Here is a 72089-nt window from a genome sequence, read left to right as displayed (position 1 = left end):
ATGAAATGTAGGTAAATTTCCCTATCAAAAAAACCAAAAGGAAAGAATAAAAGTGGAGTCCATTACCATTACTTTCATGGAGAGATGAGGTAAGGATTCTCTACCAATTACTATAATGCTAATTAATGCATGACATATATGTAAGTCTTAATGTAATTTAATTCAAAATCCAATTAATGCCCTACAAGTGGCCATCACATCATAATTAAATTCATATTTAATTAATTAATTAATTAATCTTAATATGTTTGCAAACCAAATTCAATTCAATACACTAGAATCACTAGAATCATGGTTGAAATTTATAATATAAAATAAATAAATGGGTCAATTTACATTTGAGTTGACGTGGAAGTTTTTATAAAAATTAAAATAAAATAAAACCCCATATGTTTATCGAAAAAATATTATTCAAGAAATCATTTTTCCATATTTGTTTGATTAAGTAAATTAATAAGTACAGCATGAAGAAGGAAACTGTAAATCTCAGTGAGTTTGATTTGGTAATTTTACAATGTAAACATCTTGCTCAACAGCTACCTGTTGTTAGCTTTTCTTTTGCTTTCAGGCAAGCGAACTGTGTCGTCCATGCTCTTGCTAGGGGGTCATGTTCATATGCTAGTCCGTCCTCATTTTTTAGGATCTCTGATTTTATTCGATCCTTATTACTTGTTGATACCCTTGATCTAAATATTGAATAAAAGAGCATTCTTGTTTATTAAAAAAAAAGAGTAAATTAATAAAAAAAATTACGTTAAATATGGGAAGAAACTGAGGAAAACATTTTATCCTTTTTGAAAAGAGAATATTTTTTTAAACTTTTATAATTATACTTTATTGTTTTTTTTATCTTTTTTAAAACAGCAACCATCTAAATTTCTTTCTATTTTTTTGGTGTTATAACTAAATACCGAAAAATATTTTATTTTCCACGATATCCTTTTCTTATTCAATATATACAATATTTTCCGACAAATAAACGAGACTTACAAGTAAGAATTGGTTTACATTTGACACAATCAAATCCTTCCTTCCCAAACTGTGAAGCTGGATACCAAAAATTGGATTAGGTCAATAATGTTGATAGCACTGTTCGAAACGAAGGCCGTCTGGACCGTCTAGGCCCGTTCGCTCGAAATCCAGAATCCGCTCTGATTTTCTATGATTAGTCCCTCTAGGTGTTTAATTGACTCCTAGACGATTTTTAGCCGCTTGGGCTCTGCCTCGAGACCGCCTAGGTACCGCTTAAGCGACAATGAACAAAAACATTTTTAATTGTGAATTTATTTTTTTGGTTTATTATAATTCACTTTTAAGTTGTTTTAGTGATATTGTTGTTGAAATTTTGATGTTTACACAATTTTAAAGATATATGTTACAAATTTACGTATTTTTCTATATTAAATAATTTTATATTATTATTTTTAGATAGTATAATGCATATTTTAATTGAATTTATATAATAATTTGTTGATTAATAAATAAAAAATAAAAAATACAAATTCGTTTAATTCTCGATTAGTCTCCGACTAATCCCCGATTAATCATCGATGGTCCTGTCCGCCCGACTAGCGTCTAGCGTTTTTACAACCTTAGTTGATAATGACCTAATTTCAGATATAATAATTAAAAATAATCAAATTATTTTATTTACATGTTCATAAAATTGCAGTTTTATGCTTTTTACAATTTCAAAATAGATTTATTAAATGAAATATTTTAAACTTCACATGATATTTGTGTTTTTAATTTTTTTTTTCCAACGGATGCATATAAACACGTATAAATTCTAATGTCACAAATAGTACAATTGAAGGTTTAGTATTGAAGTGCCGCAATTTCAAACATCATTATAAAATCACAAAATATTTTCTAACACGTTACTTTACCAATAGCATATCAATTTGATTCAGCAAGCAAAAGTAATGCGTTTTTTGATTTTTTTTTTGTTGAACAAAATGTCTTTAAACTCAATGAATATATATTCACACAACGTATTTACAAATGCCTTTAACTTGTACCTATAAGCGATGATATAGTATATACGTGGAGTGAAATAACGAGATTCATAATTGAAAAAATGTCTCTATCAACCATGAAGGTAATAATGCTGTTGACGTCCTTGCAAGATTCAATGTTTCTGCAAATTCCATTACTTCGTGGCATTCCACACCTTCCTTTTGTAATTTTTTTATTTTTAATGACTCATATCGTCTGGAGCAGTTTCGTTTTAGCTAATCAGCTTTCGTTTCCCTCCTTTGTAAACTTTCTCCTTTTTTATTTATTGAGACTTGGGACCTAGTTAGTTCGGGGTATAGGAGCGTCAACCTAGTTAAGATATCCTGCTTCCTCACTAGCCTCCCACTTTTATTATAAAAAAAAAATCTTTCCATTATACCATTTATAACATTCAAAATAAAATTGCTATTAACCAGTAAAAATATAATTATTATTTTTATATTTTTTCTATAATTTTATATTGATTGGACATGAGTTCTTTGTATATATAAGGAATAAGGTGTAAAAATACCCCTAACGTTTATCATTAGAAGCAATTTTACTTTTAATGTTTAAAATGATGCAATTTTATCCTTAATGTTGGTAGCCAAAAGAAATTTTACTCCAAACGTTGTCAAGTTGAGTCAATTTTCAGATATAATTATAAAACACATATTTTACTCTTCATTATGCACCAATTGCATATCAGTTTGTTTTTAAAAAATCTATATTTTCTGTAATTTAATAGTAGAATTGGAGATTAATTATAAATTTGGTGAAATATTTTGAATTTTTTTCCAACTCGTAAAAAAAATATACTTTTTTAAATGTTTTTGTAAAAAATATCATGTCTAGTCATATGTTTATGATCTGTTACCAATAAGTGATGTAGATGACCGAGAAGACAGTTTGATGAATTATTTCTCAAATTGACCCAGCTTGACAACGTTAGAAGTAAAATTGTTATTGGCTGCCAACAATAAGAGTAAAATTGTACCATTTTAGATGTTAGAGGTAAAATTGCTCCTAACTGTAAACGTTAGGATATTTTTACATCTTATCTGTATATATAAAATATCCAGTGATGGAAGATTGAATTTGGATTGTTTTGTGGTTTAATCATATTAATTAATTATCACAACATTGAAATTTAGCAGAAATATAATTTATTCAAAACAGTACATAATTATATATCAATCAAATAAGATTATGCTATTCTTCTTCAACTAAATCAATGACAATTTTGAGTAATTGGGTGAAATCTTTATTTTCAAATTGCTATATAGATAGTGATCTACAACATGATTAAATTAAAAGAATGTGTGGTTAAAAGTTAATTAATTTATGCTCCGTGATGTCATTTTAATTAGTATTAGGCCTAAATATTAAATTTAAGCTTAATACATCATTTGATATAACTTGTACAAAAAGAACTTGATTGATGCCTAAATTTTCAAATTGTTCTTCCTTACCTTGCTTAAAATATTCCAGCAGCTCCCTCAATTTACTTAGGTCCCGTGATGTCATTTTAATTTATTAGTCCCCATATTTTGACAAAACACACTGTTTAGTCTCTGTATTTTCAAAAACACATGGTAAGGTCTCTAACCTTTTTCTCAGTGAACTGTTTAGTCATTCCATCTGTTTGTTAGATTTTTTACCATTTATGATTTCGAAAATGACTAAATTACCCTCTACATTTACCTTCAAACTTCAGAAGAGGAAATCCAGGATTTAGAAGAAGAAGCTATTTGTATGGAGAACAAGAAAAAGAACAGACTCAATGCTTACGAATTTGAACGATTAAGAAGAAAATCAAGAAGAAGAACACTCAAAGTTGATTTCAGATGCATTAGAGTTTAAAGGAAATGAAAATAAAGGAAAAGAAGAACGTAAATCTAAATTGACTAACAAAATCGTCATGAGAGTCTAACGGTAGGGATTAAACAGTTCACCGAGAAAAACGTTAGGGACTAAACAGTTCACCGAGAAAAGCGTTAGGGACTGTACCGTGTATTTTTGAAAATATGGAGACTAAACAGTGTGTTTTGTCAAAATATAGGGACTAATAAATTAATTACCCTTTTAATTAGTATTAGGCCTAAATATTAAATTTAAGCTTAATACATCATTTCATATCTCAACTTGTCCAAAAAAAAAAAACTTGATTGATGCCTAAACTTTCAAATTGTTGTTCCTTAACTTGCTTAAAATATTCCAGCAGCTCCCTCAATTTACTTAGGTCTCGTTTGGTACGATGTAATGAACGTCGTAATGTAATGTCCATTACGATGAAGGCTCATTACTATGTTTGGATGGATCATATTATTTTTGTCGTAATGGAATCACAAATACATCACTCAAGTTTTCTTTACAAATTTATGTAATGAGCATTACATAAATAATAGACATGAATCCCCATTACGACTAACTCTTGCAGGTTTATTATTAATTTATTAAACGATAAAAACAAAAAACTAGAAAACAAAAAAAAACGTGAAAACTCGAAAATACGAAAAACGAAAAACTCGAAAAACGTGATGAAATATTGCCCGTCACGATTTTTTTTTTGTTTTTCATCTTTTTATTGCATTTTTTTCATGTTTGTCGTGTTTTCTATTTTCGCGTTTTTCTCATTTTTCACGTTTTCATGTTTTTCGATGATTTTAATTGTATAAATAAAATTTTATGATTACATTTTAACTAAGCAAATATAAGTATTGTAACGGTAATTAAGTTTCATTATTTTTTTTAGTTTGTCACCCAAACATGGTAATGGAATCACTATTCCATTTTATTACATTACAAGGTTGATTATATTACAAGTTTGATTACATTACATTACATTGCATTATGTCATACCAAACAGACCCTTAGTCTGTTTGGTGTGTCGTAATGCAATGTAATTTAATCAAAGCTGTAATGTAATCAAAGTTGTAATGTAATTGAATGGTACGTATAGTGATTCCATTACCATGTTTGGTTGACAAATAAAAAAAATGATGAAATATAATTACCATTACAATACTTATGTTTGCTTAGTTAAATGCAATTATAAAATTTTATTTACATAATTAAAATCAACAAAAAAAAAAGAAAAACGTGAAATTAGTATATAGTTTTTCGTGTTTTCATAGTATTTTTTTTACATTTTTCTTGTTTTTTGTTTTCCATTTTTACCGTTTTTTCCTATGGATTACACTAGTTGCTAAACAAAATTTAATCTATAGATTTCTCATTTCATTACAATAAAATTTTAATATGCAACCAAACATGGTAACGACCATTCAATGGACATTTCATTACAAAACCCATTACATCTTACCAAACGGCCCTTAAAAAGTAATCAATAATCACCCGGTTTCAATTTAGTGATGTCATTCGATTATCACTATCAACCAAAAGTTAGTATCATATTTGTGGATTTAAGGATCAATTTCGCTGCTAAAGTTAGTATATAGTTTCAATTTAGCCAGAATCAAAGTTATGTATCAATTCAGCTTTGAAGTTAGTAATATTTGACAAATTTTTAGGTATTGAAATTGATTGTGGATGGATTTATTTGTCAAATATTTGCAACTTCAAAGCTGGTTTGATACCAAAACTTTCTATTGGAGATTTTTGTTTAGTTCAAAGACCTGATTCATGATTTTAATAGTTTAATGTTATAATTGACTTTAAAGTTTTGGTTTGAGGATCCAAATAGATGTTATGCCTTAATTAATTAATGGGAAAATTATAAAATTGGGTCAAATGGGAGACCCATTTACATATTTAACCCATTTACTCAACCTACTACATATCTAGACTATTTTTTGTGTGACTTTCCCAAAATACCCTCAACATGTTTGTAATTTTATGGTGCGGCCGTCTCCCTCCCGTCTGACTTCGCGAATCGATACTTTCGCAACGCATGCGAAGCTATTGTTTGGTTTAGTTGATGATTTTAATCTGTATATGTGAAATCTGGACGTGTTTTTAAGAGTATTCGCGAAGTGGTCCAAACAACAAGGGATTCTAACATTAAAATCATAACATTATCAAAATTTACAACAAGGTTGCCACAATAAACTCTTTACAAATCATTTCAAAGTAAACGTAATGAATCTGGAGGGAAATTTCTCTCTTTACAGGAAGTTCCGACTTTTTGGGATGATAAATGGAAGTCCAGACTTTTTGGGATGGACGTTTCCCATGGTGCACACCAAGATTGGCACAATCTCTCCTAACAAGTCATTTTAAAGTGAATGTGCCAATCTTGAGGGAAATTAATCCCTATACAGAAAGAAAAGTCATCTCCCCTAAACCTAGTACGCCGCCTTCTATAAAGGGATGTTATGTATTCAACCACCTTCAGAAAAAATTAATCGTGTTAAGTAGAAAAAAGGACAATTTGGCTTCGCGAAATGAGGATTAGCAAAGCATGCGAATGTAAATGTGCAGGGAAGAGGATGATTTTACTTAGCGAATCGATGCTTTCGCAAAGTCCGTGAGGTCTGAAACGTGATGATTTACGTCGCATATCGATGCTTTCACGAAGTCTGCGAGTGAAATCATGAACTTTTCTACTCGCAGACTTCACAAAATAATCGATTCGCTAAGTAGATCGTCACGTTTCAGGCTTTTTCTCATCACAGATCTTCACGAAATCATCGACTGTGCGAAGTGATTTTATAAAAAAATACAGAAGAAAGAAACCAATCAACGAGCAGGAACAGGAAGACGAAGAACCATGGCTTCGTTTTCTATGATTAGGAAGATGAAGAATCAAGAGATGAAAAGAGAAAGAAGAGAAATACATTGTGATGTGGAGAAATGGTGCAGATTTCGCGCAATTTAAATGAAGAGATGAAGATCAAAGGTCTGGAAATCATTTGGGGAAGAGCAGCGGGTTTGCAAAACCGGAAAGGAAAAGGGGGAAAGATGAAAGGTTGGGGTATTTTGGAAAAGTCACACAAAAATAGTCTAGATATATAGTAGGTTGAGTAAATGGGTTAAATATGTAAATGGATCGGCTCAATTTTGTAATTTTCCCTTAATTAATTTAGAAATTAACAAAGAATTGAAATTAGTTTATCCATTGACATAGTCAACGGTTAAACATTCCTTGATGATCTTCCATTTTCATTCCTAACATAGTATTGTTTTTTCTTTTTCTTTTGATGGCTTCCATTATCTCCAACATCTCTTTAATTAATTAATTAACTAACTAATTAATTAGTTAATTAATCAATTAATTATTGTTTATTCCTTAATTTACTCTCCTTAATTTTATCAAATCCAACTCTCAAAACAAAAAATTTAACTATTTCCTCAATTAATTTTCTTGTAAATTAATTAATTTTCTCTTCTTTCTTTTTCATTGTTTTGCTTCTCCTTTGCTTCTGGTTTTCATCAAGGTATGTTCCTTCAATTACTTGTTTTTCTTTTTCTTTAATTTATTGTTTTTTTCTTTCTTCAAGATTCTTTTTTCTCTACAAGCAAGCAATTAATTTAATTAAAACTAAAAAAATTTTGCCATTCCTTGTTTTCTGCAGATTCATGAACTATATTTAAAAAAAAAAAAAACTATATTGCACTTTGATTTTTGTTTGAACATGGTAGACAATGTTGGATAAATTTCAACCATTCGCGAATACAAGATTGTCATGTTCGGGGCAAATTATTAGAAGTACCCGGTTCTCCATGTCAAATGGAGGACCTCTCATACATATTTTGACACGTGTAACATGGACCCACATCTATTATAAGAGGCTCCACTATTTTAATTATTACATGGGGTCACAATACACGTGTCCAAATATGAATTGGGGGTCATCCAAGTGACATGGAAGACCAAGTGCTTAATATAAGAACTCCATGTTCGGAGGCCAATTTTATATCCGAGTGTGTAAATTGTTTTTTTTTTTTGCTAAATTGAACTCGTTCAGTTTTTTTTGTGTGTGTGTGTGTATACATGTTATCATCTGAATGATCTAGAACTAATTTTTCCGTACAAAAACGTCTCAAAAATGAGCTAGATTTAGACTATAAAAATAAGATTGATTCATTTTAAACAAAATTAGAGAAATTTATCCCTATCATATGTTAATCAAGTTGAATTTTGTAACTAAATACAAACTTAACGAGCTAATTAACTACTCCAACTTTAATTTACCGGAAATAGAGGGTCAAAATCATCCATTGTAATTGTGATTTTGGTGACCTGGAAGGGGGATTGTAGAGGTGGTTCTGGTGGCCGGGGGCCTGCCCCCCTCCACGCCTATCCATGTCTCCGCTCCTCATACAATTCAACATGAACAATGAAAAAATAAAAAATTTGTATCTCAATACTATTCATTTTGAATAGTCGACATGCATTGTTCAACAATATAAAAATTAAAATTAAGATGATAATTCTAGATTGGCGTGTCATAATATGTTATATATATATTAAAAATGATATTCGTGTCAAAAAAAGTAGTGTCACTTAGAATGTTTCTATAAATGTTATATTGTAAAAAATTGCCACCGTTCGTTAAAATAAGCAAATTCATTTCAAAGAAATTCTATTGTGGGTCGAGTGAAATAGACTCGACTAATTAAAAGAAAGAAAAGATGAATTTTTTAATCTCTAAATTAGGGGAAATTTTGCTGGGAACCGGTTGTGTGAGGATCCCATCCATTTTTGCGACACGTCACAAGTGTTGATTTGCGCGTCATAGAATCTGATGTGTGCGACACATGTCGTAAAAATGAGCGAGGGGTCCCTTCTAATTTTTCTTCAAATTAGGGATATAAAAAAGGGTTGTTGTGTTATAATGATATTATATGAATGAATTGTCTCTTTAAATAAAGTCGTTACTTTGTAAATTGACACTTCTATCCGAAATGTTTTTTTAACAAAGGAATGTAACGACCAATTGTTTAAGTTGTTTGAGTTGAATCCTATAGTTTTCTCTAATTGAACTTTGATCATATACGAATGCAGGGTTTGTCATTGATTCTTATTTGTACATAAATATATGGCAACAAAAGCAAATACTAGTGTTGCGAGAAAGGACAAAAAGACTACACCGGCAACACCCTTGTCAAATTCTCGTAGCAAACCAACGAACAATGTCGTCGGAGCAGTCCCCACCGTCGCTAGTAAAGTAAAAACGACAACCTCATCGCCATTGGCCAAACCAGTTCCAAACTATTTGAGGCATACGACAAGTAGTTCAAAGTCAGATTCCTTAGCGCCCGTTAAGAAAACAATCAATGAAGATTTGGCGCACAATGTTGCTAGAAGAAGATCTTTCGACAAGCCTCCTTCGGCCATTCGTACCCACAAATCCCTCATTTCTCCAGACCCAAAAGACCGAGTTTTGTCTCGCGAAAGACATTTAGCGACAAGATCTTCATCTTTTTCACCATCATCATCATCGTCTAAAGTATTGGGTTCTCCGAAACCAATTCTCGAAAGGAATGCCAAGTCACTCAAACCCATTAGACCTCAAGCAATTTCCGTTAAGAGAAGCTCAAGCTTTTCGAAACCCGCAAATTCTCCAAGGAATGGTATCAGTATTCCTTCTCCTCATTCAACGAAATCGCCTAGCAATGGAAATGTTGAAGAAACTAAGCAACAATTAGAGACTAAAGATCAATCTTCTCATGTTGAAGAAGCTAAGAGTGAAGATGTTGATATGCAAAAAGATGAGATTAAGGAAGATATTGTTGTAGATTATGTACAAGGAGGTGAAAATACTATAGATGGTGCCGCTACCGAAGAAAACAACGAGGTGATTGACACGTTTGTGAAGCTTAAGCTGATAGGTAAGATATAAACATCGTCTATATGCTTAAGTTGGTTTCGAAATTTGGTCGAAAATAACTTCAAGTATCAATTAGTTGACAACTTAGTATTTTCGATCAAATTAGTAAAAAAAAGGGCATATATGAGCATATTATTAGAAATTAAAGGTCAAAATGGTCTTTAAAGTTGACATCAGTATCAATTTAGTCCAAAGCGAATTTTAGGTATCAACTTAGTATTTAAGTTAGCCATTTTGACAAATAAATCCAAATTCGACAAATTTCAGGTAGGAAAAAACTAATTAATTTTTTTATCAATTTGTGAAAATTTTAACTAGAAGGCTGAGTTTATATTTAAAATTTGATTTGGACTAAAATGATTCTAAATGTCATCATTAGAAGATATTTTGACCGTTAATTACTATTAGAATTAAGGATCAAGTTGGTTCCTGAAAATAATTACAAATTAACTAAATTTGATAAACTTTTAGATATTGAAAATTGATTGTTTTTAGAATAATTTATCAATTTTTACCAACTTCAAATTTGATTTGAACTAAACTGACTGTGAATTTCATATACAATTTTGACCTTTCACTCCATTTTGAACAAAGTTTATTTTGATCAAATTGATTATATAAGTTAAATCGGCTTTTATCACATAAATGTGCTTAATAAATGGAGTTGCGAGGATTTGGATTTTCTACTTCTAGAAGTGACAATTGTGTGAATGGATCGTGTTCGTACACTATTCAACTAGTCAACCTTTATTGATCCAAAAATTTCTTTCATGATCGAGTCAATCTAAATTCGATTTAGAACATATTTACTATATAGAACTTTATTTAGGAATATTAAAAAAACCGAAAAAATCAAACTGAAATTAAATCGAAAATTAGGTTAATCAAAATCAATGATCAATGGTTAAAATTTCATTTTTTTTATCATATTATAATTTCCATATTTGCAGAAGAATCAAGTGAACTATTGGATAAAAACTATGAAGATGAGATTAGTCATACAATTGAAGAAGAAGAAGAGAAGAATCAAGATAAAGAAGAAAGCAACAATAATACTATTAATCAACCACAAGAAGAGAGAATTGCAGATGATGCACCTGAAATCGAAACCGAAGAAGAAGAAAAAGTGAATGAAGTTTCTGCAGAAGAAGTAGAAGAAGAAGCTGAAAAGAAGAAGAATGAAGAAACTGAAGAGATTAGTGTACATTCAAAAGAACTAGAAAACATTGTTGTCAAGGTAGACGAAAAGATAGAGGAAAAAGAGGGAAGCAGCCATGGAGGTCAAAAAGGACAAGGAAAGAGAGAATCTCCAGTGGCATATAATGATGTGATTGAGGAAACTAAGAATAAACTCATGGAAAAAAGGAAGAACAAAGTTAAAGCATTGGTGGGGGCTTTTCAAACTGTTATAGACTATGAAACTCCTACTTCTAACAAGTGAAAGTTGGTGAAAGTGCTATGAAACTGCTTGTTCTAAAAAGTGAAGGTTGGTGAAAGTGGGCTCGAGGCATTATTCTTTGGAGAACATTTAGAATGGTCCGGGTCTATGTCGCTTGATAGAAAAAAGAAACAGATATATATCCATGTTCCCCTTTTTTTATTGGTTGAGTACGTATGAATTAGGACTACAATAGAATTTCTCATATGAATACGAGAAATGCTAACTTGTACAATCTATCTTTAAACTTGCAATTTTCATTGGTTAATTTTTTTCTTTATTAATTTATCGATTGTGTGTATATGATAAATTTTATAGTGGCCCTGGTTTATATGGACCAAATCAATTAAAAAGAAGATACATATTCATGTATTGTTTATATGTTCGTTTTTTATTAGTTGAGTATGGATGGATCTGGCCTATTGTAGAATTTCTAATATCATCTATGAAAAATGCTAACAATCTATCTTAACTTATCATGCTTATATATATACATATATTGTACTTGACAAGATAAATTTATAGTGGCCCTAGTCCATATATATGAACCCGGCCAATGGAAGACCGAAGAACACATATTCATATATTGTTTATATTTTTGTTTTCATTCGCTAGATACATATGAATTGAGACTACTGCAGAATTGCCCATTTAAACTAATAAGTAAAATTTTTGGTCCCAATTGCTGAAAGTTGGTGAAAGTGGTTGTTGTCCTCTGATGAGACTCTAGCAAGTGCACTAGATACAAGTAATAAAGTGATAAGTTGAGTATCATCTCCACAGGGATTGAGATTCAAATGTACATCAGAAATTGTTGCTAAACAGCGTGTGTGTAACAAGTATTGTTCCTTAAATTGATTGTGTTAGGTTGGTTTAATGAGATGTAAAAAGGTTGATGCAGTAACAAATAAGATAGCTTTGGGATAATTTAGATAATAGAACAGGCTCGACACGGCCGAACAGGCAGTGCTTCGTTTTGCAACATTCCATGAATACAAGATAATGCCAATGAAGCCAAAGTTTCAGTTTGAAGTGAGTTTGAGTCAACTTTCGTGTGTTCTCAAACTCCTAAGATTTACTAACATCTTTAGCGTCCTAAAGATACGTTCTTTCTAGCATTAAGAATAAATCTGTATTTTTAGATGAGAAAACCCTTGACACAACCTTCTAACTTGTCAGCTTCGAAGTTGGGAGATCAATAGAGATATCGGTGAAGATGAAAGCAGTGTCCTATCATTCATCTAACACATACATAAGAGCCTAAGCATGAAAGTTAAATCCTCATTGATCACAACATTGGCAAAATACTAAATATTCATTAAAACATTGTAACACTTACACCACCGGGTCGGCCAGGCCGTGCCCGTTCAAAATGGACTACTCACTCATATCGAGCAGTGAGCAGTCGATGGTTCTTGATACAGCTTGAGACTCCATGGGAGCTCTCTTCTTTCTTTTATTCTACTTCTAAAGAAATTACTAAAAATCCAAACTCCTTTTCCTTCCTCTGCTTCACCTATTTAAAGGGGAAAGACAGGGGCCAAAAAATCGGTACAACCTTCGTACCCTTTCAACAAAATAAGTCAACTAAACTTTACAACTGAAATAAACTAAAATGATTAAATTTCGATTAACCCTTGAACACTCAAGGGGGTGATACTTCAAGTCATCTTGCTGCTTTAGGCAATCCCATCGCCCCACACTTCCACCTGCCGCTCTGCCACTGTCTCTGCCACTGCCACCATGATATGTCGTTGTCCGTCATCGGATAATCCGGCGTTTAACCGCTGGATATACGTATGGCTCCACTCCTCTTTGGCGTTAGCGAAACAAACTGTTTCCAGCGAGTTTAGCATTTATCTTTGCTTACCTGCACAAGGACAGTAATTAGCCCTTATTTCTTACCAAATGACATATAAAACACCCAGATTCCCTTGTAAATACTATGTTAAACTTAGTCAATTTCATGCCTAACAGTGGTCTTGAGACATCATTCTTTGGAAAAAAAAAATTAGAATGACCCAGGTCTATGTCGACTTGATAGAAAAAAGAACGGATACATATCCATGTGTTGTTTGTATGTTTGTTTGTTATTAGTAAAATACATATGGATTGGGACTATTATAGAATTTCTCGTCTGAATATGAGAAATACTTGTACAATCTATCTTTAAACTCACTCTTTTCATTGGTTAATTTTATTTTATTTTACTTTGTTAATTTGATGATTGTGTGTATATGATAAATGTTACATTATCCCTAGTTTATATGAAAGTTAAAGGAAGAACAAAGTTAAAGCATTGGTTGGGGCTTTCAAACTGTTATAGACTATGAAACTCCTAGTTCTAACAAGTGAAAGTTGGCGAAAGTGGTCTTGAGACATTATTCTTTGGAAAAAAAATTATAATGGTTCGGGTCTATGCCGCTTGATAGAAAAAAGAAACGGATATATATATCTATGTGCCCTTTTTTTATTGGTTGAGTACATATGAATCAGGACAATAATAGAATTTCTCATATGAATATGAGAAATGCTAACTTGTACAATCTATCTTTGAACTCGCTATTTTCATTGGTTAATTTTTTGTATTTATTAATTTATCGATTGTGTGTATATGATAAATTTTATAGTAGCCCTAGTTTATATGGACCAAATCAATTAAAAAGAAGATACATATTCATGTATTGTTTATATGTTCGCTTTTTATCAGTTGAGTATGGATGGATCTGGCCTATTGTAGAATTTCTAATATCATCTATGAAAAATGCTAACAATCTACCTTAATTTATCATGCTTATATATACATATGATGTATCTGACAAGATAAATTCTATAATGGTCCTAGTCCATATATATGAACCCGGCCAATGGAAGACCGATGAACACAATTTCATATATTGTTTATATTTTTGTTTTCATTCGCTAGATACATATGAATTAAGACTATTGCAGAGTTGTCCATTTAGACTAACAAGTGAAAATTGTGGTCTCAGTTGGTGAAAGTGGTCTTGAGACATCATTCTTTGGAAAAAAATTAGAATGACCCAGGTTTATGTCGACTTGATAGAAAAAAGACAGGATTCTATACCTTGTTATTGTTAGTGCGGTGAGTGTGGAGCTGTGATACTAAAAAACATGACTTCATTAGACCTAGAGTCAAATATAGAGTTATTTTACTTCTATTTAGACTAAGAGTCTCCACTCGTATATAAAAAGGTCTAACTCCATTCGCAAAAAGTACATTATATTCTTCAGATCTTTTCTCTCTAAGTTCTCTATTTAACTTTCTCTCTCCAGACTAGAATTGTCTTGGGCGTCGGAGCATCCGTCATTGGGGATTTGACCAATATTTTTTAATATGTAAGTGTCCACTCGCGCACATCAGTCCTAAACATTACCTTTTTTATCCATTAACAAACACATCTAAATCTCTTTCAAAGACAGAATTCTATACCTTGTTATCATGGGTGTGGTGAGCATGGACCTGTGATACTCAAAAGCATGACTTCATTAGGCTTAGAGTCAAATATAGAGTCAGTTTACTCATATTTAGACTAAGAGTCTCCACTCCTATATAAAAGGGCATAAATCCACTCGCAAAAGGTACATTATATTCTTCAGATCTTTTCTCTCTAACTTCTCTATTTAACTTTCTTTCTCCATACCAAAATTGGCTTGGGCGTTGGAGCATTTGTCATCGGGGATCCGACCAATATTTTCTAATGTGTAAGTGGTCACTCACGCACATAAGTCCAGAACATAACTTTTTTTATCCATTAACAAACACATCTAAATCTCTTTCAAAGACAGTATTATATACCTTATTGTCATTGGTGCAGTGAGCGTGGAGCTATAATACTCAAAATCATGACTTCATTAGACTTAGATACTGATATAGTAAATATAACATCGTGCAATACCATGTAGATATTGTCCGCTTTGGTCCAAATCCAAGACCTTGGGCCTCATGGCTTTAAAACGCATCTGTATATATTGATTCACACCTTACTAATAAGTTTCAATCACTCCCTCTCCATTTCTAATGTGAGATTCAGTTTATTCATGCCCCATCGCTATCCTTTAGGGTCGCTCCTTACTCAGGCCTTCTATCCAGGCACCACCCACCCTGGACCGAGTCATTACAAGTCCACCAGCTTCTGCCTAGTTCATCTCCAACCCACACATCGTACGTGGAGTGTTAGCTCTGATACCAATTGTAACCTCTTGCTCAATACGATCGGTGATCCCTACCAGTGTCCATTACCGAACTCTAGTAAATAATTCAACTTCGACGAGAGCCGCATGAATCTTTGAGATGATTATAGAATTATTCCTAATTGACTCCCCAATCAAAAATTAGGGATGTGGTATCATCTCCCCATCTATCACTAAAAAAGCTAATTGGTTTGAAGGATTAGTCAGCGAGTTGTAGAGCAACCTACTAACATATGTATCTCATTGCATGGATACAGTAGGAAAGGGGTCTATGGATCCGACTTGTAATCACTCTTCATAAGGACATAGAGTAAGGTCAGATCCTCCTCATCCTCCCTCAAATAATGACAACATAGAGGAAGCTACTTTGGAATTTGATGATGACTTTATGAAAAAACTGAAAATAGGTCTAGAATAATATGGTGTCCATAACCAACAACCGGCTATTGATAAAGCAAGTTCACCTTTATCTAAGAGAATCCTAGCATCCTTTAAACCTTATTTGTTGAGGTATAAATGGGAGGAGGATCCCACCACTCACGCCTGAATCTACAAAGACATGATGGATGTGGCTAGAGAAGATGCCACTCTTCTATGCACACTATTCATAACCACTCTGAGGGGGCTCGCCTAATATTCCTATCAAGGATTGGAGTTCGGATCTATCGATAGCTAGGATCATCTCCAGATCCAAATTTGCACTAAATTCATGATAGACATCCCACATGTGAATGCAAAGGACTTTATGCACCATTAAGCATGGTCGGGGAGACATTTTGCAATCTTATATGGAGAGTTTCAACAAGGCATGTCTAGCTATTCATAATTTGGATTTTCAAATAGCAATAGAGGAAATGATCTATGACACTCGATCCAAACCCCTTAAAGGAAGCATATTCCTGAGCAAGTCTATAGACTTGAACCATTTAATGGAGATGACAAACTAGTTAGTCTATGTAGATAAAGTCAAAGGGGATGAACATCGAGTCTGATCAACCGAAAGTAGAATCTGACAAGCCTGCAGTCCAAGTCGAGAAAGTTAAGCGACCCAAGAAAGAAAAAAATGTGTGTACCATCTTCACTACCCTTAATGCCCTAAGTGAAAACATGGTCATGTGGATCGAGAGAAGTCTTGATCAAATTATAAATTCGTTACCCGAATAAAAGGAAATGAGAGATATGCGAAAAAGATCTGAACGCCTATGGTCATTTCCACTTGGTAAATAGGCATGACACATAAAATTGTTTCAAGCTGGCAAAGAGATTGACAGGCTAATCGAAGAAGGAAAATTAACAAATTTGTTAAGAAAGAAGGCGAGATTCAGGCAACAAAGTCTAAAAGGATCATCTATGTCATTGCAGGAGGACCCGACTTCAAAGTCTCGGTCCCCAAAGCTCGCTATTCCAAAAGTCAAACTTCCAATACTCAAATGTATGATCCTTTAAACCATTTCTTTTCATCTTCCAACCTCATATCTATTGTACATGTCGATGCCTTGGTTATAGATGCTGAAATTGAGAGTTATAGTATCATAAGAATACTAATTGATACTGAAAACTCCCTCAACATAATTACTAAAAAAGCATTTAGAAGGTTGTAGATAGGAGATTAGAGGGTCGATCCGGTCCACATGCCCATTTTGGGAGTAGATGGATTCCTCATTCCTGTGGAAGGGCAGATAATGATGAAATATCAAATGAGAGAAAGGGAAAAAATAAAGTCAGTTTACTTCTATTTATATCCATATATAAAAGGTATAACTCTCTCTTTACAATTATATTCTTTAGAGTTTATCTCTCCAAGTTGTTTGTTTAACTTTTTCTATCTAGACCACAATGAACTTGGACATCAGAGTATCTCTCGACGGAGATCTGGTCAAGCTCTTTTTTTTCTTTTTTGTTGGTGTTCATTCGTATACATCAGTCTAGAACATAACCTTTTGGATTTATTAACAAATACATTCTCTTTTCACACATTTTTAGTGAAGGAAATAGAGTTGTTGATACGTTGACAAAGTTTGAAGTCTCTTCCTCAGTGATCAATTGGTAGCCTTCAACTCATGCTTTTTGCCACAGGTTTATCAATGATGATATTTGTAGTATTTCACACTTGCGTTTTTCTTGATTTTTCCTATCTTTTCTTCTCCCCTTCTTTTTGTTTGTTCTCCTTCCTCTTCTCTTGTTCAAACACTCACTTTTTTTCTTTTATTAATATATTGCGGGTTTGACAGTTCTTGGGCCATGGGTGCTCACCCCGCCCAAGTTCTGTCTCGTCCCAATTTCTATCCAAAAAAACATTAACAAATACATTCAAATTATCACTAATAGATTAACTTCATTCACTTGTATAGGAACTAGTTTTGCAATGTCCATTTGTATTGATGCTAGTTAGTTGCTTGAACACTTCACCTCTCATAAACGGAAAAATGCTCTTTTATCACTAGAATGCAACTAAAGTTATTACCAAAAATTTTTTAGGTTGCCAAACATTAGTCTATTTGCAAAATATTCATATGATATTTTGTTAGCTTGGTGGGAGCCTTTTTCCGTGGAAAATTATTAATTAAATTTGTTTCCATTTTCCATAAGGGTAAATTACACCCATGGCCACTGAAATTTATCAATTTTAACATTGTGGACACTGAACTATACACTTTTTAATATATGTAGCTACTCAACTTTCACTAGCTCCTCAAAATGACTGTTAACGACCTTAAAATGAAAATATTAAAGAATTAAAGTTTTAAGAACAACATTTACGATGAAACCATATTTTGTATTTTCCAAAATCACATTTTTTGTAGCTTTCTCTCTCTAAAAATCCACTCTCTCTCTCCTAACCAAACAACACTTAAATGACCTCAAAACAAAAATTTTGAAGAATTAAAGTTCCTTAGAATATCATTAACTCTTCGATTTTTTTTTGAGGCAATCAACGGTCACTTTGAGGCATTGAGTATCCACATGTGTTAAAAAGTGTAAAGTTCAATGGTTATACTGTTAAAAATTAAAGTTCAGTAGACACAATGTTAAAACGGGTAAAGTTCAATAGCTATGGTGTAATTTACCCTTTTACATAAGGTAAAAAGCATCTTAAGATTCCTAATCTTTCTTTTTTTTTGGTGTATTAAGTCTCTGATATTTTATTTAAACATATTAAGTTCTTGATATTTTATTTTCTGTCAAATTAAGCCTTTGTTTGTCAAATTGGTTAGTTGTAAATATCTAATACAGTTAAAAAAATATTATTAATTTTATGTGTGTTTGAATTATATTTTTTAGAACTCCAAATAAAATTTTTACAGTTTTTATATAGTAACATTATACATATTAAAAACTGTTTCGAACGGTTAGACTAACGCCAATAAAATGAATAACACTATATTATATATATCATTTCATAACAAAATTCTTCCATTTTGGGCTTTTAGCCTCAGGATGCTTTTTCTCCTTTTCAAAACAAAATTCTTCCATTTTATGCATATGGTAATTAGGGATAAACAATCTAATAATATAGCCCATATTCAAAGCCCATTGGGCCGCTACTTAATAAAAGGAAAACATTATATACACATATGCATTTTTTAGGCATAATACATTTCTAGTCCTTAAGTTGTCAAAAAATTACAACTGCTCTCTGAACTTCAAATTAGTTATTTAGATTATTTTTAGAAATAATTATATATTTTTATTTAAAACATGTTGATATTGGTCCTTTTACATACTAATAGCAACAGACAATCATAGTTTTACCAACACTAATAATTAACCAACAAACATCAACAGTAGGTAAACTAAACGGATCCTAACAATGATTTGGTAATCTAACCAAAATTTATATATCTACTTTTTTTAGTACAATAATAAAGTGGCCTAATACACAAATAATCTTCTGAACTTGTTCAAATATTGCAACTGTCCCCTCCAACTTTCAAACAACTTACCCCTTAAATTTGTCCAATTGTAAAACATAACCCCAAATTGGAAATGTTTTTACCCCGTACTTGAAGCAACCGTAAAAACGTTTCTCCGGATTCGTATCACGCCAAAGATCTGATTATCACACTCCACGACCGTTGCAGCTTTTGTATTTCACGTGTTTCTTCAATTGCAGTCCATGTCAGCAATTTGAGGTTATGTTTTACAATTGGACAAGTTTGAGGAGTTATGTTTTACAATTGGACAAGTTTGAGGGGTAAATTGTTACAATTGAAAGTTTGGGGGGCAGTTGCAATATTTGAACAAGTTTAGAGGGTTATTTGTGTATTAGGCCTAATAAAATTGAGCTAAAAAGAAAGAACGAAATAGATATTTAATCACGGTTTAAACTCTTTATCCCTTATAATTATGTTTAGAGGACATCGAACTTTAGATCTTGATAGGGCTAAACATGTATCTTTGAAATTCTTGAACCGAATCGAACACCCTAAAAAGATAGAAAAGGATTCAACTGTTGAATTGTTTTAAGACGAAACGAATTGTACTGTTGACTTGCAATAATTATAATTCTGTATATTTTCAAATTTTTAATATTATTAAGTAAATATGTTGGAGATTTCAGAATTGAACTCAATATATGAATGAAAAAGACCCAAAACTAGATTGAACTATTGGCTTTTTCTTCAGACCGAATCCAATTATACTGTTAATTTTATTAGATACAAATTCGGAAGTTTTTCGAATCACTGAATTTACATAATTGTCTCAAAATAGTCACTCAGCTTCAATTTGTCTCAATAAAATCACTCAACTTTAAGTTTTATCTCAATTAGGTCACTCTGGTGATTCTAGTAATTAAAAAGCATCATAATGATGACATTGGTGACATATCAGCATTAGTCAACTCAGATCGCTGACCGAAATGATACATAGCATTCACGTATGCGCCATTGGTTGTCACGTATCAGTTACTTTTGTGGAAAAAACACAAAATTTTAATTTTTTTCATAAAAATAACCGACACGTGTCGTTTCGGTCTGATATCTGAGTTGACTTATGCTGGCGTATCAGCCATGACATCATTTTTATGCCTTTTAACCATTAAAATCGCCGGAGTGACCTTGAGACAAAATTCAAAGTTGAATTATTTTATTGAGACAAATTGAAGTTGAGTGACTATTTTAAGACAACCATACGGTGATTTATAACCCTTAAACAATTACATTATTTCATTTTATTAATATCCTGGAAATATGTAGACAATTTTTTTTTTTGCAGATTTAATTAAGTAAAAAATTGGGGGAAAATTATTGTTTATGAGCACTACTTAACATTGATGAAATTAAAAATTGCCTAAGTTAATTAATAATGTTATTAGAAATCTCAAATGCATATAAAAACAGAAAGAGGAATAATTCAACTACGTACCAAAAATGCATATATATTTTTTTATTATTCTCAAGTTGAAATTCATATTATTAAAATTATATTAAGAAATTTCCATAAAATGTTGCTTACAAAGTATATACATATATATGTATTGCTTACAAGAAACAACAATTTTGAATTTAACAAGAAAATTACAAGAAATTTGTCTCACCAATAACTTTTATTCTTCAAAAATATAGGGTAAATTACACCCATGGCCATTGAACTTTACCCATTTTCATATTATGGCCACTCAACTTCCCGGTATGGCCATTGAACTTTACACTTTTTAACACCGGTGACCACTCAATTTTAACTAACTTTTCAAAATGACCGTTAACGATCGTAAAAATTGTGTAGCCACCGGTGTTAAAAAGTGTAAAGTTCAGTGGCCATACCGGGAAGAAATAAAGTTCGGTAGCCATAATGTGAAAATGGGTAAAGTTTAGTGGCCATGGGTGTAATTTACCCCAAAAATATACATAAATAAATAATTCCTTAGAGAAAAAACAATAAAAATTAACTAAAGAAGCCACCTTACTTGGTGGCGGAAGGAGAAGGTGCACGAGATCCGCTGCATATCTGACCGCTATAATCCCATCTTGAAAATTCGAAAAAGATGTTTGAAATTATTGCAATTACACCTCGGATTTAGAATCCTAATTCTCTATATTTTTTCGGTTACAAATGAAGGCTAAAAGCTCAAATAAAAACATAAAGACAAGGAAAAAGATGGCTTGACTCGAATAACACTACAGAAACTCGAACTATATTTATCTTTGAATATAATGTCACTTAGGCGGAGGGAGGAGGTGAACGAGGTCTGTTGCACTCCGATCGCTCCAATCCCATCTCGAAAAACCGTAAAAGAGTTTGAAACTATTGCAATTACACCCTCGGAATCCCGACTCCGTTGTTAACCCTTTTTTTTTTCTTTTACAAAAGAAGGCTAAAAGTTCAAATAAAAACATAAAGACAAAAAAAAAAAAAAAAAAAAAACTAGACTTAAATAACACCATAGAGACTTGAAACGCATTATCTTCAAATAAAATGTCACAGAAACGTGCATGAGACGCACATTACACTCATGATGACTTAGGTAAAACAACTTGCGAAATTCGCTACTAACCCTAATCAATTAATCATTAATCACCATATCAATCAAATTAACAAATTTTTATTTCAAGTCCTTTCTTCAATTTAAGAGTCAATTTGTCCTCTAAAGTTAACAAATAAGTTCAATTTAGTCCTAATCGATGTTTATGTATCCATTTAATCCTAGAATTAGCAATATTTGATAAATTAACTAAAACTTGACAGATTTATAACATTAAAATCGAATGTATTTGGATATTTAACAAATATTAAAAAATTCAAAACTGAATTTACACATCCGATTTGGACTAAACTGAACAATCCGACAACTTGAGGGACCAAATTCACCCTTAATTAATTCTCCTTCCTTCCATACATGAAATACCTCTTTTATGGCAACTTGTTTTCAATAATCTCTGGAAAAACTATTCCCTCTATAATATCTTAACTGCAAAGAAACCTGCCGTTCCATCAAAAGCTGCCGCCGGAAATTCGATATAAAAATCTCAGCTTTCCGATCAATATCCAGATCATCGGAGGAGCAACAACTTTTAGTCCTCTGCAAAGTACGAACAAGCTCATTCCGATCATCAGCTTCAATATCTTCAATGCAGCCATGTAACCCTAATCTATCATTGAAGCTCAATCGGCGTTGCCGTTTAGAAATGCTATGGAGAATTGAAGCCACGCTCCACCGCCGGAGATTAAAACTTAGTAGAAACTTCAATTTTTTTACCGCTCAATTTCAGTTGAAGTTTCCAGGTTTGTTGGGCCATTGATTTGATGGTCCGCTACTCCGTTACCGTTCCAGAATTCACTGACAGTGGTCTTTGTAGTTTCAGTGATTAATTAGTGCTAAATTGATAATTTTAAGTATTTTTATATAAAAAATTAAAAATCTATACATAATTTCTATAAAAAAATTTAGAGATTTGTAACGACTAGTGAGTACTTAAACTCCAAAACCTTCTCTAGATCCGCCCCTACCGCTACTAATGGTAAATTTTTTGTTATAAAATAAGGTTAAAAGCCCAAATAAAAACACAACACCAAGAAAAACACGATAGAGGCTCAAACCACATTTATCACATCTCAAAAAAATCGGAAAAGAGCTTGAAATTGTTTCAATTACATCCTCAGATTTAGAATCCCGACTCTGCTACTAACCCTAATTTTTTCGTTACAAAAGAAAGGCTAAAAGCACAAAGACAAGGAAAAAAGAAGGGTAGACTCAAATAACACGAAAGCGACTCGACCTACAGTTATCTTCGAATAAAATCACAGAAACAATCTGCGAAATTCGCTACTAAACCTAATCAATTAATCAGTAATCATCATATCAATCAAATTAACAAATTTTTATTTCAAGTCCTTTCTTCGATTTAAAAGTCAATTTGGCCCCCTAAAGTTAACAAACAGATTCAATTTAGTCCTAATCAAAATTTATGTATCAATTCATTTCTGAAATTGGTAATATTTGATAAATTAACCCAAATTCGACAGATTTATAGACATTAAAATCGATTATATTTGGGTTAATTTAACAAATATTAAAAACTTCAAAACTGAATTTATACGTTCGATTTGGACTAAACTGAACAGTCTAACAACTTGAGGGACCAAAATGAACCTTAATTCTCCTTTCTTCCATACATGAAATACCTTTTTTTATGGCAACTTGTTTTCAATAATCCCTGGAAAAACTATTCCCTCTATAATATCTTAACTGCAAAGAAACCTGCCGTTCCATCAAAAGCTGCCGCCGGAAATTCGATATAAAAATCTCAGCTTTCCGATCAATATCCAGATCATCGGAGGAGCAACAACTTTTAGTCCTCTGCAAAGTATGAACAAACTCATTCCGATCATCAGCTTCAACATCTTCAATGCAGCCATGTAATCCTAATCTATCATTGAAGCTCAATCGGCGTTGCCGTTTAGAAATGCTACGGAGAATCGAAGCCACGCGCCACCGCCGGAGATTAAAACTTAGTAGAAACTTCAATTTTTTCACCGCTCGTTTGAGTTTCAGTTGAATTTTCCAGGATTTCTTCGCCATTGATGATGATTTGAGGATGATGGAGATGGTGATTGATGAAGAAGAAGTGAAATTGAAATTGAAATTGATCTGAGGGTATTTATACAGGGAGAGTTTGAGAGGGAAGATTCTCGGAGAAGATTAAGTGTTTGAGGAAGAAAGCGTGTCGCCTGCTAATATATGTTAATAACGTTGGGAATTTCGTGACTGTGTGATTAAAATGACAGCACTGTCACATGTTTCTGCATCACAGTATAGCTGTAGCTACTTTGCATTGTTTTTTTGGGGGAAAAAATTGCTTAACACATCCCTTAGTTACTTATATTTGTAACAAAAAAAAAAGGTCAATTATAATCCTCCTATATCTTTAAAAAGTTAATTTTACTATCTAAATTTATTTAAAGTCACGTCTAAAATTCATTTGGTGGAGTAAAGAAATTTTTAAAAAAAAAAATTGAAATATGTATACTTTAACTAAGTTCGGATGTTTATAATAGATCAATAAAGTTTAAAGGCTAACAGGTGATATCAGACAAATATAACTCTGTTACGAGGTTTAATACATCAGTTGTCTTTTGAACTTATATTGGCTCTCTGAACGTACTTCCATAGTGTTTCATTAGCTTTCTAAACTTGTTTAAATTGTCATGTCTTTAAAAAAAACGTCATAAAAATGTACAAAACCGAAAGTTAGTTTGTTTCAAAGACTTAAAATCACGAATAAGTCATTTATTTTTTAAGTTTTGAATTTTTTTAGAGATTTATACAAATTGCAATGTATGTCACTTTAAACAAGTTCAAAGGACAAATAAATCACTGTAAGCAAGTTCAGGAGGTCAATAAACCATTTTAAATATATTCGGGTGGCTAATAGGTTATTTTGAACAAGTTAAGGGGGCTAACAAGATATCATGTAAGTTCATGGAGGCATCAAACTTTTAGGATAAGTTCAAAAAGCTTTTGATATATAAAGCCCTATTACGTAGCTTCGTAGAAGCCTGAAATTACTCTTAGAAGATAGAGGATATGTAGCGTTTTCTCAGCTAAATACATCAAAATGACTACGTACCAGAAGCTTGACTCGGGAAGTCTCGGTAGAATCATGGACCAAGTGACCTTAAGAGATATTAGGTCCCAATATCTAGGTATAATTCCTCCTATCAACAGGAGACATGTGGCTCATCCCGCTTTACAATCTGTAACCATCTTCTACAGCTCAACATCAGTATAAATAAAGTAAGCTCAGTTGGAGGTAGACCTGTTCAAAAGCCCATTGGTCCGCCCAGCCCGCCCTTCAAAGACTGGGCTTGGACGTATATGTTTCGTAATAGGCCCGGTCCGGCCCAAGCCTGATGTAAATATAGTACGGGCTAAGTTGGGCTTGGACAAAGTAATTATGTGACAAGCCTGCTTAGACCCGACCCAAGCCCAACCCGGCCCAGCCCATGAACAGGCCTAGTTGGAGGTAAGCATATTCATTTATTCTATTAAGTTTATATTACAGCTTTATTTACTGATTTTGATTATACTCCAGTCCTTTCATAAATTGATTTTTGGGGTGTTTGGTTGCTCATTTTCATACTCATATTTGTCTTTTCACTTCAAAAGTGAGAGTTTTAGGTGTTTGGTTAGTGACCTCCTGTTTGACTTTTATACCTGAAAAACAGCATTTTACAAAAGCAGCGAATCTATACTTTTTTTGTAAAAACAGTTTTTTCCAATAGCAAACAGCAAACCGTAACAGCAAATAGCAACAGTAAACAATAGGTAAAACAAACGGACCCTTAGACATCTGAACGAGTTTGTCATACAACGTCTCCTCTCTAACCTTGCTTTTGTGCAGTTGACTATCATGATTCAACCCCATCCATAAATACCTCTTAAAGAGTGCACTGGTCAATTTAAATAAGTTTAAAGGTAAATAATTTTTTTTTTTTGCAAAATACAAAGAGGCAATTGAATGTTTTAGACAAGTACAAAAGGACTTGAGCCAAAAATATTCATAAGTTTGTGAAATTTCAATTTTTATTGATTGAGCTTGCAGTTTTTGAAAATTAATACATCAATGTACTGTCATTTATTTACTGGGGCGGATACAAGGGTCCGAGCTTATCCGGCCGTCAGAGTAGTTTCGGTCTCTATTTCCACAAAATTTGAGGTTGTGGTGGTTTCGGCTTTTCTGTCTCTAAGAAATTTAGATCATGTGCTGAATTAACACTCTAAAATTGATCTAAGTCCTGTTAGACCATCTCTAAATCCAAAATTCTATTTTTTTTTTGCCCTGTTAGACCATCTCTAAATCCAAAATTCTCATTTTGTTGGTCTGTTAGGTCTTCCTTAAATCCAAATTTCTAAATTTTTTGGACTGTTAGGTCTTCTTAAATCAAAATTTCTAAATTTTTTAGCTTATTAGGCCAATTTTTTTCTATGAGACACAGATTTTTTTACATATTATTTTAAACACAATGTACTTTAATTTTGAAAAGTTTTACATTAGTACTTAAAAATTAGTTTTTTACCACTCAGATTATAACACGTATATATAGGAACAATATACAGCCACTGTATATATAGGAAAGAACAAGTTAGATTTAGCAAATATAGGCACTTGTAAAATCGGAACAATATACAGCCACTGTTCACACATAATACTTTCTTTTTTGGCATTACACCTATTTGGTCCTTAAACTAAAGCTTCAAAATCAATTGGGATCTTAAACTATCAAAATCATCAATTAGGTCCTTGAACTAAGCAAAAATCATCAATTGAGTCTCTATACTATCCTAAAATTGGAAACTGTGACTATTTAATATAGACTGTAATAATTTCTGTGTTGGTTCAAAATGGGTTTGGGAAAGAATGTATGAAACTGTTCAACCGAATGATTTTTGACGAGGCCTCAATTGAAGATTTTTGTTTAGAATGGGGACTTAATTGATGACTTTTAGCTAATTCAGGGATCTGATTGATGATTTTGGTAGTTTAAGGTTCTAATTGACTTTGAAACCTTAGTTTAGGGATCAAATGGGTTGTTATGCTTTCTTTTTTTACTTTGAATTGTTATTTTATTTAGTGTTTTTATTTGGAAGGAAAATTAATAGATCCATATTGGGCTGTCATATAGCAAAGTGACAGCTTATAGGAAATGGTTAAGCAAGTCCCTACTTGCTGACCAAGTTTGTTTGGATATATTAAGGGTTAGTTAATAATAGTTAGTTAAAAAATTAGGGGAAGAATTTAGTTGACTTTTTTTGGTCAACATTTAGGCTTTCCCCTAAACATTTAAAATTGTCCTTAGCAACAATCCAAGTAAAAAAAATCCAGAAAAGAGTTCAAATTTGTGGATTAATGAAATATTTTACAGTGATTTGATATTAATAAAATGGGTTACTAAATCCAGTCACAAATTTATATTTCTAGTCCCGTGAATAGATCGAACTACCCTTTGCATAAAATTTGAAAAAACTCAAAACCTCTCAAGAACCCTATACGATTTTTGCTTAAATCCGGACAAATTAGTGAACCGAATCATGGATGGTGACAGAAACCGTAAAGGAAAAGCTAAAATGGTAAGATTTACCGCTTTATTTCGTTGATTTGTAGCTCGAATTGAATCTGTTGGTGGTTTGAAAAAAATCGCCGGAATCGCAGTCGGGCGTATGAGAATCACGCCCGATCTGCGATTCGGGTGTATGAGTATCACGCCCGACCAGTGGTGCGGGCGTGATAGCCATTTGCCCGTACCAGTGGTAGGGCGTGATACTCATACGTCCGAACCACTGATATGACGTGATGTTCATACGCCTGCCCAGTGGTTCGGGCGTGATTCCCTTACGCCCCACGTTGTTTTTTTATAAAAATTTATATTATTTAAAATTTTAGTTATTTAGTGTAATTTTATAATTTTAGTTTAATTTTAGTATAAATTTAATATAGTATTAGCATGATTTTTACAATTTTATTAATTTAGGGTAATTTTATAAATTTAGTATAAATTTAGTATTACTTTTTTCCAGGTGGCGTGGTTGCCTTATGGTCCTGTCCCCGATGATGATCGGCTTCGAGTGTCCTACGCCGGTTGGATACGGTGTAAAGACATCGTCGAGCCGTATATGCCCGATCGAGCGCTGCGACGGGTCGGATATACTCAGCCTATCACAGCTGAGCGTATTAGACCTGATAAAGCAGTACGACCATGGAGATCATAGCGTATAAGCTCACGCATTCCTTAGTCACAGTTGAGGATACATGGCGTAGATTTCCATTGGCTCGGGGCATTGATCGGAGGAGATGCCAACCCGTTGGATACGATCCCACTGTCTGTGAGCCTGCTTATATGGACTGGAATAGGCGACATTCGCATCCCCATCTCCTTCATGTACCACAGGCTGGACCGGTACAGCATGCTCGCGCCAACAGCGAATTTGTAAGTTTATTATTATTTAATATTATTATTTAGTATTAGTTTATATGTGTTTAATTGTTAATATTTATTTATTAATATTTATTTTTTTTTGCAGTGGGTTAGCTGGTTGTGGCGTGTCACCCAACTATCGGCTACCCACCGATCTGACAAGGATGTTCCACGCATTAAGAGGGAGATGGATGAGTTTATGGATGCGTGGCGTCGGGCGAGCTGAATTTTTGTTGTAGAAATTCATACGGTTTAACACTTTTTGTTGTATATATTATATTTACTCTTTTACGTTTATAAATGTTTATGTTTATTTATGTTTATTTTAATTTTTATGTTTTTAAAGTTTATTTGTTACGTACAATTCTGTAGTTACGGGCTTAACGGCCTATTTACGGGTTTCACGGCCTATTTACGGGTTTAACGGCCTATTTACGGGTTTAACGAACTATTTACGGGGGTTAAAAAGCTGTTTTTTTTGCCAATCCGACATGCGGGCGTGTGGATATCACGCCTCACCGTGTGGTCGGACGTGATATACACACGCCTCACCGCGTGGTCGGACGTGATAGCCAACTGCCCGACCTTGCGGTGAGGCGTGGGGCTATCACGTCCGACCATGCGGTGAGCCGTGTGTATATCACGTCTGACCACGCGGTGAGGCGTGATATCCACACGCCCGCGTGTCGGATTGGTAAAAAAACTAGAATTTCCCTCCCCAAAACCCATGAAAGGGCATTTTCGTACTTTCACGGGGCTAGGGGTGAGAATTTGGGGCTGGGTTTAACAACACCCTAATAAAATTACTATAAACATGTGTCCAAGGGAGGAACCAGCCCAGAGTCTGGGGGACCGAAGCTCCCTGGCCACCAGTTTCGCCTTTAAGTATCGTTAGTTTTTCCCGTCTAGTCTTCCGAATATTGGTTTATATTTAACCGATGTAGTATTACTTTAATAATTAAAGGTAGTTGAATTGGTTTAAGAGTTCTCTTCTAAGACGAGAATTGTGGGTTCAACTCTCACCAAACTTTATTTTGTTAAATAAAGCTTTATTTATTTTAACTTTATTTTTTCAAATTGGCTCTTTATTAACGTAATACTCTTAAACTTATTTTTATTATATCTCTTTTTTTAGAATATATTATATCTTTTTTTCATTAAAAAAATCAAATTCTTACTTTTGAGACTCAAATAACTTAATTTCTGAATTAAATTTTATGAAAATTATAAATAATTTACAGCTAAAAATAAAAAAGTGTAAAAAGATTAGCCAATATAAGAAAATCACAAAGTTTTAGTGTGTTGGAGGCTATTTCTTTTTACCCGACTTCGAAAAATTACTCTCTAACGATAAAACTAGAATTAGCCCCCAGATATAGATTCTTGGTTCCGCCACTCCATGTGTCAAATTTCTAATACATGTCAAGCACGTGTATGTCATGTGTCGGTAAAAAATGATTAAAAAAATATTTTAGTTACCACAAACGCACAAATTAAATACTAAGGTGAATTTGACTATTTTTTTTTCATTTTTCTTATTGTCACGTAGCAAATACGTGGATGAAGAACGTTATATGAAAATGATGTGCAAACAGTCGCAATTCACGATTTCATTTGGGTTCGAGTTTTAGGAGCGGCTTCTTGCTAAAAAAATTGACAAGGGAATGCTTGCCCCTAGTACATCCTTATGGTGGAACCCCTCCCTGAACTCTCGCTTAAACGGAGACGCGTAATGCACCAGACCGCCATTTTTTTAATGCTTAAAACAATTGTCACGTGTAAAAAATTGTATCATATGCCAATTAATTTTTCATAGCACATAGATCAAATGACAAAATTTTGAATAACAGAAGCAAATTAGATCGGAAAAGATATTTGTGTTAGATAGATTGTTTCATAAATCATATTATCATATCAAAAGGGTTAATTACATATAAATACCTTGTAGTTTTATCAATTTGCAGATCAGTACTCTGTGGTATTTGTTTTTGCAAACGCAGTCCTATGGTTGTAAAATTTTGTATTTTTTTTACTTTGCCAAATTTGACCGATAACGACCTCAAAATGAAAATTTTCACAGAATTAAAGTTGTTAAAGTATAATATTTACTATGGAACCATATTTTTAATTTTTCAAAATCATTATTTATGAAGTTTTCTCTTTCTAAATATTAATTTTCTCTCTCATAGAAAAAACACCATCTAAATTACGTCAAACCTAAAAGGTTGAAGAATTAAAGTTTCTTAAAATATCATTTAACTCTTGAAAATTTCATTCCGATATCATTACCGGCCAAATTTTGATAAAGTGAACCCAGATGCAAAATTTTACAAACTACAAGATTGCGTTTGTAAAAAATAATAATACAGATACCAACCTTCAAATCATCGAAACCACAAAGCATCGATATGTAATTAACCCTATCAAAAATTCACAACTCGTTGTTAAGTTAGATAATTGGAGAATCACAAAAACAAAACCATCAAGTATGACCAAATTCCCACTCCGCCCCATTTACATTTCTAATCAAACCAATTCATTCAAAGTTTTCATTAAATAAAAATAAAATGGATCTTGATTAGAAACGTTAATACATTACTAACAGAAAAGATATTCGTGCTAGATAGATTACTTCTGTAAATCGTGTTATTATATCAAAAATTAAAAACTCATTGTTAAGTTAAATAACAGGAAAATAAAGTTAAATGCAGCCATTCATTACTAATTTTTTTTTATGGTTGTCTCAAAATGGTGACTCAACTTTAATTTATCTTAATAAAACCATTCAAACTTGAAATTCTTTATTTCAATATAATCAGACATGACTTTCACGTTAGAACTAATTAACTTTTATCACTGACTAAAACAGTATGTGGCTGCCACCTAGCTTACACGTGTCGTTTCAGTTAACTAGTGAAAACCACGTGTCATCTAGGTAGTAGTTATGCATCATTTCGATCATCGATCAAACTTGACTACTGTTGCTGTGGCAGCCAGATCACTTTTCCGGTGGCTTTTTGTTCTTGAAGTCGCCAGACTAATTTTATTAAGGCAAATCAAAGTTGAATATTTTACTGAGAAGTTAAGTGACTATTTTGAGACAACTAAGAAAGTTTAACACAGTGCATTTAACCCGGAGGAAAATCACATAAACAAAACCATAAAGTATGACCAAATTCTCATTATCAATAATATCAATTTAATCCAACTTTAAACAAACATTATCTACATTTCTCAGAAAACACTTTAAATTAAACAACTGTTCAGCCGCAAAAACTCCCACAACCATAGAACTTGAGGTGTAATTTGTGTTGTCTGAATTGCTATGCTCAGGGGCGGAGCCAGGGGGTAGGGGAAGGTATCCCGGCCCTCCGATCCTCCGAAACACTCTTGACGAACAGTGGTTCAGTCCCAAATAGCCTCCAAAATACTTAAAATTAGTACTTATAATGTAGAATGTGATTATATGATATAAAACTAAGTTTACATAGTTGGTTGTAGTGATAATTAAAAGAATCTCTACATCCAATTGGTCCTATGACCGAGAAGACAATTTGATGAATAATTGTATTTTTTTTATTACAAAATTCATGACCGAGAAGACAATTTGATGAATAATTTCTCCAATTGACCTAACTTGTCAACGTTAGGGATAAAATTGCTCTTGGCTGCCAATTTTAAGGGTAAAATTGCACAATTTTATACGTTAGGGGTAAAATTGTTCTTAGGTGTAAACATTAGAGTATTTTTACACATTATCCTTACTTTATATTGAATCTCAGTTGTTTTGTACCTTAATGTTTTCAATTATGATCAAATTTACCCTTATATTATCAAAAATTTGAAAATTTTGATTTGACTACTATGAATCAAAACCTTAAGTTGTTATTAAAAAAATCATGCAATAGAACCCTTCCGAACCTTGAGCTCTGGCTCCGCAGCCATGGGAGTATACAGGGGCCCGGGCCCCTTCGGCCGCCGGAACTACCATGGTCACAAGTAGTTTTGGCCCCCCTTAGTGTATGTCACGTCCGTGACTAAATTTCTAGAATTTATATTTTGATATTAGTATATATGATCATTATTAGGTGTGTGATTTTTATTTGGTGCTATAGGATAAGTTTGGAGTTAATTCGATGGTTTTAAGTGTAAATTAAACATTTAAGATAATTTTTGAAAGATTATATAAAGATAGAGGATCAAACTGGATATTCGCCAGATTTGATATATATAAATGGATATCTGGCGAAGAGGCAAGAATTATCCATGTTTTTTGTTTTTTTTTTATATTCATTTTCTGATTTATCAATTTTCTCTGAACCGTTTCTTCACCGTTTCTTTGATTTACGGATATTCGACTGTTCGAATCACTCGAAATTAGAAACATAGCATCCTTATATATAGATCTAAGTCCTAGTCGAAGAGTTTTTGAGTTTCGATAATGTTTGGAGGGAAATGGCTTAGACAGAGTTTAGAGGCGAATTGAACGGGTTTGTGGTTTTCAATTATTACACTATCAACTATATTTTGAGTTTGATAAATATATATATATATATATATATATATAATCAAAGGATTTACAGAAATTGATATTTCAGGGTTTATACGGGTATTTTGTAAACTTGGGGTTTTCCACGATTTTGCTTTTTATTGTGATATTACGGTTCAAATGAAGCTAATGATTATGCTTCTATGTGAATTTCGGATTTTACTTGATTATGTTGATTTAAGGCTTGATTTGATTGATTTACAGATATACGTATATGTTTTTGGTTTCAATATATATCTATATTGAACAAAATGAAGTTGATGATTTCTTACGAATTGTTTTGGATTGAGAAATCTATTACGGTTATTATTTTGGGTTGAAGTCCAAATATGATTTTTATGATACAAAATGGCTAATTGTAGCCAAATGATTTTTGGTTATAAGATAGTTTGGAATTTGATTGTGAAAGGATATTTGGGCACGTTATGATTTTATGATTTTATGATTTTATGATTTTATATCCATCGAGAGCTATCCGGATCGGTGGTTCCATATTTGAAGACCATGTTCAGTGAGGGACATGGCCTGTGTACACAGTTTGAAAGACCTATTGGGTATGGCAAAGAAGTGTCGGGTAAGACCATATGGGATAGGCAATGTTAAGAGACGTCTCGATTATATATGTGGTTATGGATTGATACTTCAGGGGAGAAACTCGAGGATGGATACAATGTTTTAAGTTCATTTGGATTATGTTTTACGTTATGATTGATTTTGATATAAGGTTTTACGTTTGATTGATTACGCTTTGGTTTGATAAAACACTTATTTGATTATAATATTTTATAAGGTTTTGAACTCAAGAATCGATATAAGATTATATATTTTTGGTTTTTGGTTTACTACTTTGACTATATTATGAACTTTGGTTTTGAGTATATTTTATAAGGTTTTGATTAAATCCCTTTCTAATATATATGTAGCTATGTTAAATAAAGTTGGTTTTTATGGCTGATAGTTTCTTACTGAGATTTTTGTCTCACGTTTTAAAATGTTTTAATGTTTTTAGGTGAGAAAGTACATGATAGAGAGAGAAGGTTACGCCCGATTAGGCGAGGTTTGGAAGTTGGATGCTTATTGTCAGAATTATGGTTAGAACGTTGGTATTGCAATTGTAATATAATGATATGTGGATAAATTGGAGACTCCTAAGTATTGATTATTATCTTTCCATTTCACGCCTGATGCCGATTGAGGTCATTTAGGGTCGGGTGTGATAGTATATATAGTTTAAAGGTAGATGAGATGGTTAAAACACTTATTTCTTTTTAAAAGGTTCTAGGTTCAATTCCTCCTAACCTCAATTTATTTTAGAAAGTGTTTATTTATTTAAATTTTATTTTTCAATGATTATAAAACTATATTACCATTATTAATTTATTTATTTCTTTTCATAACACTTTTGAACTCATTTTTATTATGTCTTTTCCATTAAAAAAATTAAATATATCTCATTATGTGTTAAGCATGTCCAAAATTCAAAAATTCAATATTTTGGACCTATTAGGTAGTACATCAATCCAAATTTCTAAATTTTTTTAGGCCTGTTAAGCATTTCTAAATCCAAATTTCTAATTTTTTTTGGCTTGTTAGACCTCTATAAATCCAAATTTCTAATATTTCTTTGGCTTGTTAGGCCTTTTTAAATCTAAATTTTTAATTGTTTTTGGCCTCCTAGGTCTCCTTGAAATTAGATCTTGACCATTCAAATTATAACATGCATATATATAAAAAAATTAAGCAAGTTCGATTTAGTAAAAAAAAAAAAATTCCCGAACGTATATGTAAAATCGGCCCCCCAACCGACTAATCCTGTATTCACGGCTGTCTTCAACTGGCTATGCTTAACAACTACTACCATTTTGTACTTCTTTTCCAACATTAGATCAACCACGTGACTAATAGATGAGAATAATTTATTCTTTTTTCTATTCTGCAAAAGATTGATTGACTTATTAAAGCTGATATTCTCAGTTGAACAACATCCAATCCTCAAAAAAGAACAGAAGAAACCATATACTTTCATACAATATATATATATTATGCCCTGTCTGTAAAGAGCGTTTTGGGATAAAAAGAGCGGTTTTGACCAACTTTAGCGGTTTGACCACTGAAACCGCTGATTGGAGTATTTGGTGGAGAGAGGTTTGGGAGAAAGTTTTGGGATGAAAATGCTAATTTAGAAAAAGCTCCTTTTATGAGCTTTTTCAATTAGCATTTTGCAATATTAAAATTAATGGACTTCTTTAACCCTAATAGATAGACTCCTATTATCAATATTAAAAAAGAAATGCCCTTATTCGTCTTTTTGCACAAACCGCTATTATCAATCAGCTAATTTTTACCAAACAGGTCTACACAAACAGCTAGTCAAATCAGCTAGTCAAATCAGCTAATGTAATCAGCTAACAGCTAACAGCCAATTTAATCTGCTAACAGCTAATTCCCAAACAGGACCTATGGCTAAAAGGAATCTATAAAGCTTTAAAACAAGATTTACAGAAACTGTTTACGTCTTAAACGAGAAATAGCTTGAAGAAACGGAAGAATTTCGACAAAGAAAGAATCTTAGTAATACGATGTGCAGGAACACTTCTTTCTGTAACAAACTTCTCTGGCTATTCTGGTTTTGAATCAACCATTGTACCCCGAGGCGGCGGACTTCTCATCATCGTTGTTAGTGGTGCGTTCAACTACACAGGATCATTCAAGAAATCGTACAAGGGGATGTTTGGTTGATATTTTATGCTGATGTTTGCCTTTTCACTTATTTGTTTTGGTTATAGAGCTCATGTTTGACTTTTACACAGTTTTTATAAAAGCAGCCAATCCCTGCTGTTTGGAAAAAAAAACCCGTAAACAAACGGGTCCTTAGTTTCAATATATAGGGGCGTAGAAAGGGGGCTGGGCTGACTTTGTTTTTTTGCTCCTCATGAGAGCCGTCCCTTCCAAGTAAGGGTTTTGGGTTCTTGATTTTCTTCGACTAGGTTTTCCGGCAATCGACCTTGTCAATGGCAGGAGAGGACGATCATCACAGTACGGAAGAGGAGGGATTCGAATTCCAGACAATTACGAACTATGCTTGGTTGGTTCTCTTATCACCGATAGGGCATATAATTTCAATATTTTCAAGAATCGAATGGCTTCAATCTGGCGCCCTGGGAAAGGTATGACAATATCAGATCTTGGAGGGAAACTTATTCTTTTTAGATTCTATCACCCCCATGACTTCCACTAGGTGATCGAAGGGAGTCCGTGGACGTTTGATAATCACTTACTTGCACTCCAATCAATCGGACCTGGATTGGATCCAAGTAATGTACCGTTGCACAATGTTAATTTCTGGATACAAGTACACGGTCTAAAATCTAACTTTCATACGGAAGCTGTTGGACAGATGCTGGGGAACTTTATTGGCTCATTCATCTCAATGGACAGTAGAAGGAAGGGCTTGACGGAATCAAATTATTTACGAATTCGGGTCTGTGTAGACATCAGGAAACCACTGAAAAGGGGGAAGAAAGTGAGGAAAATTGGAGGGGATTGGATGTCGGGAGCCTTTAGATACGAGAAATTGCCTATCTTCTGTTTTATATGTGGCCTAATTGGACACATTGATCGACATTGCGTTAAATTCTTTGAACAACCCAGGGAGGAGGTGGTTAGGAATTGGGATGCAAATTTAAGGGCCCCGAATAGAAGAAATAATTCGATAGGAGGGGAGCGATGGCTTAGAGGAGAGGAGGAGGATGCTGATATCTGGGCTGCTAAACAGAATAATATGAATGCAGGGCCGTCGAACCTAATTCTTCTTATGCAGAACCTAGGAGTGGCTGGGGGAGGAGGAATTGACAAAGTACAACAGGAGGAGGAAGAGGGGTCGGAGGGTATAGAGGTTGAGCCGGAAATAAAGAAACAACGCAGAGAGAATGAGGAAGCAAGGAGTGCGGAAGAAGTTCAGGGATTGATACATGAAGGGGTGTGTGCAATGATCTGTGACTCTTCAACAAAGGATAAAAGGAAGGCTCACGAGGATTCTCAGTTAGGTTCAGCAGCATCAGGGAAAAAAAATGGAATTCCGGCAGGCCCAAGAAATGGGGTCTGCCCATCATCATGAAAATATTGAGCTGGAACTGCCGTGGACTGGGAAGCGCCAGGGCAGTTCCTGTTTTGTGTGAACTTGTACGAGTTCATGCTCCGGACATTGTCTTCCTTTTTGAAACATTGGTCAACAAGACTCGTGTGGATTTCCTAAAAAGTAAGTTACATTTCGATAGCTGTTTTAATGTAGATTGTATTGGTAATAGCGGAGGATTATGTGTGTTTTGGAGAGTTGCTCAGACTTGCTCATTACTGTCGTATTCAAATAATCACATTGACGTAGAGGTGTCAGATTAGAATCAGGGGAATTGGAGAATTACGGGCTTCTATGGGCTTCCGGAGAGATCGAGACGTAGGGAATCGTGGGAGTTAATTTGCTCAATTGCAAATGCTTCGACTCTTCCTTGGACGATTGTGGGGGATTTCAATGACCTTCTGTCACCCAATGATAAACAGGGTCTCCATGACCACCCAAACTGGTGCTTCAGAGGGTTCAGAGAGACTATTAATGACTGCGGTTTACTTGAGTTGCCGATGGTGGGGTATCAGTTTACATGGATCAGGCACAAAGGAAAGGAGAACGAGGTCCAAGAAAAGCTAGACAGGGCTTTTTCCAATTCTAATTGGCTTCAGTTGTTCCCTCACGCAGTTACAGTAAATACCATGGCCCCTTTATCAGACCATAGCCCGATTCTGATTAAAACTGACCAAGAACCTATTATCCGGTCCTCTAGAAGATTTGCATTTGAAAACAAGTGGTTAAGGGAAGAAGCACTAAAGGGTAAAGTGGAGGATGGCTGGAATGAGTCACGATCATTGCCTTTCCTGGATAGGCTATTAAAGATTGCAGACTCTCTAATGGTTTGGGGTAAGGAGCTGATCAAGAAGGAAAGAGACGAAATTAAGGCTTGTTCTGCGCGGCTGGAGCAGTTACGGTCAGCAAACACAGAGAGGGAAGTTAAGGAGTTTGAAAGGGTCAGGAAGAAACTTATCGATGGATTATTGAAAGCAGAGGACCACTGGAGGCAAAGGGCTAAAATTCAATGGTTAAAGGAGGGGGACTCAAACACAAAGCTTTTTCATGCGGTGGCTAATGGGCGGAGGAGAAGAAATAAAATCAGTAAGCTCCAATGTGATGACGGTTCATGGGCCACTAATACAGATGATCTCTATAACACGGCGAAGGACTACTTCTCCAAACTGTTTGCTGCTGACACAAATGTAGTAGACGGGGTTGTGGATTTAATTAAACCAAAAGTTACTGATGATGATAATGCTGCTCTATTAGCGCCGTTCACACTTGAGGAATTTCGAGTGGCCTTGTTTGATATGCACCCGGACAAAGCTCCCGGGCCTGATGGGTTTGGTCCTAGTTTCTTTCAACGGTTTTGGCCTCTGATGGGGAAGGAAATATTACGAGCAGGTCAGCTGTGGTTGGAAAACGGCAAATTCCCTGATGGTACCAATGATTCAATTATTGCGTTAATACCCAAATGTGAATAGCCTGTGACAATGAGAGACCTCAGACTGATCGCTCTCTGTAATGTCATCTACAAAATAATTTCGAAGGTATTGGCCAATCGGTTGAAGATCATACTGCCAAAACTAGTTTCGGAGAATCAATCAGCATTCATTAAAGGGAGGTCTATACATGATAATGTGCTTATTGCCTTCGAAGTAATTCATAGTATGAGGAAATATGCGAATCGTAAGAAAGGTGAAGTGGCGCTAAAGATAGACATCAGTAAGGCCTACGACAGAGTTAACTGGGTCTATTTGGAAGCTATCTTGAGGAAATCTGGATTCGCGGAGACTTGGGTCAAATACATAATGTTGTGTGTCACCTCTGTGAGATACTCAATTAAGGTAAATGAGTCTTTAATTGGTCCGTTCTCACCCCAGCGGGGTCTAAAGCAGGGGGACCCCCTCTCTCCGTATTTGTTCCTTCTGTGTGTAGAGGGTTTGTCCGCTCTAATCAGTGAGGCGGAGGCTAGGGGGCGTCTGTATGGGGCTAGAGTGAGCAGAAGAGCACCATCGGTATCACATCTACTATTCACAGATGATGCTTTTCTGTTTTTTTGGGCAAGTATTGAGGAATGTAGAGAAATGAAGAGGATTCTAAATGTCTATGAACAGGCTTCAGGCCAAGCAGTCAATTTCTCTAAGTCCGGAATCTTGTGTAGTAAGAACATTGATAACATGCTTGTGAACGGGATTTCCAACATTCTGGGGGTGTTTCATCCAATCAATATTGGTCGGTATTTGGGACTTCCGTCTTTGGTTGGGAGAAAGAAGAAAGCTATATTCGCCCAGTTGAAGGATAGGCTATGGCAAAAATTACAGTCTTGGAGAGCAAAACCACTTTCAAAAGCCGGTAGAGCGGTGTTAATCAAAGCCGTTGGGCAGGCTTTGCCTATTTACTTCATGAGCGTCTTTATGTTACCGATCTCAACGGCGGAGGAACTTCAGAGGATGCTCAACTCCTTTTGGTGGGGTAATAAGAGAGACGGGGCAAGAGGTATCAATTGGTTAGCGTGGGACAAATTATGTGTTCATAGGGATGGAGGGGGTTTTGGTTTTAGAGATTTCACGGCTTTTAATTTAGCAATGTTGGGAAAACAAGGGTGGCATTTACAGTCAGCTCCTGAATCGCTTGTCAGCAAGATTTTTAAAGCAAAATATTATCCGGAGGGAGATTTTTTGAGTGCAAAATTGGGTCATTCACCCAGTTATATATGGCGTAGCATTTGGGGTTCTTAGTTATTGTTAAATAAAGGTGGTAGATGGAAAATTGGCGATGGAACATCAATTAATGTCTGGAAAGATCCTTGGATTCGTGATTCACATGTACAAAAAATAACAACGCCGATGATCGAAGGGCTGGAGGATCTAAGAGTCTGTGATTTGTTCATTCCGAACACAGTTGAATGGGATGTTGAAATGCTCCAGGAAATCTTTTCAGAATCTGATATTGCTGCCATCCTCAGGCTGTCGGCAGGCAATGGGGGAGGTAAAGATCAACTCATCTGGAATGGAACTAAGAACGGGTGCTACTCGGTCAAAAGTGCATATCGCCTGGCGATTGAAGTTCTTACTGATAATGTTGTTCTGAGGGAGGAGGGGGACTGGGGAGTAGTTTGGGAGGCAGAAATTCCGTATAAAGTAAGATACTTCTGTTGGCGGTTAATTAGAAACTGTGTTCCCACTCAGTTCCGGCTTAGACAAAGGGGGGTGGAAATGGAGTCGAGCTGTGTTATGTGTAATACTGAGATGGAGGATATCTGGCACCTATTTGTGCTTTGCCCTAAGGTGAGTGAAGTTTGGCTTGAGGCGGGATTATTACCTCAGCTTTCAAGGATTGGGGATAATGCGCTCAATTTTGCGGATCTCTTCTTTAAGATGTGTAGAGGAGGTGATAAGAGCCAAATTGAGCTGTTTAGGACTATCCTTTGGAGCTGGTGGAGCTCCCGGAACGAGAAATTCTGGCGACAGAAATTCAAACTCCCTAGGATGATCGTGCAGGACAGTAAGAGGGTGATTGAGGATTGGAAATTAACAAGAAATCGTAGAAGTGAAGGGAGAGAGATCGGTACCTCGTCGGCGTGCGAAAAGAGATGGCACCGGCCTTCGTCTAGTTCAATTTCGTGCTGCTCAGACGCTAGCTTCTTCTCGGTGCTGGGGATTACGGGCTGTGGAGCGGTAATCCGGAACTCTGAAGGTGAATTTCTCCACGCCAGAATTGCAAGAGCTGAGAGGATTATGGAAACCAGAGAAGGGGAAGCATGGGGCCTTTTATGTGCTGTGAATTGGGCCAGTGAGATGGGGTTCAACAACGTTATTTTTGAGTCGGACTCGCTTGAATCTGTCAACGCCATCCGCTCTAGGAGCGAGGATCTTTCGGAATTTGGAGACATTATATCACATTGCCGGTCTGCCTTAAATCTGAACAGTGGTTTTTCTATCCGCTACATCAGAAGACAAGCTAATAGCTTTGCCCATGCTCTGGCTCGGGCGGCTAATCTTTATGCTAGTCATACATACTTTGATGTTTTTCCGTCTTTTATTTCTGATTCTGTATTGAATTTTTGCCAGTCCTTGGCTCATTAATGAAATTTATCTTCAAAAAAAAAGAAAGGGGGCTGGGCTACTCGGGTCGTCGAAACTACCATGACCCCAGGTAGTTTCGGCCCCTGTCTAAAAAAAAATTATCCGTGTGCTGAATTAGCCCCCCAAAATGACCTATTAGGTGTTAGATTTGTCCAAAATTCAAAATTTCAATATTTTGGACCTTTTAGGTACTTCCTAAATTCAAATTTCTAATTTTTTTTTGAGTATGTTACGCCTCTCTAAATCCAAATTTCTAACTTTTTTTTGTTCTGTTAAGCCTCTATAAATCTAAATTTCTAATTTTTTTTTACCTGTTAGGCCTCCCTAAATCCAAATTTCTATTTTTTTTGTATGTTAGATTTCCTTAAATCCAAATTATTAATTTTTTTTTTGGCCTATTAGGCCCTCTGAAATCAATTTTTTTACTTTTTTACTTATTCAGCCCTCCCTAAATCCAATTTTATTTTACATGTTAGGACTATTAAATGAAATCTAGCTTAATTTTGAGAAATTGTACATTAATACTTAAAAATTGGTTTTTAACTATTCAAATTATAACACGCATATATACCAAAACAAAATGGAGCAACTTCGATTCAAAAAAAAAAAAAAAAATTGGAAACACACGTGTAAAATCGGCCCCCCAACCGAATAATCCTGTATTCATCACTATATATATATATGTACATATATATCTCCCTTTAGGATTCGGAGATAGAAATTCTCTAATAAGTGGAGGAGCTGGAATAAGAAATGTAATTCCCATCCCATCTCATTTACATTTCTAATCAAACCAATCCAGTCCAAAGTTTCCATTAAATAAGAATCAAATTGATCTTATTAGAAACGTTAAAAGCAAATTTGTCAAATTTAACTCTTATAATTATAATAATATATTACAACATAAAAGATATTTGTGCTTGATAGATTGCATCGTGTAAATCGTGTTATTATATCAAAAAAATTAAAAACCCATTATCAAGTTAGATAACAGGAAAATCAATTTAAATGTACCATTCATTTCTGAACTTTCATGATTGTTTCAAAATGATCATTTAACTTGAAATTTTTTGCTTCAATAAAATCACTCCGATAAAATAAAAAACACACCAGAAATATAGCGTGACTTCCACATCCGCACTAGTCTATTTTCACCGTTGAACGAAACGACATGTAGCTATCACCTAGCTGACACACGTCGTTTCAGTTAGATAGGTGGCAGCTACATGTCATATAGATGGTAGTCATGTGTCGTTTCGATCATTGAGCAAAATTGATTACTGTTGATGTGGCAGCCACATCACTTTTCCAGTGAATTTTTGCTCTTGAAGTCGCCGGAGTCACTTTATTGAGACAAATCGAAGTTAAGTCACTGATTTGAGACAACCAGAAAGTTTAATACGATGCATTTAACCCCAAGGAAAATCACATAAACAAAACCATAAAAGTATGACCAAATTCTAATTCAGAATGATATCAATTTTAATCCAACTTTAAACAAACATTATCTACTTTATCAGAAAACACTTGAAATATCAAGATCCTTGCATTGTTTTCTGCAAGAACTCTTTTCTTGGCCAGAGAACTTAAATGCAGGTGCAGCAAGTTTAAACAACTGTTCAGCTGCAAAAACTCCAACAACTATAGAACTTGAGGTGTAACTTGCGTTGTCTGAATTGCTATGCTTAACAACTACTACCATTTTGTACTTCTTTTCCAACATTAGATCAACCACGTGACTAATGGAAGTTGCTGTCGTAACCCGAGGCGGCGGACTTCTCATCATCGTCGTAAGTGGTGCGTTCAACTGCACATAATCGTTCAAGAAATCGTATTAGGGGATGTTTGGTTGCTACTTTCCATGCTCATGTTTGTCTTTTTCACTTATTTGTTTGGTTAGGAAGCTCATGTTTGCCTTTTACACCTGAAAGTAGCTTTTTATAAAAGCAGAGAATTCCTACTTTTTGGAAAAGCAGCTTTTTCCAATACCAAACAGCAAACATGAGCTCGGTGGAATAGTAGTATATAACTTTAAAAAACATTATATACTACAAATTGATGTTTTACAAGAAAAAGGTAAAAAATTTAAAAACTTAAACTGGGATGGGGATTCCCCGTGGGATGGGAATGGTAACCAAATTTTCTCCATTTGTAATTCGTAGATGGGGATGGAGAATCCCCTACAGACCAGTGGTCGAGGATGGATGGTTTCGCCGATTTATAGATCGGTACAGTTAGTATTTGTTTTTGCAAACACAATCCTATAATTACAAAATTTTGCATTTTTTTACTTTACCAAATTTGACCGATAACGACCTCAAAATGGAAATTGTCAAGAATTAAAATTGTTTAATATCTTATTTCCTGTGGAAACCATATTTTTAATTTTTCAAAATCATCATTTCTAGAGTTTTCTCTCTCTAAACATTAACTTTCTCACATAAAAAAACACCACCTAAATGACCTCAAACCTAAAAAGTTTGAAGAATTAAAATTGCTTAAAATATCATTTAACTCTTGAAAATTTTCATTTCGATGTTATTATTGGCCAAACTTTAACAAAGTAAAAATATCCATCTGCAAATCGACGAAACCACCGAGCAATTAGAAATTCACAACCCGTTGTTAAGTTAGCTAATAGGAAAATCACAAAAACAAAACCATCAAATATGACCAAATTCTCGTTCTCAATAATATCAATTTTAATCCAACTTTAAACATACATTATCTACATTTCTCAGAAAATACTTCACCTATCAAGATCTTTTCATTGTGTTCTGGAAGAACTCTTTTCTTGGCCAGACAACTTAAATGAAGGTGAAGCAAGTTTAAACTGTTGAGCTGCAAAAACTCCAACAAACATACAACTTGAGGTGTAACTTGTGTTGTCTGAATTGCTATGCTTAACAACTACTACCATTTTGTACTTCTTTTCCAACATTAGATCAACCACATGACTAATGGATGTTGCCGTTGTAACCCGAGGCGGCGGACTTCTCATCATTGTTGTAAGTGGAGCGTTCAACTGCACAGGATTGTTCAAGAAATCGTGTTAGTTTCAATATGAATTAGGGATGTCAAAACAATCACAAGATTAATAATGATATAAATGTAACAAAAATGATAATCGTATCAAATGGATCATGTTAATCGAGTTTTCTGTGTAAATCGTGCTTATGTTATATGGAAACTGAAATGATATTTGTAAAAGATAACGTGCAAATAACAAAAATATATGGATATAACAATATATTTCTAAAATTATAAGAATGAATGTTTAATTTATATATATATATGTTGCGAAAAGAATTACATAAAAGTCACATAATAGAAGAAAAAAACAGATTTTCATTTTCATTTTGAAAGCTTTTAGAAGACTATCTAGTAAAATAATAGGGATTTACTGAACATGTGATTAAAAACACACATCTTGGAGACACAATAAGATGCCATTAGAATGGAGAAAAAGTATCCTAATCCCTTTGTATAAGAACAAAGGTGATGTCCAAGATTGTGCCAACTATCGAGGAATCAAATTAATGAGTCACACTATGAAACTTTGGGAGCGAGTAACAAAGGCTAAGGAGCACAGTGAAAATCTCGGAAAACCAGTTTGGCTTTATGCCGGGAAGATCAACTATGGAAGCCATCCATCTAATGAGACAATTAATGGAGCACTATCGAAACAAGAAGAAAGATTTGCATATGGTTTTCATTGACTTGGAGAAGGCATATGATAAGGTACCAAGGGAAGTACTTTGGTGGGCCTTAATAAGGAAAGGCATTTCGCGGAAATATATTGACATCATAAAGGACATGTATGAGGGAGCATGCACGAGTGTACGTACCAGTGTTGGGAAGACTGAAGAGTTCCCTATTACGATTGGAGTGCATGAAGGTTCTGCACTAAGCCCATTTCTTATTGCCATCGTTATGGATGAAATAACGAGTTCACTTCAAGATGATATACCATGGTGCATGTTGTTTGCAGATGATATTGTGTTGGTTGATGAGACGAAAGAAGGTGTGGAGAGGAAGTTGGAACTATGGAGACAAACTTTAGAATCTAGAGGCTTTAAGTTGAGCCGAAGTAAGACAGAATATTTGGAGTGTAAGTTTAGCAACGATAGGAGTAGGGAGGCAGGGACAATCACCCTAAATGGGAGAGTTGTTCAGGCCTCGGAGTGCTTCCGGTATTTAGGATCTATTATCCAAACGGATGGAGAAGTAGATGGGGATGTTGCTCATAGGATTAAATCTGGTTGGGCGAAGTGGAAAAGTGCTACGGGTTTCCTTTGTGACCCTGGCATGCCTAATAGATTGAAGGGAAAATTCTACCGCACGGCAATCAGACTAGCATTGTTATATGGTACGGAGTGTTGGGCAGTGAAACAGTGTCACATTCATAAGATGTCGGTGGCGGAGATGCGTATGTTGAGATGGATGTATGGTCGTACGAGAAAGGATATGGTAAGTAATGAAATAATTAGGACAAAAGTAGGGGTTACATCTATTGAGAATAAAATGAGGGAAAACCGACTAAGGTGGTTTGGCCATGTAAGACGAAGAGCGTTTGATGCGCCGGTTAGGAGGATTGAAGAGTGGCAAAGAGATGTAGTGGTGAGGGATAGGGGTAGACCTAAGCAAACTTGGAGGAGGGTGGTCGAGAATGATATGAGTTTATTAGGGATTGAGGAGAATATGGTAGTGGATAGGACAGAGTGGAGGGAGAGAATTTGTGTCGTTGACACGACTTGATTGCACAGTTTCATATGATGGTTCATGTTAGCCGATCCCGAATCATTTCGGGACTAAGGCTTTGTTGTTGTTGTTGTTGTTGTACTGAAACGTAACCCGAAATGTTTTGTACGAGTTTCCAAGAGTTCCAATTTCGAAAATGGTTCGAAAACGGATATGGAAACATGGAACTCTTTAAAATGAAAGTTTTCATGCAATATATAGAGGGTAAATTACACCTATGGCCTTACTTTCTTTATGTTCCTTACCTTCAAAGACGGACGTAAAAGTCACTCAACTTTATACTTTACCAACATAAAAATCCGTTATAAAAGTAAACGGTCTCAAAATGACGACCTCAAAATAGAAAACCCTAAGAATTAAAATTGTTTAGAACTACATTTCTCACGAATCACCGCGTTCGATTTTCCAAATCATAATTTTTGGAGCTTTATCTCTCTAAACATCCATTTTTTCTCTCATAACCAAACAACACGTCAACGACTTCAAAACCAAAAAGTTCAAGAATTAAAGTTTCTTAGAACATCATTTGCACCAAAATGAAATGAATGGTTACCTACTATTGAAGTGATCAAAAGTTAAGAGATTGTTATGTTAGTAAATGACAAAGTTCGTGACTTTATATCCGGTTTTGAAGTAAGGGGCCATAAAGAAAGTAAGACCTAAGTTGTCGTAGGTGTAATTTTACCCCATATGTAAATGATTAGTTCAGACATATTGGAATCCAGTTATTGTCACAAACTTTGTCATCCAGTTTATAGGGGCTTTATGAGACTTGTTTAGTAGTAGTAATGTCATAAGTACCTCAGTGCAGTCTTCACGGTGCAACAGCCCGATGCAGCTGCCCCAGTCGTCGATAATTGGCACCACTTCGTCCCTGAAGAAGCGCATGATCACTTTCTTCAATTTCACAGTACCATGAAGTGGCTGAGCTTCTTTTAATGGCGTCATTATGCTCTCAATTGGATCAACCGGCGATACCTAAACACACAAGTTAGGCCGAAGTTAAAAGAATGGTGATTGAGAACACTCAAAGGCACCCATCAACAGGATGCCAATGATTTGTATATTCTACATGATTATTGTTATGAAACCAATTGAACTAGAAGCTTTAGTTGATATTAACATCTGGCACACCCGCACGCGAATGCCAATTAGGCTTCAAGCGTGAATAACACAAGTCCATCTTGCCATGTTGAAATTAAATCAATAAATGGGGTTATCAAGATTCGAACCCTTGATTACTTGTCATACCATGTCATGAAACCGATTGAACTACAAGCTTAAGCTGTTAGTTCAAATGATTCCATGATATGACATGGTTTGACCAAGTGATCAAGGGTTTGATTCTTGGTAATCCCATTTGTTGATTTAATTTCAACACGTGGTAAGATGATCATGTGTTGTTCATGCTTCAAGCCCAGTTGACTTTCACGTGCGGTAGTGTTAGATATTAATATGAATTAGACCTTTAACTATCAGCTTAAACTTTTAGTTCAGTTGGTTCCATGACAATTATATATGATAAAATGACATAAAAATGATAAGTTAAAAGAATAGTGATAGAGAACACTCAAAGGCACCAATTAAGAGGGTGCCAAAACGGGTTATCGTGTTATGTGATCTTTTTATTCTACATGATTATATATGATATAAATGACACAAAAATGATAATCGTATTAAAGGATTGTTTCTATAAATTGTGTTGTCGGGTCAGATATTCACAGCCCAGCCCACGATTCATGTTTCCACCAAGCAACAATACAATTGAATCAATCAGCTCATCAAGAGAGCCAATTCCACATCCATAATTTTGAGACTTCTCAAGCAGAAAGTACCACCGACAACGGAACAGCAAAGATAAAGGAATTCAGTTACATTCTAGGTCCATTTTTACAAGTTAGCAATGGTGTTATGTACTATAACTAAAAGAATGTGAGCAAGACAAATTTTGGTACCTGAGGAAGCAGGTAAGGACTGAATGTGGATTTTGTAAATCCTAATAAGGCCTCTATGCGCAAAGCAACCTGCATGAGAAATAAAACACAAAGATAGAGAATGATGAATATATGTTTAATAGGCTAGAATCTATATATATTGCTTCCAGAATTCACAATAAAAAGGCCAAGTCATTGATTGACCGTTTGGTTCTCCCTTTTGTTGTTTTACTCTAAATATTAGATCCAAAGTGTTCAGTTAGAATTGAGAAACAACTACTTATAGCTATTTTGAAAGGAAAATTAACTAATACCTAGCAGCAACAAGCAACAATAACAGTTGAACCAAACAGATCCTAAACCTCTGAAAACAAGAACAAAATAGAAATGCATAATCCATATAATTATTGATACCAAATGGGGGTACTTTTGCAGTGTGAAGTTAATGCATAGTTGTTAGAGGCGCAAGGTGCACGCCTGAGGAACACAACGCACAGAAAATATATATATATATATATACTCTATAAGTTGAAGCATAAACCAAAAACACACTTCTGACCATACAAGACAAAACCACGTAAAAACATAATACTAAATATCAAAAACACCAAGTTAAGTTCACACTTCATAGAGACATTAACATATATTTAATGTGTTAACCTAAGTAACTAACTAATTAATGCTACTAAACTAATAACCATTCACACTGTGTTGTTTCTTATGTTTCTGTGCCGCAGTTTCTGTTTGAGTGGAGACTATTGTTTACATGACTTCTTAATCCCTTTCTAACCTTTCTATATTTATGTCTCTTGATATTCTTATTTAGATCAGGGTTAAGAATAAGTTTATTTAAAGGCCTAATACATCCCCAGCCCCCCAAGTTGTCCAAAAACTACAACCGGCCCCTGAAGTTCAAAATGTTACAACTAACCCTCTCTAACTTGCTTATTTGGAACAAATAACCTCTCAAATAAGCCCTAACCCAAAAAAAAACATTCAACATAATATTAAATTAGAAATAAAAGATGTCCAAAATATCAGTTGCTACATCTAACTAATCTATTGATCCATTAATAAAAGGGCAAAAAAACTCTCAAAATCACAAATATTAACCTATTTGAGGGCTTATTTGGTCCAAATAAGCAAGTTGAGGGGGTTAGTTGTAACATTTTGAACTTCAGAGATCAGTTGCAGTTTTTGGACAACTTAATGGGACAGGGGATAGATTAGGCCTTATTTAAATTAGATTAGTGGTTGAGATTAATCAACCATTTGTTTTACACAAAACGGTAAAAAAAAAAAAGAACTTAGTGAAAACAGTACATGTTACTGAGGCGTGCCTCAGATGCCCCTTTAACAACTATGAGTCAATGGATATGCATGTGCATGAACAGTCCAGCAAATCTTAAAGTAAAAAATAAAATATACTGCACATATTTTGTTTATTTTCCTTCCGTATGAAGTAATGAAACATTGAATGACAATACGTACCATTCCTCCTCTACTTGTCCAAGAAATGCCTTTCCATTTTAGGATAATACGAGTTAGATTTTCTATAGCCGCATGAACCTAACAAAAAGAATACATATAAGAAAAACATTTCACCACTCAAGGTTAGTACCTTGACATTATCCAATCAAAGAACAGAAGTAGAATTTTTGAAATTGGAAGCAAGAATGAAAAATTTTCTCAAGTAGAGGGAAAAAAGAAAAGGAAAATATGAAGGGATAAGGTGCAAAAATGACTCAACCTTGACAATTAAGAACAATTTTACTCTTACTTAATTTCAGTATCAATCAGTTCATAATTTATCATTACTTATTAGAATTATAATTATTTTTTTCATTATTATTATTATCACTATTATTAGAACCATTATTAATTTTATCAAATTTTTATTTTAATTATTGCTATTTTTAAAGGATTATATTATTATTTCAGTTTCAGTAGAATTCAGTTCAGTTCAGTTTTTTTCAGTAATAAAGAATAGTGCCTTAACGTCTAAAAAGGTGCAATTTTACCCCTAATGTTGGCAGCAAAGTGCAAATATACCCCCTAACGTTGACAAGTTGGGTCAATTTGAGAAATAATTCATCAAACTGTCTTTTGAGTCATTAGTCTTGTCATCTATACTTCACATATGCGTCCTTTTTATCACTCATTAGTAACAAATCACAAACATATAAATAGACATGAAAAAAAGTTAAAATACAATAGCTGTATTTTATAATGATGTCTAAAATTGACCCAACTTGTCAACATTAAGGTAAAACTGCACCATTTTAGATGTTAGGGGTAAAATTGTTCCTGATTGCCAACATTAGCAGTATTTTTGCACCTTATCCCAAATATGAACAAAACAAATATTTTTCTACCTGACCACCATTTAAAGCAGCCTCCATGAGAAGATGGTCAGCTTCCTCCTGGACTGCAGAAGAGATAGAGCCGGCTGTATCTGTCCATAAGCGTCTCTGCAGATTTTTTACCATTTTGTAATCTCCTTGAATAGCAAAAGCACGCATCATGGATAGATAGAGATGAGGCTTTGGTCGAAGGTCGGCATTCATGCCTGCCTGCTTTACTATTTCTCCAAAAACACAAAGTGCACCTAATTTGTAAAAGATTATTGAAAGAATAAATGTGTGATCTCTTAATGTCACAAGCTAAATGAACAAAGGAAGCCAGAATATATCTGCATCAAAGCAGAATATTTAAATGCGTTATAAACTATGAAAACGAAGAGAAATCCATGGGATACCGCATAGATTAAGAGCCAATATGAATATATTAAACTCAAGATCATTACAGATATATATACAAGATTCTCCCTAAATTACTCCTATAATTAAGCAAACATGGTGACTACTAGCAGCCATTTAGCTCTCATAGCAGCCTTACCTATACCATGCTTAAATTTATTACATTGACTTATTGGGTAAGTCTCCCCTCAAGCTGAAGCACGGATTTTAATCATGCTCAGGTTGCTATACATAAAAAATAACATAATCTTAAAGACAATACACTCAAGATACTTTAAAATATAAAATATCATCCGGGAGACACAACCTAGGAGAGACGACAACGGAACATCGAGCTTTGTCAGAAACATAGAAGCAAAACTCAACTGAAGCAACACACAAGAGGCTGCCAGCAACTTCAATGCACAAAAGGAGATTCACCAGAAAACTAACCGGACAGACAGGTCGGAAATAGAGAGGCGATGGCGGTGGAAGAAGAACTGAGACTTGGATCCCTAAGTCCAAACAGTCTGCTCACGGGGCAGATATTCATACTCAAAGAAACAACCCAAAAATACAAACCCAGTAACCCATAAATTCTGCTCACAAAGCAGAAAACAAAGTTTGAATCTTATTTTATATATATATATATATATATATATATATATATATACAAGGTTCTCCCTAAATTACTCCTATAAGCAAACATAGAGACCCTACTAGCAGCCATTACGTGTATTCCTGTGTGTATTATGATAGGGAATATGATAATAGGCATAAAGGGAAATATAGAGGGTAATATGGGAAATAGGGAACATGTGATTTGGAGGGTTGTGGAAGTTAGTTACAGGAGAGAGAGATCTTTTGGGAGTTTATATAGAGGGCTAGGGTTAGAAGGAAGGGGGAATTGAATATTTGAGTAATTTCTGTTTGGCTGCCATGAGCAGAGGCTCTGCCATTTGGTAGAGAGGGGGATTGAGTTCATCTCAATTCATTTATCTTGTATTTCCATTGATTTCTGTTTGTTATCCATATTTCTATATTCCATCTATCTAATATAATTCCTGAGGTTTGCGTATTTCTTTCAGTGATACCAGTCTGTGAGAGTGGGAGTTGATTGGATTCCTATTATATTACATGGGTTGATTGGTTTCCTATTATATTACATGGTATCAGAGCCTTGTTTTGGCTTCTGTTAGCCTTGTATATATGTGTATTGCTCTTAAGTAAAATATATCCATGTAGTCTCTTACTCTACATGGTATCCCATGTATTCCAGTGTATTACATAGTTTTTTACAAAATGCAACGTCTCTATTTAGACAACTTATTTATGAGTGCATCTCCACATTGACTCATAATTTTTTCTGCAAAAGTAACATTCGACTTATGAAAGCATTAAGTAGCGACTCAGCAACCATACACCAATATTACGATCAACAGGGTTACCTGAATTTATTTATTTTTTTAAGTTTCTAAAGATTTTGAAGTCTTCAACAGATTGTAATTTCACTTCAATGCAACCCAAAACCTAAAATGTTTAATATTGCAGAATCCAGAAATAAAAATTAGCATGTAGCATACCTTTGATTGAACTGCAGTTCAGCAATGCATCAACGATTACAGTGAAACCAGTTCGATCAATATATAAGTTTTGTCGTAATTTCATTTCCAACACAATCTCCTGAACTCTACGAGAATCTCTGATGTTCCCAAATCCCTACATGAAAGAATTCAAAAAAGAAAAGCATGCAAAGGTCTTACTCAAATTTTGGTTTTATAACAGAAAGTCTATATGTGTTTTTTTTTTCATTGCACATATAGGATGCTAATACATCAGTGTGATGAGATCATTGTTATCGGAATCTTATGATTCGCAATTCCATCGTACGATTTGATTCAGCTCTATTTCGAGCCGGATCTATAAGGTGAATCTAAATTTATAACAGAATCTTATCATTCGCGATTCGAATCATAAATCATATGATTCAATTTGATTCAGCTCTATTCCGAGCCGGATCTATAGGTTGAATCTAAGTTATTAGAGAATTGGATGTGAATCATTGGAATCGGTGGTGAATCAGCCGAATAGATCGAGTCGGCTGATTCCATCAATTCAGGAAATATACTAAAAAAATCGTGATAATAACTACTGCCGCAAATTCCAAATTGTAGTTTGGGAAAACTAGAAGTGTCTAATGAAGGAAGCAAATAAATTAATCGAAAAGAACCAATCAGAAACTTAAAAAATAAGAAATAAAATTAATGATAATTAATCCTTAACAAATCAAAACACATTAACATATATGACTTTCCAATTTCAAATCAATGTGAAAGTCCAATCTCATCCCATCCCATTCAGAAACCATCTTTGGCACTTTGTTTTAATTATCTTCGTTACCGTTCATCAAAAACTTCAACAACACTAACTACTAACTCACTCTCCTCTAGTCCGATTGTTATTTATCAAGTTATCAACTCAAACTGGTTCCATTCTATCATTATCAAGTTGACAACAAGGCAAGAAAACCGAGTCAGAAATTCAAACTCTCCATGTCCACTAAGTTATTAAACTGAGTCCAATTTGTGAATTAGTTTTATTAGGATTGCATTTGCATTAGATTTGAATTTTAAGTACTTGGTTGATAGGATTTCTTTTTTGACATTAAAATTGCATTTCTAGACTAATATTTGATAATATTTTAAGTTGAACATGGTAAATATTTTATTTTTTTAATATTATGAATTTGAACTGAATCTTACGGTTGGATTCGATTCACGGGTCTTGATTCACGATTCACAAAATGAGGATTTCGATTCACGAGTCGCATCTCGATTTGACAACTATGTACGAGATGTCTATACAATTTAAGTTAAATGTTTTCTCACTCTCTTGGAACACTGCTTTCTCTTCTATACTTCAAACTCCCAACCAGTCTACCCATTAAACAGTACAAAAATGTATAGATTTTTAAACTAACCTTAAGCAATGTAGTGTAGGTGACAATATCTGGATAAAGATTGTCTTCCTTTGTCGTTCGTGCTTTATCCTATAAAAGATCGGAGATTTCAAAATTAAGCCAGTTTCTTATATAGCATCCTAATAGGTCATATATAGAGGCTCTAAACTAGCCTTTCGAAATGCATGCATGAGACCTTCATTTCCTCGAAGAAATGCATAGCAACATCCAACATTTCACTCTTAACACAAGCGTGAATTAGAGTATTATATGTGAGCCTATCCGGTGTCAACCCTAAATGTAACATCTCATCCTGCACAGCCAAAGCAGCTTGAGGACACCCGGCATTTATATATCCCTGAAAATCAATAGAGGAAAAAGACACTTAAATCTCGCAAAGACAGAGTTCAACCTGAATAGTTTTTAAAATCAATAAAGAAACAAGAGTATACCACATCTTATGAATTCTCTTAAACAAGTTTGGACCAGTATAATACCTTCATTAGTAAGTTGTATATCAAAACTGGAGCACTGCCTCCTTCACGAAGCAAGTAACCGTAACGAGCAAGAAGACCATTGGCACGACGTAAATCTCCTGCACTACAACAGCAAAAGGAAGAGAATAAAAATTAAGATCCAAGATTTCAATGGTATCACATTTAAATATTTTAATCATTATTGTCAAATCGAGATTCCACTCGTGAATCGAAATCCTCATTTTGTGAACAGTGACTCGTGAATTGAACCGAATCGAAAGATTTGGTTTAAATCCATAATATTACAAAAAATAAAATATTTATCATGTTGAACTTAAAATATTATCAAATATTAGTCTAGAAATGCATTTTAATGTCAAAAAAGAAATCATATCAACCAAGTACGTAGAATTCAAATCTAATGCAAATGAAATCCTAATAAAACTAATTCACAAATCGGACTCTGTTTACTAACTTAGTGGAGATGGAGAATTTGAGTTTCTGACTCGGTTTTTTTGCCTTGTTATCAACTTGATAATGATGGAATGGAACTAGTTTGAGTTGTTAACTAGGAGTGAGTTTAGTAGTTAGCGTTGTTGAAGTTGTTGATGAACGGTGATAAGCATCCGGCTCGAAATAGAGCTGAATTGAATAGTAGGATTCGAATCACGAATCCTAAACTTTGTTATAATTTAGATTCGCTCTATAGATTCAGCTTGAAATAGAGATGAATAGAAACATACGATTCACAGTAAGATTCTAATAACAGTGTCATTAATGATTATCCTGGTCTAAGACAAAGCTGATATAATTCAATCTTTTCATAGAGAATAATAAAATGCATATAAAAATTCTATATTTAGTTTGCAAACCTGTTTCAATTATAGCATTCAACAAACCAATGATAAGTGGGGCGGACAATTTTGTATTCCCCACAGCAGAACCTTGTTCCAGGGACTCAAGCATCTGAAAAGCTTCATCGATTTTCCGAGCCTTACCCAAACCCTTTCACACGAAAAAATTAATTTCTAAGAACATAAAATCTCAACCAACACACAGAATTAATCGTTTGATTAAAGATAATAAACTACCTTGAGCAGCGTACCATACGTAATCCCATCAACACCACAACTTTCCGGCTTAGACATTTCATCAAACACCTGAAATGCAGAATCAATATCGCCGCAATGAACACAAGCCTCCACCACCGCATTCATTACAATGGTGTTCAGCTTCCCATACCGTTTCTTAGCAACCTCAATTTCCTCAAAAATCTAGGAGAAGAAGCGAACGCACAATCAGAGATTCAGAAATATATCAAGTAAAGCTAAGGAGATGCGAAATTGAGGTACCTGTTGGAGTTGTCGTCGACGGGTGAGGTGGACAATGCGGGAGGTGAGTTGTTTGAGATGGGAATGTTTGCGAGGGGGGGATTTAAGCAGACGCCGCCGCACCGGAGCTGAAGAAGAGAAGAAAATAGTGAAAGAGGGAAAAGGTTTGGAAGTGAAAGCGGAGAGAGATTGAATTTGATGCATTGATTGGAGTGGAAGAGTTATCCATCGGCCATGGAATTGGAAAAGGAAGTGATCAGAGAGGGAGAGAAGAAGGGGAAGATAACGTTGGAGAGGAAGAATCTGAGTTAAAAGACAAAAGAGAGAAGATTCGAAGGAGATGATTGGCGGGCATAGAAGTGTTGCTTGGTTTGCTGGTCACAGAAAGGTTCGGTTACCGAACCGATTGAATTCGTTTTTCAGTTTGGTTTTTTGACATTTCGATTCGGCGTCGGTTCTATTTTTTATGTATTTCGGTATTCTGTTCGGTTTGATAAAAAAATATAAAAAAAACGAACCGCACCGAATTATATATATTTTATATTATTTTGTATATATAAACATATTTGAATTTACAAGTTTAATTTTTTTGTTTATTTTTGTTGAGATAATAAGCTAATATAAATATATTTTGAAAATATTTTAAATTTTTTATTATTGAGATAAATTTAATGATGAAATATAGTGATTTTTAAATTAGGTTTGTTCGGTTTAAAACCGAACCGTACCGAATATTTCAGTTCGGTTATATTTCGGTTTTATATGTTATTCGGTTCGGTGTCGGTGTGAATTATTTTGGTAATTTCGGTATTCGGTTAGGTTTTGAACTGATGCATACCCTAGTCACTAGACCTATTTATACATTGTGGCGGACCGGGCCTAATCGGATTTTACCCTTGCAATTCGATTCAGTCTATATTATATCTAGGGGAAAGTACGAAAAAAATGCTTGTGGTTTGCCCATTTTGCAAACAGAGGCATGTGGTTTAAAAGTTTACAAATAAAGGTCCGTGATATATTTTATTTACAAAACAAAGTATTACAATTACACAGTTAAGTTCTGATTACAATCAAAGACATTTTTATCTTAAAAAAATTATTCTTACATATCAGCATAACACAACCCCCGAAAAAAACAACTTTCTAAATCGAAAAAATCAATAATATGTTGAAATTTTACGTTTTTTACTAAACTGACAGTTTATTAACTAAATTGATGTTTAAGTTCATTTTACAGTTGCAATTTGATATTGGTATCTGTATTTTGTCAATATATATAAATGTAACTGAAAAAAATAAAAAAAATGCTCTTATTATCATCGATTACTTAAAAATTTAATTTTAAATACTTTGTTTTGTAAAAGAAAACATACCACATACCTTAATTTGCAAACTTTTAAGCCACGGACCTCTATTCGTAAACAAGGCAAACCACGAGTATTTTTTTCGTACTTTGCCCTTATATCTATATCGAGCTCGGACCGACTAAAATAAGAGAAGTGATTCTCAAACCTAGTCCAGCTAGTTCGTTGAAGTCCCAAAAAAATTCATGTAATTTCACTTTTTTTTTTTTTTGTCAATTTGGTACCTAAAAAAATTATCCAGACATGACTGTGATTTTCGTTTACGACCAAGGGATAACTGAGGTTTTTTGCTTTATTAAAAACAATGATCTCAAAATTAAAATGAGTTTTGACGATGTAAAAATTGAAAAATTCAAAGATTTATTATATTATAAATAACTTTAATTCTTCTGACTTTTAATTTTGAAGTTATTTAGGTTAGACATGTTTAAAAGTTTGCATGCTTGCACAGTCTGTCCAAGCCCACTCTTTATGGGTTGAGCTTAGACATGTATATTTTAGGGTGTTGTTAAACCCAGCCCCAAATTCCCACCCCTAGCCCCGTGAAAGGACGAAAATACCCTTTCATGGGTTTTGGGGAGGAAAAAGCTATTTTTTTTGCTCTCCCGACACGCGGGCGTGTGCCTATCACGCCTCACCTTGTGGTCGGACGTGATAGCCCCACGCCTCACCGTGTGGTCGGGCGCGATCGCTACACGCCCGACCACACGGTGAGACGTGGGGCTATCACGTCCGACCACAAGGTGAGGCGTGATAGGCACACGCCCGCGTGTCGGGAGAGCAAAAAAAATAGCTAGTCCGCTATTGAATTAAATCCGTAAATACCTGTTACGTAAAAAAAATTAGTCCGCTGTTGAATTAAACCCGTAAAAAAATTAGTCCGCTATTGAATTTAACCCGTAAATACCTGAATTAACAAAATAAAAATTTAACTAAAATTAACAAAATAAAGATTTAGTTAAACTAAATTAAACAAAATAAAATTTACAACAACTAAAATTTACAACATAAAAATTTAGTTAAACTAAATTAAACAAACTAAAAATTACAAAAAATTAATTAAATTAATTAAAACCCCTCGGGCGTATGAACATCACGCCCGAACCATAGGTCGGGCGTGATAGCCTCACGCCCGAACCACAGGTCGGGCGTGATATTCATAAACGGAACCGTAGGTCGGACGTGATGTTCATACGCCCGACTACGATTCCGGCGTTTTTAAAAAATCACCCACATATTCAATTTTTAAGCTTAAATCAAAAAACAAAAACGATAAATCTTATTATTTTCACTTTCCCTTTACGGTTGTTGTTACACTCCATGTTTTGGTTCACAAATTAGTCCGAATTTGATCAAAGAGTGTGTAGGGTATTTGAGAGGTTTTGTGTTTTTTCAAATTTTGGGTAAAGGGTAGTTTGGTCTTTTCATGGGGCTAGGGGTGGGAATTCATGTCTGGGTTTAGTAATCCACATATTTTATGGGGCTTTTTACATAAATATCATAATGGGTCAAATACATGAATATCATAATTAAATATAAAATTACAACTAAATCATATCATCAAACTTAATTCTTAATATGTCATTATTTTCTATATATTATGATTTTACATCATAGTTTAAAAATTCTAGAGTCTAATTCATAAATCATAAATCCTAGAAAATATATTCTAAAGTTTTAATTTATAAATTCCAATCTTTAAAATATATTAAAAGTATTGATTTTATTAGTTTGACATAATTTAAAATTATGACTTGACATAATTGTAAATAATTGTTAAAATATGAATTTCTGTGTAATTTTTCCTATCATAATTGACTACAAAATTACAACTAAATCATATCATCAAACCTAATTCTCAATGTATCATTTTTTTTTCTATATATATCAAATAACATATATTTTTACACCTAATTTAAGAAGTTTAAACCTCAATTTATAAATTCCAAACTATTGACAATATATTCTAGACCCTTAATTTATAAACTTTAATCTTTAAAAATAATGATTTCATTAATTTGACATAAATCAAAATTATGACTTGATATAATTGTAAATAGTTTTTCAAAAGTAAATTTTTATGTAAATTTTTCTACTTTATATTTGGTCTGGTCTGACCCAGACCCGTTCAAGCCCGCATTTAAAATGGGTTAGGCTGGAATTTGCCTAAAAATCTCAAACCCGACCCGCCCTTATATTATATATTATGTTTTTATCATTATTATTTTGTTGAGAAAGTAATTAATATTTGATATATTAAAATTTGTCAAAGAGTATAACTCAATAAAATATAATGTGATTCGGAATATCTCAAGGCCCAAACAGGCTCCAAAGGCCCAAGAAGAAAGGCCCAAGAAGCCATCCCAGCTCCCTATAAATACCCCCAACAGGGAGAAGGAAAAGGGCATTCTCTCACACTCACAACTAAATCGGGTAACCCCTAAGCTCTTCGAATATTTCCTTTAGTAGTCTTCTCGAACGTCTAAATGTCTTGATCGTCGGAGTGTTCACAGGGACCGCTCCCCGCATAGAGACGAGAACCAGGAACCGCGAGGATCCTCGAAGGCAGCTTGAATCACTGTAGGACATTCCCTAATTATTTGGTGCGGTGATCGTGGACTACAAGTGATTTTCGAAGTGTTCAGCAAGATGCAGATGCCAACTGAGCTCACACCGGCCGGAGTGCCAAACGCCGCAGCTACTAGTTCCATGACCAGCGAAGCGCGTCCTGTTGGGGTTTTATGTCCTATAGTCAATTGTTGCAGGATACAAACTTATTGTAAATGAATTGTTCTTTATATCATTTGTTTTAATGAGATATATGTTTTATAACTATATAAAGGCAATCCCTTTTAAGCACTAAATAAAGTCTAATAAAAGGAAATCCGTAAGTTTGTTTAAAGTGATTATAAAGTGTTCATACAAGCATGAAGTGAGACAAAACTTTATAATAAACTAATAAACTTAAAACCACCCCAAGTCAAGTGATATATTTAGGATTGATATATCACAGTTGAGACTTGTATGTAACAATGTCTTCTGTCCGACAGAAAGCTGATCTCACAAGCTCCACATATATAGATATCTGGACAGTTACATAGATCCGGTGAAACGTTGTTCATTAGAATTGGGGATCCGACTTGAGATAGCAGGATGGGTAGATTCATCCTTGTCAACTGTTCATCTCATTGGTATTAATAGGTATAACTAATCCTCAGACTCAAAGGAATGTTAATTGGTCATCCTGAATTACTGAATGTGATACTTTGATCCTGTGGTCCCACGATCCTTAACAGAGATGACTCTGGGGTGTGAACTGCAAAGGTTGGGTGTCACAGAAAGTAATTTCAGGGTAGTTATACATTGGATTGAGCATTTATCACTCCCGATTAATGGGAGATACATCCAAGGATCGTTTGTGGAAGACTCGACTCTAAACCCTTGCAAGGTGATAGCTTAAGAGTAGAAATTCGGATTTCACTTAACCTATCTTTTTGAGTTGACTCGGCCAATAACAAGTAAAACGAACGTCTCGCTATATGTGACTTGACATTACCCATAGTCATAAGATTCAGTTCAAGGATGTAGTTGATAAAGGATCGTATTATACCGTAACTAATACGAAAGGGTTAATGACAGAATCAACCTGTCTTCTTAACGGACTCTGGGGGAATGATTACGGACTTGCCAATAACATACTATGTACATCATTCCGTTATGCAAGGGATTAAATATAATTCTTGAAGAAATTAATTTAATAGGTTGCATACGGCCAGAAGTAGTAAGGACCTAATGGATCACACATAAGACTTGGAACCAAAAGAGAGATGGATATGATTAATAGATGGAAGCCCAATTAAGCCCAGTAAGGCCCAAATACAAGGAGAGGGCCGAAATTTATATGTATTAGTAAGGAATTAATTTTATTCCATTAATCCTAATTAGATTAGGATTATGAATTAAATTAATTAAGAGATAATTTAATTAGGAGTTTTAATTAGATTAATATTCTCCTATTATTATTCAATTAGGTTATTTATTATTATCCTAAATATATTAGATATATAGTGAGATAATAATTAGGAATCCTTTTCCGAATTGGATTCTTATTAAGTAACCTATTCCTATCTAACTAGGGTTTAGATACAAGCTAATATATATACCCCTCCCTATAGTGAATTTTGACTAAGCCTATATCCCTCCCCACTTGTGATTTTCGAAATTGCTTAAGAAAGAGAGAAAAGAATTCTATTCCCAAGTTCGTGAACAAGAATTCATACGACATTCCATCGATTGATTAATCTTATTCATCCCTCTTTCTCTTTGATCTTGTGTTGGTTTATTAGAGGCAATCTATTTTGGTTGCATCTCATAAGGGTTGATTCTAACTTAATCTCACCGTGTTCACGAAAGAAGAAAAACAATCAAAAGGGAGAAATTCGTTTTTCTTCGCCTACATCAGGTCAGTTCACTATTTCGCGGATTCCCGGAGATTGAACCGTCGGATCGTCGCGATTTTTGGACAGTAGCTTCTAGACATATTCTTCCACGTTTCCACCGGAGGGATTGTCGTTCGGAGGTCTGGAAGATCTGTTTCGGATAGGGGCAGATTGGTAAACAGTTTACATCTCCTTTGAAGTTGTGGGCACTTCGTTTGCAACGGTAGATTGATCATCGAAAGGTATTTCTTCTTATCCCTCTTTATATGAAATAACGATTAACGGATCCTATGGTTAAAAGGAAGTAGGCTAAAATTTTTATATTTCCGCTGCTATACCTTAGCCTTAATTTCCTTCACGTCCTACGCTGTCCACCCCAATTTCTCCCAGGAACCTGGCTCCACTGATGGAGGAAGTGGATCCCGAGGAGGAAGGAGCATACAACACCGCGCAACTCCTCAACACTATACGAGGTTTTCAGACGACTCAGGCCATTCACACGGCGGCTCAGATGAAGGTCATGGAGCAACAATAAAGCTTGCAGGAGGAGAACGCTAAAATCTGGCAATACCTCAAGGAGGCCGCAACACCACAGCAGACAGGCATGGTGGCGGGCAGGTCAGCGGCCTCGGGGCCGCTCCCCGACAGGCAACATGACACCGTCACGGCTGCACTAGGAGCAAGAGGTGCGACATCTGGGGGACCAGCAACCACCGACGATGAGGACCTTCTCGAACAGAAAATTCAGCGATTTCTGGACAAGAGGGCGCTCGGGGGAGTAATGGGGGGAAGCATCACCTCCAGCAAAACTCCGCTAGTGCAGAGAATCATTGAAACGAGGTTCCCTCATAACTGGAAAGCCCCGCGATTGTCCCAGTACTCGGGAACTGAAGACCCGAATGATCACGTGGCTTCTTTTATGAGCACCATCAACCTCTACTCCAAGGACGAGGACATCATGTGCAAGGTTTTCCCCATTACACTTTCCGTGAGTGCACATGAGTGGTATCGAGGACTGGCTCCCGAGTCCATCGATTCCTTCGACCTCTTAAAAGACCTTTTTCTTTCTAGGTTCGCCGCGGCAGCAAAAGTAAGAAAGATTAGCTCGGACCTCAATAAGCTCAAGTAGTGGACGACCGACGACCGAGCCACTGCGAAATTTCCTCTCCAAGTTCCACAACATGGCCTCTCAGGTCAAAGGCCTCAATCTAGAAGTGGCCCACGATGCCCTCGCAAAGGGCACCTCGCCTTCGACCTCTTAAAAGACCTTTTTCTCTCTAGGTTCGCCGCGGCAGCAAAAGTAAGGAAGATTAGCTCGGACCTCAATGGGCTCAAGCAGCGGACGACCGAGCCACTGCGAAATTTCCTCTCCAGGTTCCACCACATGGCCTCTCAGGTCAAAGGCCTCAATCTAGAAGTGGCCCACGATGCCCTCGCAAAGGGCACCTTGTGCGAGCCCCTTAAACAAAAGTGCTTCAGAAAGATGCCCCGATCCTTCGAAGAGCTCATGACCATGGCCCAGACCTTCGTCCGGTATGACGAATGTGATCGACCGGCAGGGTACGAGGAATCGGAAAAAGACAAAGCCAGAGGAGACTCGCAGAGAGAAAAGAAAGGCAAGCTGACCGGGGAGGCCCAAGACGGAGGATGGGCCCGCAGGGAGGCCCCTTTACCTTTCCCCGCTCGTGTAGAGTTGATGAACTCAGAGCGCAGAGGTGACCGGTCCCGAGGAAAGGAGGTGCACTATGTAACTCAGAACCCAGCTCGGCGATACGCACACTTGACCCCGCCGGCGGACAAAAGGAAGACCCACGCCGAGAAAGAAAACTGCAAATACCACAAATCTTCTGGACACTCCACAGAGAACTGTTACCAACTATAGAAGGAAGTCGAACGAATCACACAGCAAGGTGCCCCCCCAAGACCCATTAGGCAAAGCGAGCATAGCCCGAAGCAGCGCGACGCTGGCAGAGCGGAGGAACCAAAGAGACCAAGGTTCCACGGGGAAATTCATGTCATAAGAGAGGGAGCACCGGCGCTCGAGCTTCTCGAATGCCTCTTCACAATCGCGTACACAACCCCATGTTGTCACCGATTGATCAGAACGCGAGTTACCCGACGAGGTCCTCGCCCAATAACACTAAGTGTTATTCCAAGGCTTCTCGAACGCCTCTTCAGAATCGCATAAACAACCCTATGTTGTCACCGATTGATCAGAACGCGAGTTACCCGACGAGGTCCTCGCCCAATAACACTAAGTGTATTCCAAGGCTTCTCGAGCTTCTCGAACGCCTCTTCGCTATCGCGTAAAACAACCCCATGTTATCACCGATTGATCAGAACGCGAATTACCCGATAAGGTCCTCGCTCAACAAACACCTCGATGGTGTCGCCCGAATACAAATTTCGAAGACATCAAAAAAGTTCATTAACAGAGAAATACGTTACACATACATAACAAGCGCATATGGAATACAAAAATCTAAATACATAAACAGAAAACCGAACATCCACTAGGTCAACACATTGGCACGATCAGGATTAGGGATAGCCTCATCATCCATCAAGTCTTGATGCACTGCTCGCCAATCCACACACTCGTCAGTATCATGTCCATTCTGCCTATGATACAAGCACGCCTTGCCAACATGAGTCACGCGGTGATTTGGATTCGCCGGCACAGGCCCGAGATAACCCTGCCTAGCAAACTCTAGAAAAACAACGCTTCGAGGCTACAGGGGGTCAACAAACGTCGGTCCATACGGGCGAGACGGCGAAGCATGGCGTCCCACTCGTCGATACTCAGATTCAAGAGGAAGGTTCGTCACCCTTTCCAGTTCATCTGCAATGAGCCTCTTAATCCATGAAGGATGAGGATTCAACACAGGCGCGACTGTCTCGTCAGGGTTAAGAAAGCTGATACCATCTTGCGACCAAATCTTCTTCTCAGTCGAAGAGAACGCACTAACAGCCACTTCGCAGGAATCCATCATCGACCCAGTATAAGGTGTAGAACTCTCACTCTCCGTATTTCTTTTTTGAGAGTTAGCACCTCATCTCATCCACACCGGGGAGGCATACCGGGCTTTCCGCTCCACATCATGATCCCCATTCGGCGGATAGTACATATAGGGATGTGGCATCGCCGATATCGCTCTTTGTACTTCAAGCATCCTGGCAGGATCGACGATATCCCAAAGAGACATGAAGAAAGAAGGAAAAGTCACAAAGCAACCGAGAATAAATCCCAGCAAAGAGAAGCAACCCAAATTAAACGCAAAAATTGGCTCCCATTTATAGACCAGAGAGACAAGACATGAAAGATAGTTCAATGAAAGTAAACATCAGATCAATTGCAGAAATGTAATGATAAAATTCAAAAAGATCTTCCAAGATCCAAAAGAGTACGATTACATCATTGCAAAAGGGAAACAATAAAGGGATAAACTATCTTTGTTTATTTTTTCTTCTTAAAGCGCCCGCAGAATTCAACAGCTTTGGCCTAGGCCTCCTTGTCGAAGACATCCGGTGAGAATATCACCTCGGGTGGAATCGCATATCCAGCAGCATGAGCGGCAGCAATCAGCATCATCTGGTCCATCTTGACAAGTTTCTCTTCGCGCTGCCTAGCAAAGGCGCGCAGATCAGCCGCCTCTTTCTGCGCCAACTCAAGTTCCCGACGGAGTCTCTCGATCTCCGTTTGAGCATCCATCTTCTCCTCGGCTGACGTAGCAAGCTGACGGGTCTTATCCACCAAATTCCCTTTAAGGCGGCGAGTCTAGAGCACGGCCAACCTCAACAACAACTTACGGCAGCGCAGCTCTTCAGTATCGCGGACAGCCCTTGTAGCAGCTCGGCATTGTTCTTTTTTTCCTCCGCCAGCTGGCCGGACAGGCTGGCAATCTTGGCTTCACGACGCTCGAGCAACTCTCCAACACTAGCCAACTTCCCCTTCGCCGTCTCCAGCTCGGCCACAGCACCTCGAAGACCCTGCTCCATCTCCCGAAACACTTTTTCATCATTTACGCACATGTCGAACACCATGTTAGCATTCGCGGTGGCCTGCACACAAGACAACACAGTGGGACTCTAATTTTCTAAATAAGTCAATATATTAAGGAAAACTTACCACACCAAGCGCCGACAAAGTCTCCATCCCTAGATTCATCTTCGATACCCCATCCATCCGAAATGACTCCCTAGGCACCCGCGCAACCCAGGCCATCTCCCGCGGTAAGTCCGACGACATCATGTCCGCATGCACCGACAAACCCATGATGAACTCATGAAACTTAGCCAGCTTCACATCCATCCTCTTCACCATCTCCGGATGATCGCCCACCCTATCGACCAGGTCTGCCATCAATTCGTCCTCCTCCTCGGCACGTGTTCGCTTCGAGCTCTCGCTAGCACCACCAGCACTGTGGTCCGCAACCAACCCTTCCTCTTCACTCCCCATTACTTATTTCCCCTTGCTCATTTTTCGCTTCCGAGACGACGCAACATCAATCTGACCTTCATCCACCAAGCTATCGTCGAGCACGACCTCGAGCTGCTCTCCCGCCCTGACCAGCTCATTTTCTTTCACAGGAAGCCCCTCGGGGACCTCTGCAGCCGTATCCTCGTCATCAGCTGCGGAGAGTATCCCGCCCATACTTTGAATCACCTGATTCTCATCCTCGAGAGACGAGAATGAAGCCAGTGAGGCCGAAGCACCAACAAAAGCTTCCTCAGTGTTCTCGATACCGACGCCGAACTCATCCGGATTAAAGTCCATGCTCACACGAGGATTCCCAGCACCTGTACAAAACGAACAGCAAAAGAGTCAAATGCTTAGCACATTTCCAAACAAAAAACAAGAACACTATACCACCTAAAACACCCGCACGCCTCACCTACAACAGTGACATTCACAGTTATCGACTCCAACTCGGCAAGCTCCCCGGCCGAGAAATTATACCCTCTTTTCCACTTCTCAATGACCGACAAGTTCGTCCACATCCTTTTTCTCATCCTTTCCCGCAGGTAAGGCTTTCAGGTATTTAACCAATTGGGTCTCCGATTCCAACATTTCCCGAGGCCTCAACCACCGACCAGAATCCATAGGATCCTCATTCCAGACCACTCGAAACGGAAAGTCCTCGTCCAACTTGCGGACAAGCAGGAAGCGATGCCTAAACTCATTTACTTTGTCTCTGAGACCACCTATCACTTTGAATTTCTGATGTGAAAAAGTAACATGCTATGATCGTGGCCCTTTATTCGGCCGGAAGAACTGGCGGAATACAAGACCAGTCGCTCGAAATCCCGCTGACCGACACAATGAGTAAAACCCGACCATCATCCGCCATCCGTTCGGGTGAATTTGACCAGGAAATAGGTCATATTCCTTTAGGACCTCCACGAAGAAAGGAAGAAGGGGGAGCCGCATCCCCGATTCAAACTATTCCTCGTACACCATCAGTTCATTAGGCCCACCCGCATGATGAGCACGATCTTCCTTGTCCAGTGCGGACAATTCATACGGCTTGACCTATTCGATATACCGCGGAGATAGAGGCCAAGTCTGCGGGCACAATGATACTATGGGCGTCTTCGACAACGAACGACTCTGGTCTCTTCGGGCGCTCCGCTCGCTCAAAGCGCCTACCATCAGTCCCCGCAGCAACCGCTTGCCTCATCCATATCTTGGCCCTCATGTCCTCGTATAAGGTACCCAAATGACGGGTCGGCGTTATTAAACCGTCTGGCACAACCACCACAACTTCAAGAACACCAGGGCGTACGCCACCAACCGATCTTTCCGTACTCGGAACAGCTCTATGCACGACCGTCTTTTTCTTCACCTTCACAACAGGGGAACTACTTCCCCCTTCCGATTCTATCCGCCTTTTCCGCTTCGAAGAGCGGGTCCGCGATGCGTCACGAAGCGTGAAATCACCCAGAGTAATAGGCGGCAATCGTCTGAAGGCTCCTCGAGAAGAACCCTCTGACATACTCCCTCTCCCCAAAGAAAATAGAAAAGCAAAACAAATAGAAATAGGAAGGTATGACTGACCTTCGAGAGAAAAGCAAGAGATGAAACGACCAGAAAAAGAGCTCTCCCCAGACAGCACGAGAAGCGCCAAACAACCGGACACCCCAAACTTACAGACAATTGAACTCCACGACACGGCGACCCAATTGTCACAAATAGAATTCCAGTTGCGGGAGAAAAGTCACCAAGAAAAATCGCAGAAAGAAGATGAGAAGCACTCATTACACCAATATTTATACTAGGGCAAAAAGTAGAGGAGTCGGCAAAACACTCTCTCCAAGACGTCTGGCGGCGCGTGCAAGAGGGAGTAAATGTTGCATTTAATGCTACAACAGTAGCCCTTAAAGCACAAGCGCGGAAATTGAGGTATCTCTTCAAATTCACAACGGAACACACGACCTCCTTTTACCTAGTCGATCGCGTTGATTTATGGTACTCCCTCCGCCACTCGCATAAAATGCTCGGAGTATCTGTTCGCGGGGGGGACTACTTGATTCAGAATATCTCAAGGCCCAAACAGGCCCCAAAGGCCCAAGAAGCCATCCCAGCTTCCTATAAATACCCCCAATAGGGAGAAGGAAAAGGGCATTCTCTCACACTCACAACTAAATCGGGTAACCCCTAAGCTCTTCGAATATTTCCTTTAGTAGTCTTCTCGAACGTCTAACTGTCTTGATCGTCGGAGTGTTCACAGGGACCGCTCCCCGCATAGAGACGAGAACCAGGAACCGCGAGGACCCTCGAAGGCAGCTCGAATCACTGTAGGACATTCCCTAATTATAATGTATATGATACACTATGTACAACACATGCATTTTTAAAAAAAAAATACAAAATAGAATCTTACATACGGTTAATATGGACAGTATAAAAAAATATTAAAAAAGCATATTTATTTAAATTGCTTATTGTTATTTTATACTAATCATAATTTAATTTTTTATTTTTTTTATAAATTAACTGGGCGGGCTGGGTTGGGCTTGAGAAAAGTTCCCTTAATCTGGATCAGCCCGGTCCGAGCTCTATGCGCATTTAGTACGGGTTGGGCTGGGTTGGACAAACTAATTATATGTCATGTCCGGTTAGATCCGGCTTGAGTCCGGCCCAGTCCAACCCATGGACAGATCTAATTTTAGGTGGTGTTTGGTAAAAGAAAGAAAGTGAATATTTAGAGAGAGAAAGCTCCGAAAATGATGATTTTGAAGAATAAGAAATTTGGTTTCATAGTAAATATGGTACTAAACAACTTTAATTATAGAAATTTTCAATTTTAAAGTTGTTAAGAGTCATTTTTATAGTGTCAAACTAAACAATCTTCAGTTTTCGCAAAATAAAAATCACAGTATTCATGAAAAAAAAAATTTAGATACCAATTTACTAAAAAAAAAGTGAAAGCTTACAAAAAAAAATGTGAACCAAATAATATAATATAGTAAATTAAAATATAAGATAAATAATTCCATACAACTTAATAAAAATAATTTCTATGTAACAAAAAAATATTTAAGAAAGTAATAAAATCAAATACAGAGGTAGTAAAAATATTTACAAAATCTATATAATATAAAGGTATGTCGGATTAAGTTGAGTTTATGTTTACAGATAAATCTTAAATTCAACTTATTTTATGTGCGGGTTCGAATTAGTCCAGATCAATCTTAAATATACATATCCTAACATAACTCGTAAAAAGGTTGACTGTACAGACAACAGATTCATGAACAGATAGACTTGACAGGAATATTTGAAAGACACTGACAGATTTTAAGTTGGGTCTGCCGATGGGCCTCCCTCTTATGTAATAGCACAAATTAAAGGGGAATCTAAATATTCATGAGAAATTTACGTGGAAATTTACTTTTAAAATTTTATTTACAATTATATCTAGTAATTTAAATTATGTTAAACTAATAAAATTATTATTTTTAATATATTTTAAAGACTAAGGTTTATAAATTAATGATTCAGGATATATTTTTTAAGATTTAGAATTTATAAATTGAGGTCTATAACTTTTAAATTAGAATATAGATGCATATTTTATTTGTTATATATAGAAAATAGTCACATATTGAGATTTAATTTTGATGGTATGATTTAATTGCAACTTTGTAATAAACTGTGATATTCATGTAAAAAGTTCATCCACGTTTTGAGGTTGAATTCTATCTAAAATATTGATTTTTTTTTCTTCTCATGTATGCCTATTATTTGATTATTATTATTTTTTTTTGCAGTAGATTACATTTAATTATTGATCTATTAAAATTAGTAAAATCTCAATCAAAGTAGATGATAAATTAACATTTTTATTAAACTTTTAACGGTTTCATTAAAAAATTTGTTAGACTTTTATAGATCAAAATTATTGGGTTAGATCCAAGTATGAATTTTCTTATTAAGACAAAAAATTCTAAGTTTTTTTTTTTAGTCTCTCAAGGATATGGAAAGTGTCAAAAGTCCCACATGTTGGTGTTATGTGTAGGGGTGAACATCAGTTCGGTTACTAACCGAACCAAATAGTCGGTTAATTGAATTGAAATATATCTTATTTTAAGAAGTGAACCGAATAAGGTTAGTAACCGAATATGTCACACCCGACCCTAGACGACCTCAATCAGCATCGGACGTGAAATAGAAAGATCATAATCATTCCTACTACATTAGTCATTCAATGACCTCAACATATTTTACAATTGAAATACCAAAGTTCTAACCATAATTCTAACAATAAGCAGCCAACTTCCAAACCTCGCCTAAACGGTCGATAACCTTCTCTATATCCTGTACTTTCTCACCTAAAAACATTAAAACATTTAAAAACGTGAGACAAAAATTTCAGTAAGAAACTATCAGCTATAAAAACTAACTTTATTTAACATAGCTACATATATACCTTTATAAAGGGATTTAATCAAAACCTTCTCAAATATACTCAAAACTTAACGTTTCATCAAACCATTTCATAATCAAATAAATCTTTTATCAAACCAACTTGTAATCAAATAAATGTTTTATCAAACCAACTCGTAATCAATCAAACGTAAAACCTTATATCAAAATCAATCAGAACCGAAAACATAATCCAAATGAACTTAAAATATTGTATCCATCCTCGAGTTTCTCCCCTTAAGTAGCAATCCATAACCACATATGGTCTTACCCAACACTTCGCTGCCATACCTAATAGGTCTTCAGACTGTGTACACAGGTCATGTCCCTCACTGAACATGGTCTTCAAATATAAAACCACCGATCCGGATAACTCTCGATGGATATAAAATCGTAAAATCACAACGTGAAGCAAATTCCAAACTATTTCATAACCATAAATCATTTGGCTTCAATTAACCCTTTTGTATTATTAAAATCATATTTGGACTTCAATCCAAAATAATAACAACAATAACCGCAACAGATTTCTCAATCCAAAAACAATTCGTAAGAAATCATCAAATTCATTTTGTTCAATATAGATATACATTGAAACAAAAAATATATATGTATATATGTAAATCAACAAAATTAAACCTTAAATCAACATAATCAAGTAAAATCTGAAACTCACATAGAAGCATAGTCAATAGCTTCATTTGAACCATAATTTCACAATAAAAAGCAAAATCGTGAAAAATCCCAATTTTACAAAATTCTTGCATAACCTTAAAATATCAATTTCTGAAAACTCTTTGATTATATATATCTATATACATAAAACTCAAAATATAGTTGATAGTTACTTACCTTGGCTACTAATTGAAAAAAATACAACCGATCGATTCTCCTCTAAATTCTGTCTAAGACGTTTCCGCTCCAAACACTTCCAAAACTCAAAAACTCTTCGGTTAGGTCTTAGATTTATGTATAAGGATACTATGGTTCTAATTTCGAGTGATTTGGACGGTCGAATCTCCGCAAATCAAAGAAACGGTGGAGAAACGGTTCGGGATTGATGAATCTACAGAAGAAGCAGAAAGAAGAGAAAAAGAAAAAGAAAAGAATGGAATAAAGTAGAAGGAGGCTGGAGATTTGGGATATATATCCCAAATCCGGTAAAGATTCCGTTTGGTCCTTCATCTTTATATAATTTATAAAAATTATCCTAAACTTTTAATTTATACCTAAAACCATCGAGTTAACTCCAAATTTTTCCTATAACACCAAATTAATTTCGCACACCCAATAATTATAATATATACTAATATCAAAATATAAATTTTAGAAATTTAGACACGGACGTGACAATTCTCCCCACCTTAAAAAATTTCGTCCTCGAAATTCATATTCTCTAATCTATCTTAATTTCCTTCCGAAACCATGATTCCTCATAATCATCATAAGACCACAAATTCTAATGTGTCTGTCCATTAACTTTATCATTTATCCATATCCACATCCCTGTAACAATTATTTATATATAACTCTCAGTAACTCTAAATTTCAACCTAGTCAATTCCATCGCCATAATCCACAATAAAACTTCAAATATCATTCATATCTTCCTAACATACACCAAATCTCACTTTAATAAATAAAATCCCAATTGATTCCATCAATTGCATATATATCAAATATATTTCACCTATCTCCAAGTTCTATAGACTTCAAAAATATCACTTTTGAACCGCTAATAGGTATGATATTATATTTTTTTTAAACTTCAAATATTTCGAATCAATGATTTGCATCAGAATATAATCTTACTTCATCATAATAATAATACTTATATCTATAATTTTTCACTCCAATCATGATGAATATGAACTCCAAATCATCATCATCAATCAAATATAAACCTTATATCGATAACATATTTCCTATATGAATATCACATTGACTTATTTATTTTCGTAAAACCTCTATAATCAAATTCTTATAATAAGAAAAATCAATATAGATCATTCTTATACCCATCATCCTACATCCCATTA

The 72089-nt window shown here is 35.3% G+C and overlaps 2 protein-coding genes across 4 annotated transcripts; one reads left to right on the top strand and one right to left on the bottom strand.

The window, feature by feature from the left end:
- Nucleotides 1–9002: 9002 nt before the first annotated feature.
- Nucleotides 9003–11235, top strand: LOC136203822 (RNA polymerase II degradation factor 1). The gene is made up of 2 exons (XM_065995062.1): nucleotides 9003–9795; nucleotides 10745–11235. Exons 1-2 carry the CDS (start codon nucleotides 9003–9005, stop codon nucleotides 11233–11235), a joined length of 1284 nt encoding a protein of 427 aa, XP_065851134.1.
- Nucleotides 11236–42609: 31374 nt separating this feature from the next.
- LOC136204232 (pentatricopeptide repeat-containing protein At5g10690) lies at nucleotides 42610–55625 on the bottom strand. Of its 3 annotated transcripts, XM_065995442.1 has the most exons (13): nucleotides 55340–55625; nucleotides 55079–55261; nucleotides 54860–54992; nucleotides 54009–54106; nucleotides 53708–53869; nucleotides 53533–53601; nucleotides 52136–52271; nucleotides 50190–50422; nucleotides 49306–49383; nucleotides 47836–47904; nucleotides 46682–46858; nucleotides 43873–44144; nucleotides 42801–42926 (listed from the first exon to the last, which is right to left on the bottom strand). In XM_065995442.1, the coding sequence occupies exons 1-12, from the start codon at nucleotides 55520–55522 to the stop codon at nucleotides 43887–43889; spliced, it is 1779 nt and encodes a 592-aa protein (XP_065851514.1). In that variant the 5' UTR covers nucleotides 55523–55625; the 3' UTR covers nucleotides 42801–42926; nucleotides 43873–43886. The 3 variants fall into 3 exon arrangements, with proteins under 3 accessions (XP_065851515.1, XP_065851514.1, XP_065851513.1); XM_065995443.1 differs by lacking the exon at nucleotides 43873–44144 and having other exon boundaries at nucleotides 42610–42926; XM_065995441.1 differs by lacking the exon at nucleotides 42801–42926 and having other exon boundaries at nucleotides 43788–44144.
- Nucleotides 55626–72089: the final 16464 nt, after the last annotated feature.

This window comes from Euphorbia lathyris, chromosome 8 (assembly GCF_963576675.1).
Source record: "Euphorbia lathyris chromosome 8, ddEupLath1.1, whole genome shotgun sequence".
In the NCBI taxonomy this organism is placed as follows: Eukaryota; Viridiplantae; Streptophyta; class Magnoliopsida; order Malpighiales; family Euphorbiaceae; genus Euphorbia; species Euphorbia lathyris.
This window is presented reverse-complemented; position numbering and strand designations above follow the sequence as displayed.

Coding starts and splice junctions, on each gene's coding strand:
- LOC136203822 (XM_065995062.1), top strand. CDS start 9,003: ATGGCAACAAAAGCAAATACTAGTGTTGCGAGAAAGGACAAAAAGACT. Junction 9,796..10,744: donor TGTGAAGCTTAAGCTGATAG/GTAAGATATAAA, acceptor CCATATTTGCAG/AAGAATCAAGTGAACTATTG.
- LOC136204232 (XM_065995443.1), bottom strand. CDS start 55,522: ATGCATCAAATTCAATCTCTCTCCGCTTTCACTTCCAAACCTTTTCCC. Junction 55,262..55,339: donor GTCGACGACAACTCCAACAG/GTACCTCAATTT, acceptor TTCTTCTCCTAG/ATTTTTGAGGAAATTGAGGT. Junction 53,870..54,008: donor TATACAACTTACTAATGAAG/GTATTATACTGG, acceptor ATTGATTTTCAG/GGATATATAAATGCCGGGTG.